The sequence below is a fragment of the Rhineura floridana genome, chromosome 3 (genome assembly GCF_030035675.1).
Source record: "Rhineura floridana isolate rRhiFlo1 chromosome 3, rRhiFlo1.hap2, whole genome shotgun sequence".
NCBI lineage: Eukaryota > Metazoa > Chordata > Lepidosauria > Squamata > Rhineuridae > Rhineura > Rhineura floridana.
Window position 1 is genome coordinate 20,576,929 of NC_084482.1, and position 72,089 is coordinate 20,649,017.

A 72,089-nucleotide genomic window follows, 5' to 3' on the forward strand; every position below is an offset into this window, starting at 1 on the left:
CCAGCTCCTTCTCCCCCTCAGCTGCAGAGCAGCCCACATACAGCAGAGTCCCTGCAGCCAGACACAGACAGTGAACAGGATACTCCCCCCTCACCTGCAGAACGTAGACAGCAGAAGGTCAGGCAGAAGAGAGGCAGGCCTGTCTCCTTAAGGCCCAAACGCTGAGGACTCACACTTGCTGTCAACCTTGCTCTTTATAAGGCACACCTTGGCTGCAGCTTGTTGCTGACTGCAACGTCAGGCGTGGCTTGTGTGTTCCTAGTTTCCTGGCACCCTCTTTCGGACTGACCCCTTGGCACTTGATCCCGGACCTCTACTGACCTCACTTCTGGACTCCTGACTCGGCAAGTATGCTTCGGACAAGCCTGGCCCTTATCAGCTGCCCTCCTCCTAGACCTGGCAGATTTATGACCAGACTGCCGGCTAAGGACTTTGCTTCCCTGCCAACCACCCAGGAATTTCCAGCCCCCCCTCCCCGGCACTGCTGACGCAGTGTAGAGCTGACAGTTTGCAGTCAGCCCAAACAAAGCAGGCAAATGAGGGAGTGAGGGAAGTGCTGACCATGGAGCAACTCCAGCAGGAAAACTTGCTCCTGCGCTCACAAGTAGACCAGCTGTTGTTGCCGTCCAAGGCTTGCAAACCCAGCTAGCAGCAGCCCCACCCCCTCTCCCTACAGGGAGATCCAAGTGCCCTGTGACTCTCCCAGAGAAATTTACTGGGGCTTCCGACCAGCTCCCAGCCTTCTTGGCCCAGGCCCAGCTTTTCATGGAGTTACGACCAGAGGCCTTCCCAGATGATAAGACCCGGGTGGGATTCTTGATTAACCTGTGCACCGGGGCCGCAGCTAGATGGGCCACGCCCCTACTCCTCGAGCGGAGCCCCGTGCTCAACGACTTAGCCACCTTCACCAGAGAACTGAAGGCTATGTTCGAGGACCCAGTCCAATCAGCTACAGCCAACCGCCGCATACGCCGGCTGCGGCAAGGCCGACGCCCCTTGGGGGAATATGTAACAGACTTTCGTTTATTACAACAAAACCTGGGCTGGAACGAAGCAGCTCTCATGGACCAATTTCAGGAGGGGTTGTCGGATGAGCTTCTGGATGAGCTAGCTAGGGTGGAGCGCCCTGGAACCCTGCATGCCCTCATACGCCTGTGTCTCCAGATTGACAGGAGGCTGGAAAGCAGGCGTGCTGCCAACCGACCCCGGCCAGTCTACAGAGCATCAGCCCCAGTGGCTGGGCCCTCGGAGCCCGTCGGCAAGGACCCTACACCCCCGGCAGAACCGATGCAGCTGGGAGGGGCTCGGCCACATCTCTCTGCGGCCGAAAAGCTGCTGACGCCGGCAACAAGGCCTCTGCCTGTATTGCGGGGCCCCGGGACATTTTGCAGCCCAGTGTTCCACAAAACGACCCACAGCCCCTGCCTCGGGAAACGTCCATGCCCTGGCCTTCACAGGCCCCTGAGCCGGGGCAACCTCGTGGTTCAAGGGGCCTGCCACCTCAGTTCCTCACCGCCCAAGCATCTGACCGTGTTGATCGCACTGACAGTCCCCGGAAGGGGGACCCTACAAGTACCCGCCATGCTGGACTCGGGATCCACCAGCAATTTTATGGACGTGTCCTTTGCCAAGCTCCACCGGGTTCCTAGTCAACCCATTCACCGCCCCCTCCTGGTGGAGACTATTGATGGCCGGCTTCTCGCCTCGGGCCCTGTAGTACAGGAGACAGTGCCGCTTGACGTGGCCCTGGGGGAGCACCAGGAAAGTCTCCAGTTCTACCTGGCTGCCGCACCCCACTTCCCGGTCGTGCTGGGCCTGGCATGGCTCCAGCGGCACGACCCCATCATCCAGTGGTCCACGGGCCGGCTGACCCTCGGATCCCCCTATTGCCAAGCCACCTGCTGGAGGCCAAAGGAGCACATCCTGATGACCCGGGAGGCAAGCTCCGCGCTCGAGGCCTTACCGGAGCAGTACCGGGAGTTCGCGGATGTGTTTGGGAACCAAGAGGCAGACCAGTTGCCGCCCCATCGTCCTTACAACTGTCCCATTGATCTGCTACCCGGAGCCAAGATTCCCGTGGGCTGGCTTTACTCCCTGTCAGAACCCGAACTGGCAGCCCTCAGAGAGTTCCTAGACAAGAACCTGCGCCGAGGGTTCATTCGCCCTTCCCCGTCCCCTGCAGCCGCCCCGTCCTCTTTGTCAAAAAGAAATGTGGGGAACTCCGGCTGTGCAATGACTACCGCGCCCTCAACCAGATTACAGTTCGGAATCGCTACCCTTTGCCCCTGATCCCAGAACTGTTAGAGCGGCTGCGGGGCGCTCGCATTTTCACCAAACTAGACCTGCGAGGGGCCTACAACCTGGTGCGTATGCGGGAGGGCGATGAGTGGAAGACCGCCAACCAGGCCCGCCGCTGAAGGTAGGCGACCGGGTATGGCTCTCGACCAAATTCCTGCGTTCGCAACGGCCGTCTCACAAGCTGGAGGCTCGGAACGTAGGTCCCTTCCGGATCACCCAGCAAATTAACCCGGTGGCGTTCCGGCTCCAACTCCCTGCCTCCTTCCGCATTCACCCTGTCTTCCATAGATCACTGCTTACTCCCGCTCTCCCGCCTCACCCCTTGGGTAGTCAACCACGGCCCCCACCACCAATACAAGTCAATGGGGAAGTGGCGCAGATCCTGGACTCCCGGAGGCATCGGGGCCGCCTCCAGTACCTCATAGACTGGCAGGGGTACGGCCCTGAGGAACGTTCGTGGGAAGAGGCGACGCAGGTGCATGCCCCTCGTCTGGTCCGGCGCTTCCACCAGCGCTACCCGGATAAGCCGGGCCCCGGCGGGAGGCAGAGGGTTGGTCGTGGGGCGGTGGATGGTGTCATGGCCCCGTCAGAGGACTCCTCAGATGAGGATGACTCGGGAGTAACAGCAGCAGACCCAGGAGCAGCAGACTCAGAAGGAGACATGGAGGAGCCTCCTGAGAATCCAGCTCCTTCTCCCCCTCAGCTGCAGAGCACCCCAGGGACAGCAGAGTCCCTGCAGCCAGACACAGACAGTGAACAGGATACTCCCCCCTCACCTGCAGAACGTAGACAGCAGAAGGTCAGGCAGAAGACAGGCAGGCCTGTCTCCTTAAGGCCCAAACACTGAGGACTCACACCTGCTGTCAACCTTGCTCTTTATAAGGCACACCTTGGCTGCAGCTTGTTGCTGACTGCAACGTCAGGCGTGGCTTGTGTGTTCCTAGTTTCCTGGCACCCTCTTTCGGACTGACCCCTTGGCACTTGATCCCGGACCTCTACTGACCTCACTTCTGGACTCCTGACTCGGCAAGTACGCTTCGGACAAGCCTGGCCCTTATCAGCTCCCCTCCTCCTAGACCTGGCAGATTTATGACCAGACTGCCGGCTAAGGACTTTGCTTCCCTGCCAACCACCCAGGAATTTCCAGCCCCCCCCCGGCACTGCTAACGCAGTGTAGAGCTGACAGGCTCCATGATACGCTGACCAGAGTGAACTTGGGTCACAATTCTGGTGCTGCTGCTAATTCAGCAATGACAAATCCTGGAGCTGCTAACGGATAACAGCCATACTTTCCTTTTTTATTCAGAGGGCATTCTTGATAGTACTGCTTCCAAGCCATGACTAAATTTTCTTTCTTGCAATGTGGCAGGATGGAATACTAAGCGTAATGATACACTTTTTAAAAACTTTCTTAATCTTGCTAATAAATGGTAGCCCCTGGGACTAGTCCAGGGGCAACTTCACATACATTGGTAACTCGGGGAGGGGGGCGAGGGTTATTGATTATTTTATTGTTAGCCCTTCTTTGCTTGTTTCAATAACATAAAATTTTGGATCATATAGAAAGCGATCACTCTCATCTTATACTTTTCTTAGATTTCAATACTGCTGGACCTCAGCCAGCCTATCTACAGAACTGGAATGGACAAAGTCTTGGGATCAAAAGACTGAGATAGTCTGATTAATTTTACTAGATAATTAATATTATTTTGTTCTCGTCTTTTGGGAGAATCTCTTCCCTTAAGCATGCATCAACAGACAGTAGGTGGCTTGAAACTTTTTCTAATTGCACCTTGTATCCCATATCAGAATTCTGACCCATCCTTCTAATGGTTTGCTGAGGATTGCCGGAATGTTAAGAGAACTCTAGCTCAACTTTCTAAATATGTTAAACTGAAAACAGAAGTAGGCACTCAACAGCTCATCACATTTTAATCATTTTATAAATGCCTCCCAAGTCAAAAAGAAAAAGATCCTGGTGAAAAATGTCTGTCTGAATTTAGCCATGGGAGGCCAGGCCTAGCAACCAAGAAGTCTTCTGTATCTTTAAAAGTTGTGCAGGGGGAAGGGAGAATTCCACCTTGTGGTTTTTCTCATTACAGCGTTGCAAGAACACCTGCACTTGGCTGACTTTCTCTTCTCCTAAAGATACAGGATCAGTCTCAGGCCAAGAACCTGGCAACCCTACTACATACCCATTCTAATCCTCCTCTCCTTCAGATTGTTAGGAATAATTAGTGATTGCTCCAGCATTTGAGCAAAAGCAGTACAGGTGTTGCTGGTTATCTCAAAGCTGAGTTAATTCTTGCCCACTAGAGGGCAGCAGCAGCTCACTGTAGGTCATACACGGAAATAGATGGGTAGTTGATAAGAATGGGCTACAGCTAGAGTGAAGTTGGTCAGGGGTAGGGTTGCCAGGCTCAGGCCTGAGACTGATCCTATATCTTTAGGAGAAGAGAAAGTCAGCCAAGTGCAGGTGTTCTTGCAACACTGTAATGGGAAAAACCACAAGGTGGGATTCTCCCTCCCCCCTGCACAATTTTTAAAGATACAGAAGACCTCTTGGAGGCCGGGCCTGGAGAGAGGCATTTTGGATCATTTCTTTGAAAAGTTTGGTACCTCTAGGGTTAAATGAGGAGTTGGATTTCTCTGAGTTTTAAAGAACATCATAACCAAGGGTATTCTTGAAATTTTGCTGATTTTCTGTAACTTATGTATCTGTCAGTCAGTCACTGTAAGTGTCAGCCGGAACAGTACTAGTGACAAGCACAGCCGTTGCACAGCTGAGCTGATTTACACACATCTTATATATACTATCAGCATTTGAGTTCAGTTTGTATGCAGTGTGGGCCTGTTTTAGAGAATGTGCATTGCCTGACAAAGGAAAGATAAACAGATCCTCACAGGTCAGTACAGGGCTATTCCCTTCTGTTCTCCCGGGGGAGGGTCGGAAGTGTTATGTTTAAGCTATTTTGCCAGACCAGTATAAGATTCTGCCTCTTCTGAATGTTGGAAGATTCAGGACAGACAAAAGGAAGTACTTCTTGACTCAGCGCATAGTTAAACTATGGAATTTGCTCCCACAAGATGCAGTAATGGCCACCAGCTTGGACGGCTTTAAAAGAAGATTAGACAAATTCATGGAGGACAGGGCTATCAATGGCTACTAGCCATGATGGCTGCGCTCTGCCACCCTAGTCAGAGGCAGCATGCTTCTGAAAACCAGTTGCCGGAAGCCTCAGGAGGGGAGAGTGTTCTTGCACTCGGGTCCTGCTTGTGGGTTTCCCCCAGGCACCTGGTTAGCCACTGTGAGAACAGGATGCTGGACTAGATGGGCCACTGGCCTGATCCAGCAGGCTCTTCTTATGTTCTTATGTTCTTAATGTTGGAAGATTCAGGACAGTACTTCTTTACTCAGCGCATAGTTAAACTATGGAATTTGCTCCCACAAGATGCAGTAATGGCCACCAGCTTGAATGGCTTTAAAAGAAGATTAGACAAAATCATGGAGGACAGGGCTATCAATGGCTACTAGCCGTGATGGCTGTGCTCTGCCACCCTAGTCAGAGGCAGCATGCTTCTGAAAACCAGTTGCCGGAAGCCTCAGGAGGGGAGAGTGTTCTTGCACTCGGGTCCTGCTTGCGGGCTTCCCCCAGGCACCTGGTTGGCCACTGTGAGAACAGGATGCTGGACTAGATGGGCCACTGGCCTGATCCAGCAGGCTCTTCTTATGTTCTTATGAGTCACATATTATAGCTCTCTAAGTTGTCAGTATCATATCAAAGTTCTAGGATAACACATGACAACTTTTTTAAACAAAGTTTCTTTAAAAAATATCTTTTAACTGTTTGTTAAATGAGTCATATGAAGTGTGGTCTCTAAAATATTTTGTTTATGTTCAAGACCACAGTGTTGGCTTCACTATAGTGATTTGAGTTTGTTTTAATGTTTGTAGCTCCTGACGAAGGACCAGTTCTGAAACGTGTTGAACTTTTAATAAACTTCTTCCAGCACCAGAGCTTGCCTCTCTATCATGCATAATGTATTTCGGCCATTATTGCCAGTGAATGCTATTGATTTCCTTCTCTTGAATCTCTTGGTCCATCTAGGTTTGTGTTACCTATTCTGTCTGCAGTTCTGTGGGGGCACAGAAAGGGCTTTCCATTCCCTACCAGCAGTTGCCAAGGACTGAACCTGTGACCTTTTGTTTGAATGCCTGTGCTCTACCACTGAGCTAGCGCATTCCCCCAAATTTTGTCAATGGTGACCATTGATCTACATTTGGAAACAAGCCTGACAGGCTTCTTTTTTAAAGTTCTACTGCAGTCTCTGGTCCAACCAGGTTTGCCGTTTTCCTAGTACTTTCTGCAGCAGATACAAGTATGTTTTGGAATGAGTGTGGCAGGCCCCTATTGAAGGGGATCCATATGGGTGTACCCTCGTACATACCAAACATAATAATTTTGAAAGTGTTTCTGTTTAGTTCAGCAACACACACGCACACTTGAAAGGATGGTGCATCTTCACATACCCATATGTGTAGTCACACAGCCCTTTTAAAAGTTTTTTTCTAAAAGAGTGTAGTTTTCTATAGAAGTAAATGTGGCTAGACCAGAAGCTTCTTGCAATCTGATCCAGCCAATTTCACATCTTTTGCCTTTGTAGGGCTTGAGTGGTGGCTGCGATTGAGAGAAAAGTGAGCACCCATTTCCCTCCTCTCCATTAAACTTCTGCAGTTATCCCCAATAGTCAGGGCTGGCTCCAGATCTGCATACCCCCTTGCCATACCCCTGAGCCTCTCCATTACTACAGGTGATTGGCTAGCTCCTTGCACCCCTCCATTCTTTATAAATTGGCTATTGGCAGATGGGTGGGTGGGTGGGCAGAAGCTTCACATGCACACTGGGGAAAGAGAGGTGGAGGATGTCACAACTCCAGCAGTGGCACAGATGGAAGAAGCAGAAAAAGTTTTGGGAAAGGGCCATAACTCAGTTGTAGAGCATCTACTTTGCACAAAGAAATTCCCAGGTTCAATCCCTGGCATCTCCAGGTAGGGCTGGGAATGTCCTTCATCTGAAACTCAGGAGAACTGCTGGTAGTCACTGCAGACAATGCCAGTGGTCTGATTCAGTATGAGGCAGCTTCCTATTTGCCTATGTCTGATGAGGGAACAGCTGCAAGGAGGCAACACTTGTGCCCATTTGTGCCACCTGGATGCTACCAGCCCTGACAAGCGGCAAGAAGGAAACTCTCCTAGAGAGCTCCTCTCCTGTCCCTGTGCTTGTCATTACTCTCCATGAATAGCCAGTAGAGAGCATTAGCACCTGGGCTCCTGCTGGGAGGAAGGGCGGGATATAAATGAAATAACAACAACAATAACAATAATATAAGGACACTTGAGCCACCATATTTTGCCAGTTTCTGATGATAACCAAACTAGAGAAATGGGCAAAAAATCCCAAACCCAGCATTACCAGATGCTGCGTTACCAGATTCTTCACCTACACCAGTATCCTGTGGACAGCAGCAAACGTTACAATTAGCGATGGGTAAACCTGCTCAAAGTCCATACGAGGATTAACTTGAGATAATGTCTGGCGCTGGGCTCCAGCTGGCATTTGGAGAAGCAGGAAGAAGTGATGGGCAATACCTTGGTTCACCATGCTTGGAAGGGCCTCTCATATTTTAAGCATGTGTACAATGTTCCCTCAGGAGGCTCAGTGGAGTAGCTGTGATCATGATGAGATTGAGAAATTTCACCCTGCAGTTCCACAGTGTCTGGCCCATTCCTATTTTTATTTATTTATTTCATTAAACTTATAGACCGCCCCATAGCCGAAGCTCTCTGGGCGGTTCACAAGACAAGAAACATCAAAAATACAAGAAACATGTAACAATATAAACACATTAAAAGTTTAAAATGTTAAAAATTAAAACAATATCAGCACATACAAACATGTTAAAAAGCCTGGGTGAAGAGAAAAGTTTTAACCTGGCACCGGAAAGATAGTAACGTTGGCGCCAGGTGTATCTCCTCTGGGAGATCGTTCCACAGTTCGGGGGCCACCACAGAAAAAGCCTTTTTCCGCGTTGCCACCCTCTGAGCTTCCCTATAAGTAGGAACTCGGAGGAGGGTCTTTGATGATGAGCGTAGTGTACGGGCAGGTTCGTAACGGGGGAGTCGTTCCAACAGGTATTGTGGTCCTGTGCCGTGTAAGGCTTTGTAGGTCAGAACCAGCACTTTGAACCGGGCCCAGAAACAAATAGGCAGCCAGTGCAAGCGGGCCAGAATCGGTGTTATGTGGTCGAACCGTCTGGTCCCCGTGAGCAGTCTGGCAGCTGCATTCTGCACAAGCTGCAGTTTCCGAACCATCTTCATAGGCAGCCCCACGTAGAGCGCATTGCAGTAATCTAATTTCGAGGTTACCACCGCATGAACTACTGAAGCGAGGTTCTCTCTGTCCACATAGGGGCGTAGCTGGGCCACCAGCCGAAGTTGGTAAAAAGCACCCCATGCCACCGAGGCTATCTGAGCTTCAAGTGACAGGGATGGATCTAAAAGAACTCCCAAGCTATGAACCTGTTCCTTCAGGGGGAGTGCAACCCCCTCCAGAACAGGTCGAACATCCCCCATCCTGTCAGGAGAACCCCCCACCAGCAGCATCTCAGTCTTGTCTGGATTAAGCCTCAGTTTGTTAGCTCTCATCCAGTCCATTGTCGCAGCTAGACATTGGTTCAGCACGCTGACAGACTCACCTGGAGAAGATGAAAAGGAGAAATAGAGCTGCGTGTCATCAGCGTACTGATGGCAACGCACTCCAAAGCTCCTAATGACCACACCCAGCGGCTTCATATAGATATTAAAAAGCATGGGGGACAGAACTGACCCCTGCGGGACCCCATACTGGAGATCCCAGGGTGCCGAGCAATGCTCCCCAAGCACTACCCTCTGGAGACGACCCATCAGGTAGGAGCGGAACCATTGCCATACAGTACCGCCCACTCCCAAATCAGTGAGTCATCCCAGAAGGATACCATGGCCGATGGTATCGAAAGCCGCTGAGAGATCAAGGAGAATCAACAGGGTCACACTCCCCCTGTCTGTCTCCCGACAGAGGTCATCATACAGGGCGACCAAGGCTGTCTCCGTGCCAAAACCGGGTCTAAAACCCGACTGAAATGGGTCCAGATAATCGGTGTCATCCAAGAGTGTCTGGAGCTGGTTGGCAACCACTCGTTCCAGGACCTTGCCAAGGAATGGAACGTTAGCTACCGGCCTATAGTTATTAAGGTTTTCTGGGTCCAGGGACGTTTTCTTCAGGAGTGGTCTTACAATCGCCTCTTTCAGGAGGCCAGGGACCACTCCTTCCCACAGTGAAGCGTTAATCACTGCCCTGGCCCAGCCGGCTGTTCCATTCCTGCTAGCTTTTATTAGCCAAGAAGGGCAAGGATCCAACTTAGAAGTGGTCGCACGCACCAGTCCAAGCACCTTGTCAACGTCCTCAAGCTGTACCAACTGAAACTCATCCAAAAAATTAGGACGAGACTGTGCGCTGGACACCTCATTCGATTCTACTGCTACAACCTTGGAGTCTAAGTCCTGGCGGATGCAAGAGATTTTATCCTGGAAGTGCCTAGCAAATTCATTACAGCGCGCCTGCGATGACTCCACTATGTCCATAGGGCCAGAATGTAATAGCCCTCGGACAATTTTAAAAAGCTCCGCTGGACGGCAGATCGATGATTTAATGGTAGCAGCAAAATGTTGCTTCTTTGCTGCCCTCACTGCCTCTAAATACAGCTTAGTGTAGGCACTTACCAGTGCATCATTGCATCCATCAGGAGTTCGCCTCCATCTGCACTCAAGCCGTCTTCTATGCTGTTTCATCACTCTCAGCTCCAAAGTAGACCATGGATCTGCATGAGCTCTACACCGAAGAGGGCGCACAGGGGCGATCGTGTCAACCGCCCGGGTCATTTCTGCATTCCACAGTTCCACCAGGGCTTCGACAGGAGCACCAGCCTTATCAGCCGAAAAACTCCCCAGAGAAACTCTTAGCTTGCCAATTATACATATATATTGTTGCGCACCTCCCCTATCTTCGAGCGGTGAGATTTCTGGGGTCCCTGTGCTCATCCAGGGTTTGGTTTCCTTTGGGAAGAAGGTCAGCGGAGACTGCGGTGTCTTTATGAAATATGGTTTATTTATTTACACACTTTCCAACCTGAGCTTAGGTTGGAGGGGTTCAAGGCATCAGCAGTACAATATCCAGCTTTTCCATCAGTGTTACGGGAGGCACCCCAAATGCCATGGCGCAGAGAGCCAGTCTCTCTGCCTGCCTCCAGTCTCCAAGCATTCTCCAGACACAACTAAAACTACAAGCCTCTCCTGGGCTCCAGGAAGGGGGGGGATGCTCTCCAGAAGAGTTTCAATGACAAAAGGGTCTTCCTGGCCCATTCACCAGTTGCTGGGCAACCAATAATCCCATTATCCTACCTGGCCACTCTATTTGTTTAACAAAGGAGAGATTCATCTGACCAGCAGAGCGAGTTTCTTTCCCCCCAGGCGCAAGTCTCCAAATCAGAGGTTGGAGGGGGACTCACAGGGATCATCCATTCCAACCCCCGCAAACGCATAACAGTATAAATATATATTATTGGACCCTAGTTGGGGTCACACCAGAGAGCACCAGTATGGAATTTTCCTGACCAGGAGCAGGAGGTGGAGCGTGGATAGAAGCTGATGGATTATGGGCAAAGTCTGGCATGATTTAGAGTTTACTGTTTTTTGACACCCCTCTACCACTTCTGGCTACTTGTCAGAGTATAGTACTGGCTAGTTGATAACTCTGCAGTCCCCAGTTCCAACCTTCAGGATATTCAGTCTCTAGCTGTTTTTACTTACAGCTGTCTCAGTATTGCTGCCCATAAAGCTGTTTGATCTCAGCAGGCACTTTGCTCCATAGGTTTTGGAGCTTTTCAATTTCACGTTCAGCCATTCTTGTGTTAAAGCAGCCTGGCTCAATAATACTGATGCTGACCCCAAAAGGACGTAGTTCACACCTAGGAAGAAAACCAACAATTAAAAGAATGCTCCATTTCTCTTGAGCTGGAATCTCCTCTTACTCCACTGTCCACTAGCTACAGACAAAAGTGCACCCTCCTGCTAACTACTTCTTAAACTTTTGTTAAGCATCTAGAACAAGGCAACTCTAGAATACACTGGCAATCTAAATGTGAGTCAGACAGGAATGTTGTTTTAAAATGGTTTACGGCTGTAAGAACAAGTGTTACTCAGGATGCATATTGGGAGCCAGCAGAGTGATTTTAATAATCATTAAATATTTGGAAATTTAAAATGTACAAATGAAGTGTTATTATTAACTGTGGTTTTTTTCCCTTTGTATACTGTTACTGGGCAATGGATAGAAGCATATATTTCTTAGAGCATTTTTACCCTGCCAAACCAGGCTCCCTAGCAGTTTATAAAGATCAGTAATAAGACAGCCCCTGCCTCAGGCTTACAATCTAAAAGGTAGTACACAAAAAGGAAAAGGGATTTTGGGCACAATCCAAACCTGGGATGCTGCCTGGTGGGGCTTAACTTAACAGGATGCACGGTGGCTAGGGATCTCAGAGAATTCCGATGGAAATGGGAGCAGAAATGGCCAAAGTTCACTTATTCATCCCATGTCCAGAATGGAAATCAGTCCAGTGAATAGAATCATAGAATAGTAGAGTTGGAAGGGGCCTATAAGGCCATCAAGTCCAACCCCCTGCTCAATGCAGGAATCCAAATCAAAGCATTCCCGACAGATGGCTGTCCAGCTGCCTCTTGAATGCCTCCAGTGTCGGAGAGCCCACAACCTCTCTAAGTAATTGATTCCATCGTCGTACTGCTCTAACAGTTAGGAAGTTTTTCTTGATGTCCAGTCGAAATCTGGCTTCCTGCAACTTGAGCCCATTATTCCATGTCCTGCACTCTGGGACAATCGAGAAGAGATCCCGGCCCTTCTCTATGTGATAACCTTTCATGTACTTGAAGAATGCTATCATATCTCCCCTCAGTCTTCTCTTCTCCAGGCTAAACATGCCCAGTTCTTTCAGTCTCTTCTCATAGGGCTTTGTTTCCAGTCCCCTGATCATCCTTGTTGCCCTCTTCTGAGCCTGAACGATTAGTATTTGCTGTTGTTGCTTTTGGTATGCAAACACTATGTATTTGCATTGCATTTCCTTTGCATCTAAATGAATGGGGTGGGATAATATAATGACAATGTAATTTACATAATTTCATCACAGTGGACATTAAGACAAGCATAGTTTTGGGTCAGAAGGTGAACTGCAGTGCAACAGAAACAGTGCTGCCTGTGATGAATACACAACAGCACGGAAAACAATGTCTTCTTACATCCCTAATGGTGGTTGGGGCCGAAGCAGGCAGATCACTGTGCCAGTCTGTAGTTGGTGCGGTGACTGGGCTTGATGCCATCATGTGACAGTAGGGGGCTGGCTTGGGATACAATGGATCCCAAGCCAGCTCAGCCCTACCCCTGGAACCCCCCATTTTGGGGGGTTCCACAGGCTGCTCCTGGATCTTGCTCGTGAAAGGGGAGCTCAACGCCAGTGGAATGACACTGGTGTCACTCTGCTGTTGCCGGCCAGCAAGGCTAGGCTGAGAGAAACCTCATGTCAATCCAATCTCCCCCAGCCTGGTGCAGAGGGGGTTGGGACTGCACCCTTATTTATCATTTTCATTCAGACAAATTTGTTAATTGCTTTATATTCAAAAGACTCTCAGAGCAATTAAAAAAAGCAGAACTCAAATACAATTCACTATATTAACAAACACCCATTAATTAATGTTATGCTATTCAACCAATAATGCCCACACTCATCCATATCCCTCAGTACAAACTCCTAGCCAGTCACTTTGTACAGCAGAGACAGCTGACCATATAAAAACTCATACAGGACTGGAAAGGAAGAGAACAAAAGCAAACTCTGGCATTAGTTCTTAGTAATGACCAGCCGGAATGGAAAGAGTTTAAGGACAGGAAGAGACAAATGTTGCTGGTCTCTCCCCTGCACCGATGGTGTGGCCCTGCTTCCCTTCTCTCCCTCTGCTGCAGCCTTAATGGAATGGCTATTGCTGGATGGGCAGCTGAGATGGAGGAAAAGCTTCCTGAGCAGAGCTGACAGAGTGGTCCTGCTTCCCTTCCGTTCTCTCCCTCTGCTACAATCTCAGGGACTATGTAAATAGTTCCAAAATCCATATTGTGACACCATTTCTGTATGGTGTAAATTGCACTTTTAGCTTTTAAAAATATTTTGAACATTCACAAGGCAGCCTGGGAATCCAGACAGAAACCCGAGGCTGCAATCGTATGCATACTCACTGAAGAGTAAGTCCCATTGAAATTGGTGGAATTTACTTCCAAGTAAACATGCATAAGATTGCTAGTCAAGAGACTAGCAACGCTTCATTTTTGATCACGAGAAGTGCTAGAACTCTGGCTTTACCAAAAGTCACATCCTCTGACTTAGGCCATTTCTACTGACACTCAGTTGGCTTTTGTGCTAAGTGGGGCTTCTTCCAGACAGCTGGTTTATTGCATCCTGGTTTGCACAACGTTTGTGGGGAAATTAGACAAACTCAGCTATTTATTGAGCATTCTTTCTGATTTGTTTGTGGGGAGGTTTTATGATATTGCATCAAGCAATGTCCCACACTTTCCAGTGGTGCATTTCCCTGCCATTTTCCTTATTACAAAAAGGCCGGGGGGGGGGAGGCGGACAGTAGGTTTGCTGCACAAGACCTCCAAATCAGCTCTAACTGGATACCCTGAATTTGCCGATATGTGATTGAATCCCGCTAAACATAGCGATAGTCTGGCAGCACCTTCAGTCTGCAGTTGGAAGGCAATACAATGCTAGACGTACAGGAAAAGGACAGCGTTCTATATGAGATATCCGGGAAAATGTATCAAATTGCAGCCATAAGAATGACCATCCTTCCCTCCCTACTGTAGCAACAGCAAGTGTAGTAGAGTGAAGTTAGGCACCCAAGGGAGTGATTTACCTGAGGCTGTCAGAGAATGCCTCCAATGCGAATTTTGAAGGCCTGTAGCCTCCTCCGCTAAATGCAATCCTTCCGGGTATGCTGGTCACATTGACCACCCTTCCTTGGGCTCTTCTGATGGGAGGCAGCATGTGCAGTTTCACGTCAATTGTCCCAAGAAGGTTGACATTCAGCACCGTCATGAAGTCATCCTTGGTCAGCCACTCGTTGGGGGCCATTGGGATGACAACTCCAGCATGTTCACCATGCCCCAGAGTCCTGTAGGGAAAGACAGAGTGAATGCTTTGGGATCCTTTCTCCCCACCCCTTTCTCTTGCTTACCATGATGAAGGAATTCCTGTCTCATCTGACACGCTTCTGGAGCCTGGGCTCCAGAAACAGTAGAAGGCACTGGGTTTTGCTGCTATCTGTGGGTTTGCTGGGAAAGAGCTCTTTGGCTAGGCCTCTTGGTAGTCTGTTTACTGGAATATGTTGCCTGTATGGCATAACTATAAGGCTAGAGAGGCATGTTCAGATGTGCAGAGCAGGGGTGGGAAACCTGTGGCCCTCCAGGGGTTGTTGAGCCTATTGTTGCAAAGCAACCATATTACAATCTATAATTGATTTCTTTTTGCAATTACGATAAAACAGTGGCTCTGTAACTTCCTGTTTGTCACTATCCTGTATGCAATCCTTAAAGGGCTGGTTCTTCAGTCGCACACTCAGGTCTGGCTGCGGAGCAGGAGGAGGAGCTACAGGGGAGTCAACCCCAGAGTCTGAGGATGATGGGACAGCCACATCCTTGGGCTGGGGCAGTAGAGAAGGGGGTACTGAGGGCTCTTCCTGAGCGGAGAGTCATCTGAACCTCAGTCCTGCTTGAGCCAACACTGGGACTCTGAGGTACTGCTCTGCATGACTAGGGCTGACTCAAGGCATTTTGGTGCCTGAAGTGGAAAATACAAAGTGTGCCTTTCTACAATAAAATTGCTGCTGTTGATGAAACAACTGACCATTTGATGACCTTCAGAGATACCCAAAATGGTGGTGGCCACCTCACTCCACTTAATGGTATGCAGGGACAAATGCTCTACTCTCATCCCTTCTCTTCTCATTGGTTGTGTTTTGTTCTCTAAATGTTGTGCCTAATTAATTATTTTGCTTTGCAAAGCATATCCTGAGCTAGATGGGTTAGGTCTGTTTCTGCCAGCCTCGTAGAAAAACACTTATTTCACATGAACTTAATGTTGGAATATGTGGTTCAACTCCAGCTTGTGGGCTGAGGCTTCATGGGGTTAAAAAGCGTAGCTAGAGAGGAGACCTCCTGATTGCTAGGCTAATACCTATCCTTTGATCTCCTGCTGTCTCTCCCTTCCTGCTAGCCTTTCCCAACTAGTGGGCCACCAGATGTTGTTGGACCACAACTCCCATCAGCCTCAGCCAGCATTGCCAATGGTCAGGAAAGATGGGAATTGTGGTCCAACAACGGGCTTATCCAAACGGAGCGGGATAATCCACGGTTTCCATATTCGGTTTGTCATCTGATAGTCCTCACTTTGCCTTTTAGTTCGCTCTTTCCCAATTAAAAAAAATGCTTTTTTGCACCCGCACACGCAGCGGTAAGACCTCTACATTCTTTTCGCTTTTTCCAAGCTCCGCCTCTAAAACCTCCCCCTATCAACCAATTGGTCAGCAAAAAAATTACGTATGCTCCTCTCCCCCTTTGCAACGAAGCACAATATGGCTGTAAAGGAGTTCTCGCTGCGGAAGGAAAGGGAGAAGGAGGGGGGTGGTCGGTTTCAGCCTGCCTCTGGAAAGCTTTGTCAATTTCATTCTACTCCCTGGGGTTTTTGTTTCAAATCATTTTGCCTGTGGGAAGGAAAGGGAGAAGGAGGGGGGGGTGACACATTTCTTGCTTTTTTGGAGAAATAAGTGCAATTTCCACCTTGTGTATCTCCTTAAATATCCATAAAGGCAGAAAAGCATACATTCGTTTAAGCGTAATATCGCAAATACAAACAAGAAAGGGGCTGCTGGTCGGTTTCATGCCTGCCTCCCGAAAGCTTTGTCAATTTCATTCTACTGGCTGGGGTTTTTGTTTCAAATCATTTCGCCACCGGAAGGAAAGGGAGAAGGAGGGAGGGTGACATGTTTCTTGCTTTTTTGAAGAAATAAGTGCAATTGCCAGCCTGTGTATCTCCTTAAATATCCATAAAGGCAGAAAAGCATACATTAGTTTAAGCGTAATATTGCAAATACAAACAAGAAAGGGGCTGCTGGTCGGTTTCACACCTGCCTCCGGAAAGCTTTGTCAATTTCATTCTACTCACTGGAGTTTTTGTTTCAAATCATTTCACCGTGAGAAGGAAAAGGAGAAGGAGGGTGGGTGACAAGTTTCTTGCTCTATGGTTCTCCAGTCTCTATGGTTCTGGGTGGTGGGGACGCTGTAGCAAACCACTCATATGCAGGGCAAGGAATGCCTATTACTTTCAACAGGTAGAACTGGGGGCAGAAAAGCCCATGTGTCCTCAATGGGTAGACATGGCGTCACAACAGCCAATGCGTTTCAATGGGTAGACCTGGCATCCAGAAAGTCTATGCATTTCAATGGGTAGACCAGGCCACCAGGTCTACCCATTTGAAGCCTGCTTGCTTTCTTGTTTGTATTTGCGATATTACACTTATGTATGCTTTTCTGCCTTTATGGAATGTATGCTTTTCTGCCTTTATGGAGTTGCCTGGGGATGAAGGTGGGCTTTGGGGAGTTGCCTGAGGGTGGGGGACATTTGGGGGGTTTCTTGTGGGTGGGGGGACATTTTGGGAGTTGCTTGGAGGTGGTGTGGGCCTTTGGGGAGTTGCCTAGGGGTGAAGGGAACATTTTGGGAGTTGCCTGATGGTGTGGGGGGGATGTTTTGGGAGTTGCCTGATAGTGGAGGGAGTTTTGGGTCATGTGTGTGTGCGTTTGGGAATCCCTGGGGTTGGAGATTGGGAGTCTCTATGTGTATATGTTTGGGAGCCCCTGGCTCTGTTTGTGTGTGGGAGTCCTTGTGTGTGGGGGGGAGGGGTTGGCATGTGAAACAATAGGGACAAATCCCTTAGTGTGTGTGTGAATATATATAGAGAGAGATTTAGTTGCAGATATAGCCTTCTGATCCCTTAGATTTGCACAAAACCAGAAAACTTTGCAATTGCCTGACTGTGTGCTCTTGCGTACTTCTTGGGCAGGGATTATTTATTTATTTTTTTAAAACAAGGTATGTGGGTGCAGCTACCTGCACACATACCTTGTTGGTACTTAATTGGCATAATAGTACCAACAAATTAGAAGTCCGGGAGGGACAAACTATTGGTATGGACAGGTAAGACCAAAGAATCTCCTCATATACAAATTGAAATATGTACAGGTATGGACTGTAGTGAAAGCAGGGAGTTCCCCTCCTCCTACTTTTACTGTCCCAGGAATCAATCCCCAACCTTGGGCAATTGATCCTAGCAACCTGGTCTGCTAGGGCTGTGTATGCTTACACCAACCCTGCACGGTAGTACTGCCACCACCCTTCTATTGGTTAAACACTCTGGGGTGAAGGGACCCCCAGAGCCCACTGAACACTCAAGCCTCTCAGGACCAGAGGCTCAATACCCTCCTGGCCCCTTCAGAAGTCTTAAGTGAAAATGTTCCTCTAGTACACGGTAGTTTGGTCAAGCAGCCAGGACTGAACTTAGTAACTGAACCCCTTCTCTGGAATAAACACACGTTGCTTTAAAATAAGTAAAGTTTATTAAAAATAGAAAATAAGAAAAGGGGTAAAGGGTACAAAAGATAAAAAGGTACATACAATTAATTTGGAGCAGCAAATCAAATCCTAAAACCAACACCCAAAAGGGGCAAGGTATATAACAAACAAGATATAAAGGTTCTTGGCACAAAAATGAAAATAATAAAACTAACTGCCTCAATTGTACTTACAAGCCTCAGCTCTGTCTCAGGAGTTAGTGTCCTTCCCCTCAGGGACGGCCAGTCAGGAAGTATAGTGGAGCCACCGCAGAGCATCACCATAAGCAAGGTGGTGCCCACAAGTGGAACACAGCCCAAGAGCTGAGGTCTTCTCTTATAGAGAAAAATCCTTGCCTCAGCTGGGAGCAATCAACTAATTTAGCAGTTCCAGCACAGGAATGATGAAACGATGTTCCCACAGTACCAGGCCCCGTCCCTCCTGGTTTCCCATAACAAGCCGTAGGAGTTTTTACGGCCTTGACGGAACCAGGCCCCTCTTGCTGATAAAGAGGTGCCAATTTGCAGTAAGCTGATACAGCTGGGGCTGTAAAAATCACCGGGTCTCCGGGATGAAAAAATATCAAAGGATTTAACTATCTATGACCAGGGACCCAGGAAAATAATTAAGGGGATCAAACAGGCATGACACGCCCCCTTTCGAGGAAGATGACATCAAAGGTTAAACACCTTTGATATCATCGCTCTAGAAGACATCAAAAAAGATTATCACCTTAAAATACAAACTAAATTATACATTTATTAAAAAGAATTTCAGGCATAACATGGCAAGATCAGTTACAAATCACAAGATCAGCATTAATCATCTAAATGATACATACGAGATAGAACATCGGCGGCTTTATTATTCTTCCCAGCCACATGATTTATGGTAAAATCAAAATCTTGTAATAACAGAGCCCACCTCAATAGTTTTTGGTTTGAATTCTTCATTCTGGACAACCAGCACAGGGGAGAGTGATCCGTTTGCAATTGGAAGTGACGTCCCCAAAGATACGGCCTTAATTTCTCCAGGGCCCAAACTATAGCAAGACACTCCTTCTCAATGGTCGCTAGATGGCGCTCTCGCTCTATTAGCTTTTTACTCAGATAGGCTACAGGGTGGAGTTCTCCAACCGTATCCTTCTGCAAGAGTACAGCACCCAAACCAAAATTACTAGCATCAGTCTGTACCACAAAGGGTTCAGCAAAGTCTGGGGCTTTTAAAACAGGGTAATTTATTAATGCAGCCTTTAAAGCCTCAAAGGCCTGTTGGCAATCAGATGACCACACCACTCGTGCTGGTTTGCATTTCTTACACAAATTAGTCAAAGGAGTGGCAAGACTACTGAAGTGGGGAGTGAAACGCCGATAGTAACCAGCAAGCCCCAAGAATGACTGAACTTGTTTCTTGGTTTGAGGTATGGGCCAATTAGTAATTGCTTCAATTTTGGCATCCAAAGGTTTCAAACAGCCACTACCCACCCTATGGCCTAAATAGGAAACCTCTCCCAACCCAAATTGGCACTTCTGGGCTTTAATGGTAAGTCCTGCATCCTGCAGCCTTTGAAATACAGTTCTTAAGTGTTTCACATGGGATTCCCAATCCCCACTATACACCGCGATATCATCAAGATAGGCGCAGGCGTAATCTCCTAAACCATTCAGGACAGAATTTATTAATCTCATGAACGTACTAGGAGCATTCCTAAGCCCAAAACTCATCATTTTAAATTGATACAAGCCCATATGGGTAACAAAGGCAGATTTCAAGACAGCATCTTCATCTAGGGGTACTTGCCAGTAACCCTTAGTTAGGTCCAAGGTGGTGATGAACTTAGCAGCCCCCAACCTTTCAATCAGATGGTCCATCCTGGGTAAGGGGTATGGATCCACTTGGGTGATTGAATTTAATTTCCTATAATCCACACAAAAACGAATTTCATTAACATCCTTCTTGGCTACCAGCACAATGGGGGAAGACCAGGGGCTAACAGAAGGTTCAATAACCCCTAAGTCTAACATGGCCTGTATTTCTTTTTCCACCGCTTTAGCATGTGGCCCAGTTACCCTATAAGGGGAGGACTGCATTGGTGGATGATCACCTGTCAAAATAGAATGTTTTGCCAAATGTGTTTTTCCTGGCTTACTAGAAAACAAAGATTGAAAATCTACCAAAACTTGGCGTAGTTGTGAACATTGTTCATATTCCAAGTTATCAGAAAAAAAAACCTCATCAATACCCCCTTCTTGTTGACTTTCTGCCACTAGGTCCACAAACCCTTCTTCCTGCTCTTTCGCCCTAGTGCAGGCCAAAACCAGCTTTGCCCTAGACCAAAATTGCTTAAGGGTATTAATATGGTAAACCCTTGGTTTCTTTTTTGAATCAGGATAGGCCAATAAGTAATTGGTATCACTCAGTTGTGCCTTAACCAGCATAGGCCCAGTCCAGGCTACTGACAACTTAGATCCTGATTGTGGTTTTAACACCAGCACCTCAGAACCCACTGCAAAACGACGTGCCTTAGTATGAGAATCATAATAAGCCTTTTGCTGTTGCTGGGCTTCTGCTAAATTCTCATGGGCAGTCTCCAATGCATCCTTTAGGGTCTCACGCAAGTTTTGCAAATATGTGGTTACTGGTACAGAAGAGAATTCCATCTTTCCTTCCCAATCTGCCCTTAACAAAGACAGGGGACCTGTAATATCCCTGCCAAATACCAACTGATTTGGAGAAGATTTTAAACTGGCCTGGGGGGTATCTCTATAGGCAAACATAAGAAACGGCAAGGCCACATCCCAGTTACCTGAATGTTTTACAGCATGTGCCCTTAACATTCTTCCTAGAGTCAGGTTCAGACGTTCACAAAGTCCATTGGATTCATGCTGTCCAGGCACAGACATCACATGTTCTATCCCAGCAATCTCCCATAGCTTTTTAGTGAGTTTAGCTACAAAACCTGGGCCTTGATCTGATAAGATAACTTTTGGGCATCCCCACCGAGAAAAAATTTCTAATAGAGCCTTTGAAATAGCCGTGGCAGTAATGCTGCTTAGAGCTACTGCTTCAGCAAATCGTGTTGCATAATCTATATAAGTCAAAATAAATTTCTTCCCACTAGGCGTCACATTCAGTGGACCAAGAATATCCACTGCGACCCGGGCAAATGGTTCTGCTATGATCTCAGAAACTTGCATAGGCATTTTAGGGTGATCCCTAGCATGTCCTACTAACTGACAGGTTAAACAGCTTTTACAAAAATCCTGCACCCCTTTTGCAATCTGGGGCCAATAAAAGCAACGAGTTACTCGTGCTAAAGTTCTTTTTATTCCCAAATGGCCTCCACTGATAGCATCATGAGCCAATTGTAACACTTCCAGCCTATGCGCTGATGGAACTACCAGTTGTTTAACAGGTTTCCAATCCACAGATGCACCCTGCGGCACATGCTCTCTGTATAACAACCCATTTTTCCAATAGAATCTTACGGTCACAGATTTAGACAATTTCAAGGGAGCATTGTCTGCAGCTTCCCTACATTTTTGCAAACTTTCATCTTGTAGGAGAGCTTCCCTAAACGCCTTAGAACGAACAGAATTTAATTTCAACTCTTCCTCAGGAGATTCAACAGCATCCCTATTCCCAGCTCCGTTTGGCAGCGGCTGGTTTAAATCATCAACTTCTTGTGTCACAGCACCATCTAGTGGTAAAATTTCAATATCAGGTTCGCGCTCTAATTTCTTAACTGCACTTCTAGTTAAAACATTTACATTCACATCTCCAGCCTTCTGATTATGTAAATAATGTGCATAGGCAATATCATTCCCCAACAGGAAATAAAAAAACTGGTCAGAGTAATCATGAATTAATACTCTATGTTTTCCCGACCAGTTTTTATATGAAATCCAAACATCCGCCACATCACAAAGTTTATTAGACATCCCATAAACATGTACTGACGCTTTAATCCCTGGTAAAATTAATTCAGGCGGAATTAAATGGCGAGATAAACTCGATGCCTCACTGCCCGAATCGCGAAAGGCCGTTAACTTAACACAATTCACAAAAATAGTCTCTTTAAACATTTTGTTGGACCAAGCAATCTGGCCAGGCAAACAGGAATAGTTAACGTTGTCTGCAGGGAGTCGTTCCTTCTCTCCCTTCCCGCTTTGGAGTAGTTCCTGGGTTGGCTTTTTCCTTCCACCCCCCTTCTTTTCTCCCGGTTGAATAACACCGCAGGAGTCTGTTTACTTCCTTTCCTTTGGGTGATGGGACTATTCTCAGTACTAGGAGCTGAAAACTCCCAGTCCTGGTCGGAATTAGAATCCGAAGACGACCAACGGGAAATTTCTGGAGATGACTGCCCTCCTGGTTCTTCATAATCACGGGCTCTCTGTACTACCGCTATTTTAGTCCCTTTGCTGACACTCACATTCTGCTTCTTACTCAGTTGGGAACACTGGTCCTTTCTGTGCCCCGGTTGTTTACATAGAAAGCATAAATTCTCCAAAACTGCTTTACTCGGTTGGTAAACTGGCGGACGCACGGGAACAGCAGCAGGAACAGAGCTCTCCCCTTTGTCCTCCGACTTAACTACAGATGGCCACGTTTTTTTCTTCCACTCACTTCCTCCACCCGCTGGTTGATTCCCTTTGTAATTGCCTGGTTTTTTAACATATGCTTTAGGCAATTCCTCTTTGTCCTGAAAGGAATCTAGTTCATCAGCATAATGACCGGCTTCTTGCAAGCTTTTTGGCTTTTTGCCTCGCACCGCTGCGGCAAGCTCTCTTGGCAACATTTTGTAAAATTTCTCCAGAGTATACACAGTCCTTAACTGCTCAAAAGTATTAGCTTTTGCAGCTGCAATCCACAAATCCATAGCTTGAGCAGTACGAGCGCTTAATGCTGAAAACGTCTCTTTTGATTTTTTTGTCAAAGTCTCAAACTTTTGGTAACATGCCCTGGTGGATAGCGCAAACTGGGCTGTTGCCAATTTTACAAAGTTTTCATAATCATCAGCTAGCTCTCTCGGGAGTTTACACATTAGACTTCTTAACTCTCCCTTTCCTTGAGTGCGTAGAATTTTCATCCAGTATTTTTTGTCTAAAGACTGGTCCACACACACTTGCTCAAAGATTAAAAAAAACTCGGAGATATCCTCTCCCGCTTGATAAAACGGAAAATCTGCTGGATCCGCTCCTCCCAAACACACTCTGCCAGACCTCAGTCCTTGGCTTGGTGGGGCAAAAGCTTGTTGTTGTTGTACAAGGGTAGTCATAAGAGCCATCTGTTTCGAGAAGAAGTTGTGCATTTCTGCCCACATATCCATGGGTGGCACACCCCCACTCTGGCTAACTTGGCTATCCATACTCCGTCGACCCCGTACCGGTGACGGTGCTCGTTCTCCTTCCGGAGTAAAGCTTTGGACTGGCAGCCCCTCTGCGCTGCCTCCTGCTGCTTCAAAATTGCCTTGAGGTAACATCTCTGTTTGTTCCTCATCACTACTCTCAGTGGAAACCTGATCTAATGCCTTCTTTTGTTTAGATCTTGTATCCATCCTGACTTTCCAAAAACAACAAACCTTTGTGCCAGAATCTTTAATAATTGTAATTTATCCAATTGTACCTTTTCCACAACTATGTTTAACCAGAGATAGGTTCAGTCTTTTTCGATCCCACCGCTGCCACCATGTAGTGAAAGCAGGGAGTTCCCCTCCTCCTACTTTTACTGTCCCAGGAATCAATCCCCAACCTTGGGCAATTGATCCTAGCAACCTGGTCTGCTAGGGCTGTGTATGCTTACACCAACCCTGCACGGTAGTACTGCCACCACCCTTCTATTGGTTAAACACTCTGGGGTGAAGGGACCCCCAGAGCCCACTGAACACCCAAGCCTCTCAGGACCAGAGGCTCAATACCCTCCTGGCCCCTTCAGAAGTCTTAAGTGAAAATGTTCCTCTAGTACACGGTAGTTTGGTCAAGCAGCCAGGACTGAACTTAGTAACTGAACCCCTTCTCTGGAATAAACACACGTTGCTTTAAAATAAGTAAAGTTTATTAAAAATAGAAAATAAGAAAAGGGGTAAAGGGTACAAAAGATAAAAAGGTACATACAATTAATTTGGAGCAGCAAATCAAATCCTAAAACCAACACCCAAAAGGGGCAAGGTATATAACAAACAAGATATAAAGGTTCTTGGCACAAAAATGAAAATAATAAAACTAACTGCCTCAATTGTACTTACAAGCCTCAGCTCTGTCTCAGGAGTTAGTGTCCTTCCCCTCAGGGACGGCCAGTCAGGAAGTATAGTGGAGCCACCGCAGAGCATCACCATAAGCAAGGTGGTGCCCACAAGTGGAACACAGCCCAAGAGCTGAGGTCTTCTCTTATAGAGAAAAATCCTTGCCTCAGCTGGGAGCAATCAACTAATTTAGCAGTTCCAGCACAGGAATGATGAAACGATGTTCCCACAGTACCAGGCCCCGTCCCTCCTGGTTTCCCATAACAAGCCGTAGGAGTTTTTACGGCCTTGACGGAACCAGGCCCCTCTTGCTGATAAAGAGGTGCCAATTTGCAGTAAGCTGATACAGCTGGGGCTGTAAAAATCACCGGGTCTCCGGGATGAAAAAATATCAAAGGATTTAACTATCTATGACCAGGGACCCAGGAAAATAATTAAGGGGATCAAACAGGCATGACATGGACTACTCCAGTTAAATTCAAATGGGGAAAAAGTGGATTAACAGCTAAATAATGCCCAAACATGGACAAGGCCAGAGTGTAAGGGCCAAAGGTACTTATGTTTCACTGAAAAGCTGCTGGGGTGGGCTCTCAGTGTCTTCCGCTGTTTTCAAGTACAAGTGCAAATGTGGGGAGATCTGCTCACAGAGCTGGGGCAATTATGAATTCCTCTGGCCCAGGTTTCTAATCAGCTGCTTTTAACTGGAGCAAAGGAGTCCAAACCAGTATATAGACAGTATCTGAGCATCTGCTAAGGGTGCAGGAGGTGGGGAAAAAAACACTAGAGCGATTTGGAAAAAAATTCACTGCTGTAGGCTGGACTGGAGAAAGAAATTAAAGGGCAGAAGACCAGGACCTTTGGCTGGCTGGCTACAAGTGACAATTTTTGCAAAGGCTTGAATGCTATCCGATAAGAAGTCTTATAGCCTGTAGGGCTTCTCTCCCATTATGCATTCTTGTCACCTGGATTTTGCCAGTTAACCTCTTTAATAGCAACTCACAAAGTACATGTCGCTTCTATGGACTGCAGTGGAGGAAAATTTGCCACACCAGGGTCTGCCATGGGGTGGGCGCCATATCTTCCCATTCCCACCCCCACCCTGCCGATGTCAACAGCAGTAGCATTGTAGGTGTTGGAGACATTTCAGGAGAGGTCAAGACCATGTATCGCTAATCCAGGGGTCACCAACCGTTTGAACCGGAGGGTACATTTCAAAATTTGTGAGAGTGCTGGGGGCACCAATCACAAAATGGCTGCAATGGGTGTATGAGACATAACAAAATGGCTGCCATTGGGGTACGGCATTACACAAAATTAGAGGGTAGTCATGGTGAAGCTTTTCCCATAATTGTATTTTCATAATAGAAAAGGCTTGGCCTATTGAATTTCTGCCTATCATACAGCTGTTAAAGGCATAACCCCTCACTGGATCGTCACCTTGCAGTGGTGAGTGGGTTTGCGTGTTCCAATGAACCCTGTGAGTGATGCCGTCAGGAGTCATGTACTCCCAGCAGGGTCACCCATGGCAGTAAGGTCAAGGGAGAGGAACCAAAGAATGATCCAAGAAAGTCCTCAACGGCAGAACAGGTGGAGGATAATAATGTGTACGCTACAATGGCTGTGAAGGTGGATGAAGGCTGCAGCAGATAAAAGACTTCCAATCGTCATGGTATCCCATGCCATTGGATCAAAGCCTTTTTCTGTCAAGATTGTGTGTTGATCGTCGTGCAGCGATCTCCCCACATAAAACAAATTCACGCACAGGCATCTTCCAATCAAATTATCTTGGAAGACAATCTTACTTGGTCACGAGTGATTGCCAACCAAAGGCATAAGAACCCTGTTTTCCCCCCAAACAGGGAAACCAAAGCCTAGGCTCCCATCCTGTCTCCACTTACATGGAAGTTTGTTGTTGTTGTTATGTGCCTCCAAGTCAACTACAACTTAGGGCGACCCTATCAATCAGTGACCTCCAAGAGCATCTGTCATGAACCACCCTGTTCAGATCTTATAAGTTCAGGTCTGTGGCTTCCTTTATGGAATCAATCCATCTCTTGTTTGGCCTTCCTCTTTTTCTACTCCCTTCTGTTTTCCCCAGCATTATTGTCTTTTTTAGTGAATCATGTCTTCTCATTATGTGTCTGAAGTATGATAACCTCAGTTTCAACATTTTAGCTTCTAGTGACAGTTCTGGTTTAATTTGTTCTAACACCCAATTATTTGTCTTTTTTGCAGTCCATGGTATACGCAAAGCTCTTCTCCAACATCACATTTCAAATGCGTTGATTTTTCTCTTATCCGTTTTTTTCACTGTCCAACTTTCACATCCATACATAGAGATCAGAACTACCATGGTCTGAATGATCCTGACTTTAGTGTTCAGTGATACATCTTTACATTTGAGGACCTTTTCTAGTTCTCTCATAGCTGCCCTCCCCAGTCCTAGCCTTCTTCTGATTTCTTGACTATTGTCTCCATGTTGGTTAATGATTGTGCCAAGATATTGATAATCCTTGACAAATTCAATGTCCTCATTGTCAACTGTAAAGTTACATAAATCTTCTGTTGTCATTACTTTAGTCTTTTTGACGTTCAGCTGTAGTCCTGCTTTTGTGCTTTCCTCTTTAACTTTCATCAGCATTCGTCTCAAATCATTACTGGTTTCTGCTAGTAGTATGGTATCATCTACATATCTTAAATTATTGATATTTCTCCCTGCAATGTTCACACCTCCTTCATCTTGGTCCAATCCTGCTTTCCGTATGATATGTTCTGTGTATAGATTAAATAAATAGGGTGATAAAATACACCCCTGTCTCACACCCTTTCCAATGGGGAACCAATCAGTTTCTCCATATTCTGTCCTTACAGTAGCCTCTTGTGCAGAGTATAGGTTGAGCATCAGGACAATCAGATGCTGTGGCACCCCCATTGCTTTTAAAGCATTCCATAGTTATTCATGATCTACACCAGCCTTGTCCAACTTTTCGGCCACAGATGTTGCTGGACTGCAGTTCCCATAATTCCTGACCATTGGCCATGCTGGCTGGGGCTGATGGGAATTGCAGTCTAGCAACATCTGGGAACCCAAAGGTTGGACAAGGCTGATCTACACAGTCAAAGGCTTTGCTGTAATCTATAAAGCACAGGGTGATTTTCTTCTGAAATTCCTTGGTCCGTTCCATTATCCAACGTATGTTTGCGATATGATCTCTGGTGCCTCTTCCCTTTCTAAATCCAGCTTGGATGTCTTTCTCGCTCCATATATCGTAAGAGCCTTTGTTGTAGAATCTTGAGCATTACTTTACTTGCATGGGATATTAAGGCAATAGTTCGATAATTACTGCATTCCCTGGGATCCCCTTTCTTTGGAATTGGGATGTATATGGAACGCTTCCAGTCTGTGGGCCATTGTTTAGTTTTCCATATTTCTTGACAGATTTTAGTCAAAATTTGGACTGATTCAGTCTCAGTAGCTTGTAGCAACTCTGTTGGTATGCCATCTATTCCTGGTGATTTGTTGCTTCCAAGTATTTTAAGAGCAGCTTTCACCTCACATTCTAACATTTCTGGTTCTTCATCATATGGTTCCTCCATGAATGAAGCTGTCATCCTGGCATCTCTTTTATAGAGTTCTTCAGTGTATTGCTTCCATCTTCCTTTTATTTCATCTCGGTCAGTCAGTGTGTTCCCCTGTGGATTATTCAACATCCCTACTCGTGGTTTAAATTTCCCTTTCATTTCTCTAATCTTTTGGAATAGGGCTCCTGTTCTTCCCTTTTTGTTGTCCTCTTCTATTTCTATACAGTAACTATTGTAATAGTTCTCTTTGTCGCTACGTACTAGTCGCTGTATTGTTGCATTTAGGGTTCTGACCATGCTTCTGTCTCCTTTTGCTTTTGCTTTCCTTCTCTTTTTCTCTTTAACCATTTTAAGAGTTTCTTCAGTCATCCATTGGGGTCTTTCTCTCTTTTTAACTAGAGGTGTTGTCTTTTTGCATTCTTCCCTGATAATGCCTCTGACTTCATTCCATAGTTCTTCTGGTTGTCTGTCAACTAAGTTTAAAGCCTCAAACCTGTTCCTTATTTGATGTTTATATGCTTCTGGGATGTTATTTAAATTGTATTTTGGCATTATGATTGCTTTGTTGGTCTTCTTTAGCTTTACTCTGATTTTCGATACGACCAGTTCATGATCTGTACCGCAGTATGCTCCTGGTCTTGTTTTCGCAGAAAGTATGGAACTTCCAGAGCTTGGAAGAGTTACTTTTTTGAACTACAACTCCCATCAGCCCCAGCCAACATGGCCACTGGATTGGGCTGATGGGAGTTGTAGTTCAAAAAAGTAACTTTTCCACGCCCTGGGAACTTCTCCACCTTCTGCTACCAATTATATAATCAATTTGATTCCTATATTGACCATTTGGTGATGTCCACGTGTACAGTCATCTTTTCGGTTGCTCAAAAAATGTGTTCACAAGAAACAAATCATTGGTTTCACAAAATTCAGTAAGTCTTTCTCCTGCTTCGTTTCTGTCTCCTAGGCCCCATTTCCCCACAATTCCTAATTCTTCTCTGTTCCCTGCTTTTGTATTCCAATCCCCCATGATTATCAGCACATCTTGTTTTGGTGTGTGATCAATTTCTTCCTGTACTTCTGCATAAAACCACTCCAATTCCTCTTCTGCATTTGACGTTGGAGCATGAGATATCAGCTGTGCTCTGTTCCAACAGTAGGACATTATCTGAAATTGAATGTGCAGAAGACAAACGTTATTACTGCATGATAGCAATACAAATGACCACCTTTCTATCTTAACTGTTGAATGCTTGCAGTGAAGGTCCAACAACCATGATGAGGCAGTATCTTTATTAGCACTGAGCAAAATGTCACAAAATAGTGAGTAAGCTTTCGTCAGGCGGGATGTTGAGGGGGCGGGCAGAACTGGCTGATGCTGAAGCCCTGAAGTTTGATTTTAATTACATTCTATGCCACAGACTCTATGGAATGAAGGAGGAGATAGCGGACTAGGCTCTATTAAAGGGGTAACCAACATGGTGCCCTCCAAATGTTGTTGAATTCCAGACAGTCCACTTCTAGGGTACCATGATTTCCCATCTACACAATAACATTTTGAAATATTTATTGGGAATGCTCTGCCTAGACACCAGCAAATGCTTTTAGTATTCTAACACAAGACCATGGCACCAGCTATTTCAGCTGTGGTGGAGTCAGTAAACATTTGCCTAAAGCTTGTTCAGTATTGGGCCATTCATTCTTCAAACCCTAGTTCCAGGAACCAGGCCTTCGTAAGAGTGGCTGGTAGGATTAATATATGCAATTACGACTTTTTAGAGAATTACAGATTTTGGCCATAATGAAAGTCAAGCCAGCATAAATAAATGGAAGGGCTTTATGTAACTTATTGGATCAGTTGATTGGAAGCAGAATGAAAGTAATGAAAAATGGGGACACAATTTTGGACAGCCGTAGAAGGGCATTCAGTTTTTAAGAAGCACATTATGTTTCTAATGACTCTCTCCAGATCCAGTGAGAGTGGGAGCATTCGCATCTATTATTTCATTTTGAAATTACTGTAAAGCATTGCATAAGGAAAAGGAAGTGTGCACAATGATCTAAAATTGCAGGGAAAGAAATAACAAAACCCAACACATAAATAAAGGCACTTTCTATCTGCTCTTGCCGCATCGTGAATGGAATGTTCATTACATTTCTGCAGGCATGGGAGGACTGTAGACTAACCAACCTAGATTTCTTCTCAGTGCTTTGTCATGCCGTCTGTCTTCTGCTATTTAACACAAAATGCAACAAAATATTATTGGAGTAGTCGTGCAACGAATAGGGATTGCTTTTCCATCCCAGCCTGTATTCATTGCATGCAGCATTGTTTCTATTCCACTGCAGTGAATCTTCCACCAAAAACTACATTCTTTCTCAGGGGCATCACTACCGGGGTGCGGAGGGTGCTGACCGCACCCGGGTGACACCCTGAGGGGGGTGACACCCTGAGCCGCCCCACCCCGTGCCGTTGGCCGGCAAAGGAGCTGAGAAGCACTCCGGGTCAGCGCAGCCATCTCCTCCTCGGAGGCGGGCGGGTGAGACTGACAGCAGGCACCCGCTCACTGGTGGTGAAGCTGGGATGGGCCTTCCACCACCAGCCTGGAGCATGTGGTGAGTGCGTGCACGTGCAAGACCAGCCACCCCCGTCCATGCCCTGGGAGGGCGCACGCTGGAGGTTCGCACACAACCCCGCACTCCCACTAGTGACGCCGCTGTTCTTTCTCTTGCTGTTCAGTGTGGCAAAATTATGGGACTTAACATAATTAATTATGTAAATTACAGTAGTTACATTGTCATTATGTTATTCCACACCATTCATTTCAGTGCAAAGGAAACAGTGCAAATGGGGGGGAAAGTAATCAGTTATGTATAGTTTGTGGACTGAAAGCAAGACTGAAAGTATTCACTGGCTGTTCTAGATACGGGATGAGTAAGCAAACAACTGCAGTTTCTGCTCCTGTTTCTCTTTTTGTCAGAATTCTTCAACATCCCTAGCAGTGAATGCCATAACATTTGGCATTACATTTGGGACAGCCCATGTTGTACAGTGGCTGGAATGCTAGATGGACGAACTGGGAAGGGCTGGATTCAGATTCTTCACATAGCCGGGCCCTATCTCATAGCAAATGGGTGCAGTACTGTTTATGATTGTTCCATTCCATGATCTCATCTAGGACTCCAGAACATTTTGCTTGCAGGCGGTGGTAGCTGGTGCCCATTCGAACTGGTAGGGCAGAAAGCAAGGGGCCCAGACAGTAGGCAGAGTTGGGGCCAATGACAGGTAAAGCCAACTAACTCTAGTTTTCTCCCCATCTTCCTCTTTCCTGAGTTCTACAAAGGCAACACTGAGACGAAGGAGGAGGGTGCTGATAGTCAGGGCTACCTCCTGGACTGCATGTGAATTAAGAAGGTAGGCAGGTGGGGACTGGCAGACTGAGGTTGGTGGGGCAGTGCTCCACTAGCCCTACTAGACCTGCCTCTACTGCTTGCAGGCCAGCTGGAAACTGGATCAAATGGTGGCTCCACACAGCACAACTATTTTAACCAATGATGCCTATTCTCCCAAGGCCAACAGACTTCTATAACATTTGCTAGTTAGATGTAAGTCTAACTGCACAGGTCCCCTGCAACGTCCTTCTTGTGGCGTCTAGCTCTGTTATTGCTTCTTGTTTAGAGCAGTGTGGCATTCAGAGGTGATTTGCCTCTGAACACGAATTGCTGGGCAACATGAATGGGAGAATGGTGGTGTGCTCATGTTCTGCTTGTGGGCTTCTCACAGGAACTTAGGTGACTACTATGAAAAGAGGATGTTGGAGCAGATGGGCTTCTGGTTTGACTGAGTGGGGCTTTTCTTATATTCTTATTTGTGAGCAACCAACCATTTCTGTTCTCCAAAGTAGGATAGGTGTGTGACTAATTTTGGTTTCATTTCATTATTTTTTCTTTTACCAGTAATTGAATCTAAACTGACAGGGGAAAACCAGCAGGAGAGGAGCTGTCTGAGGGGGACATCATGTGGGCAACGCTACATAAACAGGAACACAAACCTCTTCAAATACACTTTAAACTTGGGTGTGGATGAGCCCTATACTTTACAATTTCTATGCTTTTTGGAGGATGCTTTGAGAGCCATGGCTTCATATTATAATAATATAATCATCTGTATACATGCAGAAGATATGACTTCCCAAGATAGATAGTTCCATTCACTCCACTCATTCCCCCTCCCATCTGGTTTTCAGTTTTCCCCCAGTCAGTTAGCATTCCATAGTCAGTGAGACCTCATTGGGCTGTTTTTTGTTCTTCCCCTTTAGCATTTCCTCCTTATTTGTTGTATCTTTGCAAACCTCAGACGTACCCCAATGCCCCCTCTTGCGTATGTGCAGTGTGGTTTGGGCCACCTATGCATGACCATGTGAAGACATGAATCAGAAAGAGAAAGAGAAGGAAAGACGTTACAATGTGCACTGTGTCACACAGAGCGGAGCTTGGAAAAGGTTTTTTTTTTAACTACAACTCCCATCAGCCCAATCTAGTGGCCATGCTGGCTGGGGCTGATGGGAGTTGTAGTTTAAACAAGTAACTTTGCCAAGCTCTGACACAGAGAGGCTATGCAGATAATGTGCTTTAGGATCTACGAATGTCAGTAGAAAAACCATCTCTTTTAAGTGTCTGTAGGTCTTTGCCCTGTAGCTCCATCCTCCACCACTTTTTCTTTAGCTACACCTGTTGAGCACCACCTGCTCCCATCTTTGGCCATGCCACACCTTTTCTTTGAATAAACAAAATTATATATTATCCTCTGAGAGGGTGCCTTTCCCTCAGTGCACTAAATGAATGAATGAATGATACATTTTTATAAATCTAAACAAACAAAAACACTTTTTGTAACTTGCTTTTGAGCTTTGGAAAAACAGCATAAAATGTTTTCAATAGAGAAAATAAAGTATTCCTATTAAGAACTTAAAATCCATGCAGATGCATTCTTACAATTTTCAGGATGTTAAAAAAACTGGTTATGTTAAGTGCTCCTATATTTAAGCAAAAGAGATTATTGACACCAACAAGTGTTTTTATTATTTATTACAACATGTTGTTATTGTTGTTGTTGTTGATGATGATTATAATAATAATGGCTGAATTTCTTCAGCCATGGAAAGAACACCCAGAGGTAAGCTGTTTTAACTCTTCACCACTAGAGGGCAACAACAGCTTACACATGTGAAGTCTCTAGTTCCCACAGGACTACACAAGTACTCTGATGCTAATGAACTTGGGTCCACAACTTAATATTATGTACAACAGTGACATGTTTCCAAACTATATTGAATTCTGGGCCTACCTTGGCTGGGCTGGAGGAAAACCCAGATTTTAAAATGCTCTGAGGTTATTTGCCTGGGAACCTTGACAAGCGAGGAACAGGCTTTAAATAGGAAGGGGGTAGAAGACAGCCTAGCCCCCTTGCTTTTCTGGCAACATCTTCCCTCCGCAAAGGCCGGGGTGTTGCCCCCTCCCCGGTTGGTAGCTTTATTCCTGTGCTGCTAATGATGCTTTATCCCATTTCTAGGCACGTCTCTGATTACAGCCTACTTATTCTCTGCTGTATAAATGGCATTGTTGACAAGCTGCAAGAAGCGAGGGGAAACACTAGGCAGTGCCATGGGTCTGTATCTAATAGGAGGCATATGTCCTATGCAGCCCCAGTGGACACCAAGCTCCCTGGGAAACAGGGTATGGTTGCAGACCCACGGCAGATTGGAAAGGAGCTGCTGATTCAGCAAGTTGCAAAGGCTTTTTGCCCGTTGCTAGAAACCACAGGAGGGGAGAGTGCTCTTGCACTCTGGTCTTGCTTGTGGGCTTCCCATGGACATCTGGTTGGCCACTGTGAGGACAGGCTGCTGGCCTAGATGGGCCACTGGCCTGATCCAACAGGCTCTTCTTGTGTTCTTTCTGAAACTTACAAAGATCAGTCAAGTCCTGCTGTTGGTTGCACCCCTTCTGAGGAGCTTGTTTGTGCCCCTAAGTTGCTAAGAAAAATCCAGCTGGATCAATGCAAAGGCCTATCTAGCCCAGCATCCTGTTCTCACAGTGGCCAACAAGATGCCCCCAATGGGAAACCTGCAAGCAGGTCACGAGGGCAACAGCACTCTCCCCATCTGAGATTCCACGAACTGGTATTCCTAGGCATACAGTAGCTAGTAACCATTGACAGTCTTGTCCACCATGGTTTTGTCTAATCCTCTTTTAAAGCCATCCAAGCTTTAAAGCTGCTGTCAGAGTGAATTCCAAAGTTTATGCACTGTTTAACTATGTGCCTTTAGATGAACATTGTCTTGGTCTGCAGCCGTTTGACTCCTAGAGTGTGAGTGACATTGGCTGTCCTGGGATTGAGTCTTTTGAATCGGAGGCGTCTGGCAAAGCCGATGGGTCTGGAATCATCCTCCAAACATGACTGAAGGGGTCAAACATGACGTCATGGAGATACACTGTGCCCCCTGGGAGCCCATGCACAATATGGGCTCTTCCTTCATCTCTCTGGAAGGCATAATGATGGGCATTGCGCTCTGAAGAATTATGAATGGCTGCAAGGAAAAACACAGCAACAGATCTGGCAGGAGTCCTCAAGCCAAGCATGACTCAGGTTAGCTTAATAGCTAACTGCTATTCTCCTGTGGGATGAAAGTGGTAAATTGGGTTTCAGTCAGTCTCTTGCTTCTTCCAGCAGCCTGATGAAACCATCAATGATAATAACACCCTCTTTTTCATGCCCACTTTCAATTTCATCTGCACCCAAGTGCTGAGGAAGATATAATTCCGAGGCAAATGCGCTACCTCTTTTTGAAGGAGAGAGGATCCGGAATATGGCATGACGGTCTCTTTCTATCTGGCATAGTAAAAACCAGGGATAGCTCTCCTCAGCCATAGTGGTGGGATTGCCAACATCTACAGTAGACAATAGCTTTATAACCTGCAGATTTTGAATCTTTCTGACAGGGCTGCCTAAAAAACATTGAGCCCAGATCCAGGCAAAGTTTCCCCCCCCCAGTGTTTGCTTAACAATGCAACCCTATTGCATATTTACTCAGAAGCATGTTTGACTTTGTCCAGTGGGGCTTACTCCCTGGTAAGTTTGCAGAGGATTGCTGGTTAAGACTCATTGTTTTCTGTGGGACTCCAGTTAATCATGGCTAGGACTGGCCAGTTTTCTATTTGTTCATTTATTTTATCTCACCTTTCCTTCAAGAAGCTCAATGTGTGTACATATTGTCTCCCTCCCATTTTAACTTCATGACAAGCTCGTGAGATAGAATTATACAATCATTGAATAGTAGAGTTGGAAGGGACCTATAAGGCCATCGAGTCCAACCTCCTGCTCAATGCAGGAATCCAAATTAAAGCACACCTGTGTTGTATTGTAGACAATTTAAGAGAGACGCCAGAGATCAGTCTTCATCCTCTTTATTCCAGCCACATTCTGCTCCACCCGTCCAAACTCCTCCCTTCCTGTTCTGTATCTCCCAGCCTTATTTCACTGCCAATCCCAATATACAATTCCCTTAGCACGATATCACAACCTGACAGGTGCCTGCCCAGCTGCCTCTTGAATGCCTCCAGTGTTGGACAGCCCACCACCTCCCTAGATAATTGGTTCCATTGTCATACTGCTCTAACAAATTAGGGAGTTTTTCCTGATATTCAGCTGAAATCTGGCTTCCTGTAACTTGAGCCCATTGTTAACATGTCCTGCACTCTGGGATGATTGAGAAGAGATCCTGGCCCTCCTTTGTGTGACAACTTTTCAATTACTTGAAGAGTGCTATCTTATCTCCCCTCAGTCTTCTCTTCTCAAGTCTAATAATGCCCCATTCTTTCAGTCTCTCCTCATAGGCCTTTGTTTCCAGTCCCCTGATCATCCTTGCTGCCCTCCTCTGAACTTGTTCCAGTTTGTCTGCATCCTTCTTAAAGTGTGGTGTCCAGAACTGGATGCAGTACTCAAAATGAGGTCTAACCAGTGCCGAAGAGAGGGAAACTAATACTTCACGTGATTTGGAAATGACACTTCTATTTTAATGCAGCCTAAAATAGCATCGCCTTTTTTGCAGCTACATTGCACCATTGGCTCATATTCAGCTTGTGATAAACAATTCCAAGACCCTTCTCACATTTAGGTGTGGCTGAGAGAAACTGGCCCAAAGTCACCCAGTGAGATTCATGGCTGAGGGCTGGGATTGGCACCCACATAACTCTGGTCTAAGGCTAACACTTTAACCTCTTGACTAGATCAAACTGGCTCTTAACTTTTACTGTAGCTGTTCCTTTAACAGCAGCTTGATAGACAAACACTAGCTGGTAATAAGAGACTTGTTTGCATGTCCCCTCACAATGTGCTGGGGGAGAGGGATTGTGGCCACTATCCCCGCTCCTGGCCTCTGTGCATGCAGCTGATAGATCTTATGCACATCAGCTGTATGTGTACTGTAGGCTCTCTCTGTAAGACAGGGTTGGGGAGCCTGTGGCCCTCCAAATGTTGTTGAGCTCTTGACTCCCAACAACCCCAGCCAGCATGGCCAATGGTCAGGGATGATAGGAGATGTAGTTCAACAACTGCTGGAAGGGCTACATGTTCCCCATCTCTGTGTTGGATGCAAGAACAGGGCAGGTTGTTTTCTCTCTGATTCATTGGCAACACTCATTGCCATAAGCTTGTTCCGTTGTCTTTAATGCGACATAAGTCACACAACTAGCTTGAGCTGGATGGAGGGCTTTGCTTTTTCTTCAGCCCTGCTGAAGCAGGAGAAGATTGTGGACAGGGAGGGAGAGGCGAGGGTTCCTAACAGTGGATAAATGCATGCAAGTGAACGTACATGTAGACTGTGTTTCAGTTGGCAATGAGGACTAAGAAGATGAGCACGCCAAAGGATTCACAGACAGGGATGGGCTTTGCAGAGGGATTTTACAGGATAGGCAGGCAGAAATAATGAATAGCAGAACTGATGAATTAGCTCCAGACTTCAACTGGGGGTGGGTAGCAGCCTGCATGGGCTTAGATGAAGAATTTATTTTTTGGTTTGGTTTGGTTTGTGCTGTGCCAAAATCCAGGAGTAGCCAGCAGGGTGTGGCAGTGCAACGGAGCTGACCTCCCAGCAGTGGTATTGCTGCAGAGCTGGGTGCTGGTGAAGTCAAGTAGTGTTAATCAATTCTGCTGGTGTGCTCACACCACTCTGACCTCACTGCCACCCTGCCGCACTCCCACACCGTCCATCCTAAGATGCTGCTGCTGGGATGTCTGCTTGGTGCTGCTGCCCTGCCGCCCGCCTCTGTCAAAAACTGCCCTCCAGGTTCTCAGACATTTTCCTCTGACCTAGCCCTCATGGAGAAATTGACACATCGGCTTCAAACACGGCAGAATCAACACACATAAGACAATTTTTCTGCAATTTGGGTTACATTCATTCAGTATGCTACAAGCAAAGAACATGGCTTCCATCTGCCAGCAGCTCAAGGCCATCTCCAGAAAGACACCTTGAGATGAACAGATTTGAAAGCTTTGAAAGTAATACCTCTGTGATACTTGTAGCATCCTCTTCCATGTTGTATGTGTTGTCTTGTATTTCTAATAAAAATATGCATATATTTTTTTAAAAACTATTTTCTTCCTCAGCAAAGGAGGCTTCCATTTTTACGCCTCATTCTCAGGGCACCCCAGATTTTTTTAGGAATTTCAGTCAGTGGTGCTGCATGTGTTTTTTCTTTCCAGTAAACATTTCTGCAGCCACTCTGGCTGTCCACACTTCTTGCTCTGAAGAAGCCCAATAGGAGTTCTCTTACGATGTCTTCCCCTGGGGCTTCAGATGAAGTGGGGGTACCTGGGAAGGCTGCAGAATGCAGAACATTGGTGGGATGATTTGCAGAATGAAAGAAATGACATTCACTAACACCCTTCAGCAATCTCAAAAAAGGAAGGTAAATGCAATGAAGTCCCTGCTGAATTTCCCCAACCTTTTCTCTCTCCTTGGATAATTTTCAAGTGCAATTTCTTTTCTCATTAACTGATGGAGAATGATGGCGTGAGGACGGGGAAAGCAGGACAAATTTTTGGCCTATGTTTGGGAACCACAGGCTACTTGAGGTGGGACATACCACCAGCAGGAAACCTCAAGCTTACTGGCAAGTTTGTTGTGTGCATGTGTGTATCAGAGTCAAGAATATGTGTGTGTTCATGTATGTGTAGGGGGGAGGATCACCATCATCAATGGGCACAATCAGATAACAAATTCTTTGGCAAAATGACAACTTAATAGGTGGTGGTGGTAAGTTAGGGTCCGTTTTCATCTCCTTAGCATCCTTACTTGTTTGCTTACATCTCCAACCCAACTCTCTTTCTCTGCTTACGACTCTTTATTGTCCTTGGTGCTAATAATGAAGAGCAATAGATAACCGGATAACCTATTTCAAAAGGGGTGAAAGGGCTGCATTTGTCCAGGGTCAGGGTGGCTGCCTTTTGATGGACAGAGGTTCCATACTTTTTAACAGTAGCAAAGCAGGCAGTAATCAAGTGGTAAAGCTTTCCCCATCACTTGATCTTTATGCCAGGAAGATGTTAGCGCCTCTGTTAATTTTAATGTTTCTCTATGTACACACCAGGGGTGGAAGGCTCTGTCAATCTGAGTCCTCTTCGTTTTTCATTTTTCCAGTTTAAAATTCAGTTCTCCACATAAGCCTTTAAAAAAAAAATCCTCCTGAAAATTCTTGAGCATTTTATTTCTCCTAATGAAACATTTTTGTAGGCAGTTTTGACTAATGTACACATTTTTGCAAGCTATTTCTCCTAATATAATGCATTATTGTATGGTACTTTCACTAATATGTTCATTTTTATGCACCTTTCCCCTAATATATGTGTTTTTGTAAACACTGTTTGGTTGGAGAAGTGCATTGCAACATTCTGAGAAGTTCAAATTTCCAAGGATGGCTGGGTTTTGGTTCTCGTATTGTTTTGGGAAGTGCAAGTTTGATAGATTTGGCTTTAAATGTGGACTGAATCAATTTTCTCTCCAATCCCAAACACACACACAGACAGAGCGAGAGAGCGCCCAAGATATCATGGTGCCTGGGACAGATGACCCAAATAGTGTATTATTCCTCTCTTGTCTTTCTATGTCTGTGTGGCTGGGAAAATCTCAGAGGTTTTCCAACTTTCTGTAAGGCAGGGTGGGTGGAAAGGTGGACAGACCCATTTTGAAGCAAAAAAAATCCAAGGAGGCAAACTTCAAAGGTTTCCCTGAGATCCCTGTTTGCAAGAGATAATTTTGACTCCCTGACCTGCAGGGCTGTGGAGTCGGAGTCGTGGAGTTGGAAACAATTTTGGATGGAGTCGGTAGAAATGTACCAACTCCTACTCTGGCTTCAAAATAATTTTTGATTGACAATTTTTTTAAAATATACATTCCAAATGTCAAAGAAGCTTCCCATGAAGTCAGCTGTAGTTGAGCATTTCACCATAACTCAAGATGGAAAACATTTCGTGTGTCAGTGTATGACACAGGACCCAGATGAAGACAAATGCTGTGATGCCAAGATCAGTGCATATTCAGGCAGCGATAAAAATGCTCCTATGAGAGCTTCCAATTTAAAAAGACATTTACAGCCCTTTCCAGGGCTGTGGAGTTGGAAGCAATTTTGGGTGGAGTCGGAGTCGGACAGTAGAAAAATAGAGGAGTTTGAGTCAAAGGTTTGGCGTACCGGGTACACAGCCCTGCTGACCTGGCCTTTGGAATGCTTAGTACAGACTGAATTCTGCCTGTTTCCTTCCAGGGACCTTGGATGTTGACAATCATCTCAGCCAGCTGCATCATTTTTGCCTCAAACAAACCCACACAGGACCAATTTGATGGACCTCATGCAAATGGACCTGACTGCCTGACACTCTTAATGGGTTGGTTTACACAGAGAGAAGTGCACATCCCAAGGGAATAAACATTTTATCTTTCAGTTCCTCCACTTGACTGATGGACTCCTTTTTAAAGTGTTTGGGAAGTGCTGGGCATAACACTATAATGAGATAGGACAATGGTTTTGAGATCCATTGTTTTTCTGAATGGGAAGGAGGCTTACTTGCTTGCTTGTTTATTTTCCCAGTAATGATCCTTCACACTCTGGGTTGCTTTAATTGCTGGATAATTAAGTTTTTATGGATCAGTAGGGGGCGGGATGATTAAGATGGTAAACTTAGTTCTATTTCTGCACATAGCCAGCAAAATGATGGGATAAAAGGATTTCTGTACATGGATCCTGTGCCTTTAACAGCTGTGTACAACTTTCTGTAGTATAGACCAAGGATAGCCAATGTGGTACCAATTGTTTTTTGGGCATCTGATACAGAATGTCCATAGAGCAAGGTGCAGAAACTGTGGCCTTCCAAATGTTGTTGGCCTCTAGCTCCCTTCAGCCCAGCCAGCAAGGCCAACAGTCAGGGATACTGTGAGTTGTAGTCCAACAATATCTGGATTGCTCAACTTTACCTGTTGAAGTTCTGCCTGTCAAACCACTATTACAGGTATTGGCAGGTCAGGGAGTAGCAATACTATGTGATCCAGATCCCTATGGACTGTAATATGACATGCAAAATTTGAGGTATAATGTATAATTTAGGTTCAAGACCAAAGTTGCAAAAGGAGGAACAAAGTAAACTCCAAATCGCAAATGTCCAGTTGCTACCACTTGAAAATGTTGGAAGATGCATATTTAGGATCCTCTCCATGCTCTGCAAAGCTCCATACTTAGACTTCAGCTGATAGAACAGCTATTACAAAAGAACATTTGTTCATCTTTGCATTCATTCAGGAGACAAAACATTGCATGCTGCTAATTTTCCCCCAGCTGGAACGTACATTTATCTCCTGCTCTGTTTGTACACTCTTGCATGGTGCTCTGGCATGATCGGCATCCCGCTCCTTACAAGCATACCAATCTTATCTGGGTCTTGAGGAGTGTCTTGAAGGAGGGAATGGCATTTGCTCTGATGAATAGCAAGAAAAAGGCTATTGTAAACTGAATGTGGGGCCTGATCAGAATGCAGTTTGCTAAGGAAGTAGGAAAGGAAGTCGGAAGAGAACTGTGGTGGGAACACATTTTGGAGAAGTGTGTCACACTAATAATGAGCACTTACACATGGGACACTAAGACTATAAACACACTTGTTGCCAGAGCAAAGCGCTTCCATTAGCCGATTTGGAGGGGGAACAGGTTGATCTGCCGATCAGTTGCGAAATCTCTTTGAAGCTGAATTTTTTAAAAATGCGCTCGAGCTGATCTCACCATGTTTTCTAGGAAAAGGGGCAAGGTTTGACTAGTGTTGTGTGTCCCTGTTTTCACAAGAGAGAGGTGGAGATGCACTGGAAGTGGCAGAATAGTGAGTGTTTCTACTCTAAGAATGCCTTTTAATCTCTAATGTGGTACTTCTGAATGTTCTCACTGTGACCAATGAAGCAAAAGATCAAACATGCTCAGTTCCATGATCATTTTGTCTCTTTCATTCAATTTATAGGTGCAAGAAATTCCAAAACAGATTTTAGCATCAGTAGCTTGAACATCCTGGGTTAGAACATACAGAGATACAGAAATGACCTGGCCTTGTCATATGAACTGATGGAACTAATTGAAACAGCTCAGCCAGTAACATCTTTGGGCAGAACAACACATTATGTGCAAGTGCATATAGCAAAACAGTTTTGAATAGGAAGGAGTGATTTGGAGTGGCAAAGCGCAGGCAGGGGAATGGTTACCCTCTTCCTCTCCCACTCAGCTCTTCACTCCAAATCTTTCACTTCAAAGCTACTTTGCCTTCACATGCTTTTGTTAAACACGTTCGCCTGTAAATGTGCACTCCTGCCCATGGAGCATGTAGGAGCTCCCCATGCTCCTGCTGTGGCATTTGGAGATGAAGTGGCTATATATGAAACGGTTCTAAGAAAAGCAGGAACAATGTTGCATGGAGGAATCCAGCAACGGAATTGTTTCACAGAACCGGTAAGCAGCTTCTGCCACACTTACGGTATAGGATCATACATTACCATTAGTGACAGGTAAGGGATTACCACATGATGAATCTGGGTATAGTGTGAGCTACAGGGATTCGATGCACATTGAATGCACTTATGGAAAATGGAAAAGGACTGCCTTCAAGTTGATCCCGACTTATGGCGACCCTATGAATAGGGTTTTCATGGTAAGCGGTATTCAGAGGTGGTTTACCATTGCCTTCCTCTGAGGCTGAGAGGCGGTGACTGGACCAAGGTCACCCAGTGAGCTTCATGGCTGTGCGGGGATTTGAACCCTGGTCCCCCAGGCTGTAGTCCAACACTCTAACCACTACGCCACACTGGCTCTCTGAATGCACTTACGGATCCTGCAAAATGGCCTGAGTTGATCCTAATAATTTTATTCACTCCATTAGCTGGCAGTTGGATGGAGTAGATCAGGGATGGAGAACTGCGGTCCTCCAGATGTTGTGGGACATCTCCTATCATTGCTGACCATTGGCCATGCAAGCTGGGGCTGATGGGAGTTGAAGTCCAAGACCACCTGGAGGGGCATAGGTTCCTCATCCCTGGACTAGCTAACCTTTGATGTTCCTTCCAAATCTATGATTCTCTAAGGGCAAATAGATGAACCACTATGTTTTGTAGTGCAAGTATTGCCTGCAAGATGAACTTATGGATTCTCCTCTCCTCTCCTCTCTTTTGTGTGATGGTAGAACACACTCTTCTCATCAGGTGTACATGTGCATGTATAAGGTGCAATCTCCCCCCTGCAGGCTTCCAATCTGGATCTATGCTTCCAATACACTCTGTTCAGCAGAGCCAAACCCCTTGTGAATGCCAGCCTAATTATCCTCTGCAATTACCACCCCACAGCTGGAGCCCACTGTCACCTGCCTCCCATCCAATAGGAGGCTCATTGCTGGTGTAGTAATGCCAGCCAGCTGTGTTCTCCTTGCACTGCCAACTACAAGACTTGGAAGCAGGTGTGACATCCTTGGTGCCAGATCTCTGCTTCCAGCAATGCCATATTGCTCCTCCATTCTTGCTCAGAAAAGGAGCAACCTGATTACATCTGACAGGAATTGGACCCTGGCCATGACTCTGCGTTGACTACCACCACACCTTCTTCCCCGAGGCCTGCTTTCCTCAGTCTGTTCCTGCACTCTGTCCTTCTTCTTGCTAATTTCATCTTTACAGCAACAGCGTCGTTTCAAAGACATGGGAAAGCAGCAGTGCTAGTCAACTGGCAGAACATCCTTTGCTCCACTGCCTTCTGTTCTGGGCACCACAATTCAAGCTGGAAAGGATTCTGAGAACAGCTCTAATGAGAAACGGCTGGGGGAACAAACCCAACAGCTCGAGTGTTACCTTGGGACAAAAATGCGCAGCATGAAAGCGACAGCCATCACCGAAGACAGCATTTGTGACGGATGAGTCGTTTGCCTTTGACCTGCTTGAGCCAATTGATTGCATTTGAATAAAATGGCAATCTCACGATAGGTGCCTTTTGGAGAAAAGAAATAGTTTGATAAAGAAATAAAAGATGAATAACTGAAGGAAGTATGATACAGTTGAATCCAAAAAAGATGCCAAGAAAGTAAAGGCCATCGTTTCATGTGTTCCTTTTCATTTCCTGTGATTACAACACACCGGGATCACAAAGGCCTTTCAAAATAAAAATAAGTGTGTCCTTATACCAAAGCTTCATTTATCCAAATTGCCCCTCACTGATTAATTAACTAATGTTTTTGTTGATAAATCTACTGGTTTAAAGCTGAAAGCATTAGTGAAAACCACAGCTTTAAAGAGGGAACGGGAGCTTAGATCATCAAGGAGCCCAGCCATATGCTTCAGAGCTTAGGTTTCCTTCCATCCTTCAGGCTGTGGTGTCATTTCACATTTCAGTAGGCATATGTGCAGGTCTGTGTGTCAGGGGGATGGGGAAGGAGATTCTGAGCAAGGTTCAGACATTTGCTCCTAGATATATTCAAGATACAGCCACCAAAAGGGAGTGGGGTAGGGAAATCCAAGGTGGAGGAACCTCAGATTCAAAGCCCTGTTTGGCTCATGCTAGCAGGGCAGGCTAGGGGCAGCAATGCTTTCTGTGGTTCTGTTTGGTCTCCTCAGCCTGCGTTCTCCCCCCACCTCCAGATTTTCCATTGGTCCTGGGAGGGAAAGAACATCCAGGCTCATCAACTTTTTCCTCTTTTCTGGGGCATGCTGGGGAATTGGGAGGGCTCTGGAATCCAGCGGATCAAAAGCCACCCTGATCCGTCCCTGGACGGTTACTGTTGGCAGATCACTGACGAAGTAGCAAGGGCAGCAGAGGTATCTGCTCCTGCGACAGGGAGGCTTGTGAGGGCAGACCTCCTCCTCTGCCTGCTGACCTTCATCACTGTGGAAAGAAGGGGAAATGTACTCTTTTCTATGGTTCCCGGGATGGTTCCCTAGGAACCATAGGATTGTATCCTTAGTTCCATACAAACAAACAAAGCAGTGCATATTAAGAAAATACCTTGCAAATACTTTTTATACCTCATAATTGCTACAGCAATGTCAGACAATCACCTTCCTCTTTTTTTTTTTAAGCAGAAGGATTTGTGCCATTGCAAGCATTCTTAGTACATGATAGACCCATGTAGTGCCTTCTAGTAATAGTCGCTCATTGTGCAGAACCAGCAAGCTGGCCAAAGATGCAGGAATTCCTGAGGAATAATCACACATGATTTGAAAAAGAAGGGGAAAGTGAAGGCACAGCCCTCCGCAGAGTGGTGCTTTGGTCTTGGGGAAAGGAGAATTTATTTTAGCCTGCTAGACTGCACATCATGAGGTTGCAACCAAGCAGACAGAAACTCCAGCTGGGTCTTCACCTCACAAGTGTCAGGTAAGGATCCTCACCTTGGAAGTATTTGGACCACCTCAGAATCTGAGGGGAAGCAGGCTGGCTCCAAGGTTTCAGAACCGCTTCAGACGCTCTGGAGGGCTTCTAAGACATTTTACAGCTTGATAAATTTTTAAAACCTCCACCCAACGCTCCACAAATGGAAAAAGCTAGGCAGAAAGGAGAGGGGAGGCCGAGGGAGGGTGCAGTTCTGTGACTGACAGCTCCAGCTTTGACCTATGGAATGATTTTGCCAGGGTTCTCCTTTGACTTTGTATCACAGTTCTTGTTTGGGGGTGGGGGCAGGGGCACTTTCTGTGACTTTGGTGCAAACTGAGCAGAGAACAACATTTTTTAAAAATAAAAGCTTCATACACTTTAACAATTATTCATAACTCCCTAAACCCTTTCGGAATATTTGCGAGGAACTTATCTTGGGGGAACCTATATATCATGTTCATGCAAAATAACCCAGAAAATCACAAATGGCATCAAACCTTTTTTTTTAAAAAAAAAGAACAGCTCAAATATTAAATGCCTCTAAACCCCCCTCCTAAAAAACCTGCACCTATTTGTCTGACATTTTGCAGCCTCCATCCTCTCAGAAGGGGTATTACACCCGTGAATTTCATCTAGTTCTTGTAAAATTTAAAAAGTTATGGGCATTTGTTGATTTTCTCCAAGTAGCAAATAGGGTGGGCACCCGAGAGTTCAGAAAATGAGGCGAGCTGTCCCTCTGCCTTGGATCTGAGCTGAAGCGTGATGTCAGCCCAAGTCACCAAGCCAAGGCAACCTTCTAGCCAAGCCAATGAGGCGGATTCCAAGGCAAAAAGTTTTGTGTGTGCATAGCCCTAATAGAAACTGCTGCAGGTCTTTGTCGCCCCTGCAGATCTTAGACTTATGTAAGGAAAATTGGCTGGGAATCAGCTATTATTACCAACCATTCATTTATCTTATTAACATGTGTAAACACTCCTTTTAAATGAGCATTTAATTATTATCCCCATTTTTCAGATGGGTAATTGAGGTAGAGAGACTGGGTCTGACACAGGGCCATGGGGACTGACCTCCCTTGGACAAGCTTTTTTTCCGCAAGGTCCCTGTTGAGAGCAGCTCCTTGGAAGTTCATGTTTAGTCTCCCTTTTGTGTCAGCAGTGGCAGGGTGGCTTTAAAAAGAGCCCTTTCAATCCAGATGCAAGAGTCCCCTATCCGCTCTCCGAGACCAAGAGGAAACAGCGTTCAGCAGGCACATGTATACATTGTGCGGAGAGCACGAGTGGGAGAGCGCACCAGATCCCTCTGAATATGCAAATCACTCTAATGGTACATTAGTAACCCCTCCGGCTGCTATGTGCCATTAAAAATGATTGCAAAAATGACTGCTTTTAGAGAAGAATTATAGCTCTTCTCCTGCTTTGCAAAATACCTGCCTAATCCCATCAACCCTTCTTGTGCGAAGAGAGGCATTCAGGCTGAGCAAGCCTTCTTCTTTTGCTTATGGGAATCATTTTATTGGGATCTTCTCCCACTCCTCTGCCCCACCTCGCTGCCAAGATTTAGTTGACTAGTTTCTGAGAGTTCCCCCCCCCAGTAGCTGCTTTCAATGTGACTTTTTAATTCTTTAACTTTTAAATTATTTGAATGTGTAGTCTGCACCCATTGCAAAGGCTTTGGGGTGGGAAGTGTGATAATTATGGATGATCAGGAACATGATCTAGCTAAAGGAAGGCCCACTGATTTCAGTGGGGTGAGTGACGCACATGTTGAACAGTGCTATCTTATGCATGTCTACTCAGGTGCAAGTCCCACTGAGTGCAATGGGGCTTACTCCCTAGGGTTAAGATTGCAGCCTTAAAGCCCAATCCTAAGCATGTTTACTGAGAAATAATTCCCACTGAGTTCAATGGTCCCACAGGCCCCTGAAGTCTGCCTGCCCTTTACTAGGGTCTGATCATTTAATGTGGCAGCTGTTGCCCTGTGGAACTCCTTGCAAACAGAGGTTCAGCGGAAGTCATCCCTGCTCATTTTCAGACATCTTAAAACTGCATTATTCAGACACGCTTTTCAAAACGGAGATTTTTTTCTTTTTGCCAACCAGCTTTTAGTCATATATTTGAACTTCTTTAATTGTTTTTACTCTGTTTTTAGATTGTGTACTGCCTTGTGATATTTTATATGAAAATGTAGTATATACATATTTAAATAAATAAAAAACCTTATTCCTGGGACTTGCTCCTCAGTAAGTGTGCATAGTCTCTGTTGAATCCAAGGGGAATTAAAAGTGCTTAACTGTAGCAGGATTGTGGCCCAAATATATTAAATATGCAGTTTACAATGAAGGAAGGCAGCTAAAATGTGACAGACGATGGTCTGTTGTGCCCCTGAACCCCCAATCAAGTGTAAATCCAAAGGCCTTGCAGGGTCATAAAAGGTGCTTGTTTGTTGTACACATGCAAAGCTACTGAACCAGATTGTGGGCCTCTCTAGCCCAGAGCTGAGGAAGCTCTGGCCCTCCCAAATGTTGTTGGACTCCTCTCCAACTCCCATCAGTCCCTGCCAGCATGGACAATAGGCAGACTGTACTCCAAAAACATTTGAAGGGTCACACAAGTTAGCCACCCTGGTCTAATCCTGCCTATGCTGGTTGTCGGCACTCAGCAGCTCTCTGGAGTCTCAAGCAGCAGGAAAGGGAAACTGAATCTGGAACCTTCTGGACACTGGAAATTGAACCTGGGGCCTTACGCATGCCAAGTTTTTACTCTGCCTACACCAGAGTTTCTCAAAGTGGTTGATACTGACTCCATGGGATCGATGGGACTGTGCAGGGGTGAATAGAGACCTAGGGGTCGAAAGGGGGTTAAAAAGGACCTAGGGGTGGAAAACAGGTTTATGAGGGACAGTGCAAAAAATAATAATAATTAGGAACTATGAGCATCAGAAATAAAGGGCATGGGCATGTATATAGTGCACCTGCCTTGCCAATGAAGAACCTGTCGCTTGTATTCAACATAGTTCTAAGGTGAATATCCTGTCAACACAAGGATTTTTCCTTGCATAATGTAACATTCTCCGCCTCTCCTCCCCTCACACACCCTCTAAATATGTTCTGGTGTTTTCCCCAAACCTCTGAAACAAATTTGGCAACAGTACAGGACACCTGTGGGGGGAAAGAGGGGGAGAATCCCATGGCGTTAGTGCTAATCCTAAGAATCAAACTCACAACCCTGCCGCCCAATATTCATACACTTGTTACAGCCGATTGGGCCCACCCATCTTAATAGAAAAGATTACTTTTCTGGTACAGTTATTTCAATTTGTTTTAGTTTGGTATTTTTTTCATTTTATGACTGATGGTGATCGATATGGTTAGCATGGTTAACAAGCAAAGTCAAGGAAGCTCTTAGAGGCAAAAAGTCTTCCTTCAGAAAATGGAAGTCTTGTCCGAATGAAGAAAATAAAAAAGAACACAAACTCTGGCAAAAGAAATGCAAGAAGACAATAAGGGATGCTAAAAAAGAATTTGAGGAAAAACCAACAACAAAAAATTCTATAAATACATTCAAAGCAGGAGACCATCTAGGGAGACAATTGGACCCTTGGATGATAAGGGAGTCAAAGGTGTCCTAAAGAACGATAAGGAGATTGCAGAGAAGCTAAATGAATTCTTTGCATCTGTCTTCACAGTGGAAGATATAGGGCAGATCCCTAAACCTGAACTAACATTTGCAGGAAGGGATTCTGAGGAACTAAGACAAATAGTGGTAACGAGAGAGGAAGTTCTAAGCTTAATGGACAATATAAAAACTGACAAATCACCGGGCCCGGATGGCATCCACCCGAGAGTTCTCAAAGAACTCAAAGGTGAAATTGCTGATCTGCTAACTAAAATATGTAACTTGTCCCTCAGGTCCTCCTCCGTGCCTGAGGACTGGAAAGTGGCAAATGTAACGCCAATCTTCAAAAAGGGATCCAGAGGGGATCCCGGAAATTACAGGCCAGTTAGCTTAACTTCTGTCACTGGAAAACTGGTAGAAAGTATTATTAAAGCTAGATTAACTAAGCACATAGAAGAACAAGCCTTGCTGAAGCAGAGCCAGCATGGCTTCTGCAAGGGAAAGTCCTGTCTCAGTAACTTATTAGAATTCTTTGAGAGTGTCAACAAGCATATAGATAGAGGTGATCCAGTGGACATAGTGTACTTAGACTTTCAAAAAGCGTTTGACAAGGTACCTCACCAAAGGCTTCTGAGGAAGCTTAGCAGTCATGGAATAAGAGGAGAGGTCCTCTTGTGGATAAGGAATTGGTTAAGAAGCAGAAAGCAGAGAGTAGGAATAAACGGACAGTTCTCCCAATGGAGGGCTGTAGAAAGTGGAGTCCCTCAAGGATCGGTATTGGGACCTGTACTTTTCAACTTGTTCATTAATGACCTAGAATTAGGAGTGAGCAGTGAAGTGGCCAAGTTTGCTGACGACACTAAATTGTTCAGGGTTGTTAAAACAAAAAGGGATTGCGAAGAGCTCCAAAAAGACCTCTCCAAACTGAGTGAATGGGTGGAAAAATGGCAAATGCAATTCAATATAAACAAGTGTAAAATTATGCATATTGGAGCAAAAAATCTTAATTTCACATATACGCTCATGGGGTCTGAACTGGCAGTGACCGACCAGGAGAGAGACCTCGGGGTTGTAGTGGACAGCACAATGAAAATGTCGACCCAGTGTGCGGCAGCTGTGAAAAAGGCAAATTCCATGCTAGCGATAATTAGGAAAGGTATTGAAAATAAAACAGCCGATATCATAATGCCGTTGTATAAATCTATGGTGCGGCCGCATTTGGAATACTGTGTACAGTTCTGGTCGCCTCATCTCAAAAAGGATATTATAGAGTTGGAAAAGGTTCAGAAGAGGGCAACCAGAATGATCAAGGGGATGGAGCGACTCCCTTACGAGGAAAGGTTGCAGCATTTGGAGCTTTTTAGTTTAGAGAAAAGGCGGGTCAGAGGAGACATGATAGAAGTGTATAAAATTATGCATGGCATTGAGAAAGTGGATAGAGAAAAGTTCTTCTCCCTCTCTCATAATACTAGAACTCGTGGACATTCAAAGAAGCTGAATGTTGGAAGATTCAGGACAGACAAAAGGAAGTACTTCTTTACTCAGCGCATAGTTAAACTATGGAATTTGCTCCCACAAGATGCAGTAATGGCCACCAGCTTGGATGGCTTTAAAAGAAGATTAGATAAATTCATGGAGGACAGGGCTATCAATGGCTACTAGCCATGATGGCTGTGCTGTGCCACCCTAGTCAGAGGCAGCATGCTTCTGAAAACCAGTTGCCGGAAGCCTCAGGAGGGGAGAGTGTTCTTGCACCCGGGTCGTGCTTGCGGGCTTCCCCCAGGCACCTGGTTGGCCACTGTGAGAACAGGATGCTGGACTAGATGGGCCACTGGCCTGATCCAGCAGGCTTTTCTTATGTTCTTATGATAATTAATATTGATTATATATTGATATTTCTTGACTTTATTTCATTTACATTCCTAAGAATTTGGGTCAATGTCCATGACAACTTTAGAAGCTCATGAAGAGGTAACGTTTGGGAAACCCCAGTCTATACTGTTGCATGCATCCCAATTTCCAAATGGTAAGAGACTTCAGGGGTTCTAGTGCTTACCCAGGGTTTGGTTTCCTTGGAATGAAGGTGACTGGACACTGTGGTGTCTTTAGGATATATGGTTTTATTAGCACAGATATACAACCTGAGAATAAGAAGGAAGGGCTCACAGCAGTAACACTCCAACAGATCTTGCTTCCCCATTAGGTTTCTAGGGGAGTCCCCAAAGCCATAGTTTTAGATTCAACAGAGACCAAGCCAAGCTTCTGTCTCCTTCCAGTTCCTTGCTCCACCTTGGACTAGCAAAGGGTAGCTCCTGGGCTATTGTTCGCCTACCTACAAGATGACCACCAGCCAGGTGAGGCTGGAGGCCACCCCCTCCTGAAAGGGGATCACCAGCCAGTTGTTCCTATGACAACATGGCCAACTCTTCAGTCATGTTGATAGGATGCTTAACAGACTTGGCCAGGGCCATTACCTTAACAAAGGGACTGGCTTGGCCAGTTTAGTGGTTCCTTCTGCTACAAGTTCCAGCCTTACGGATACAGAATTACAGGTTTGGAGGGGATCCAAAGCCATCATCCAGACTAGCCCCCCAATCCTATAACAATACAACTGAAGACAGAACTACACATCACATGAAAAACATCTGTAAGAGAACCCTGGTGCCCATTTTAAAAAGAAATTAAAGCACCTTTGGGGTAAAATGTGATTCTTTCCCTCTTTCTTCTCCCACAACCCCCAGTAGGTCTTCCAGACCATTGCTGTTGTGTGATCACTGTGCATTTGTGCAAAGGCCACAGGAAACCTATTGGTAGCTCCCTGTGATATTGTGGCAAATGATATAACTCTCTCCCCAAAATGCATCTGCATTGTTTTGTGAACATTTCCCCCCAGTGCATATTTATGTCCTTGGTGACTGCATGTACCTTGTGGTGGGCAACCCCCACATTGCTAAATCAAATTTGATACATAATTTAAGACATACATACTTTGTGATGAGGACAAAACTTTCTCCTTTGGTCATGAAAATCCATCGTTAGTGGCCATAGTGAGCCTAGGAAACAATCAATGGCATCAATGCATCCTGGCAAGTGGGTGACCTGTAGTGTAGGGCATCACCCTGATATGATAGGGGTGGGGGAGGGTCACAAGCCTTTTCCAATCAGATGTAATAATATTATAAAACAAAGCAAAGGCCCTAATCTGAACTTAAGGTGGGGCCTGCCTGGCAGAGGCTAACAAAGAAACTTATTCATGTAGGACAAAATAGATAATTAGCTATTTCTGTTTACCCTCTCGTATTCAAAGAAGGGGGGGAAATCAGGCCACCTCATTATGATGGAGGATAAATTGAGAGCTAATTTGGCTTCCAGCTTCTCAAGCAGAAACTGAGTCTATTGAGTACAAAATGTCAACAGGCTGAGAAGATGTGAATGATGCTGGAACACCAGAACAAGTTCCAGTTGGGTTTGTGGCAAAGCCGTTAAGAGGTGTGTGTGTGTGCACTGAAGAGATTCAAGTTGAAGTGTGTGGTGTCATTGAAGCAGACGGCTGATAATATGCCTTACAAAAGCTAGCAAGGGAAACAGCGGGAAAACAAGATGTAATTTATGGAGCTGCTCATTAGTTCTCAGCAGTTGGTAGAACTGTCTTTTCTAGCTAGAGGCTCATTTCTGAAGCATGTACATCTCCCCAGAGTTAGCTGTTGTGGATGAGGGAGTTCCATGCAGGGGGGTGGGGGCACCTAAGCCTGTGTGTACATGTGTGAGTGTTTTTTTTCCCTACCTTGATTCTGCATCTGTATAAAATGGGATGACAAGGCAGCAACAAACCTGATTTTTTAAAAACTTCCGGGTAAGGAAAAGCATACCATGTCAGTCTAAATTACCTTTTATTAGCATCCACTGTTGTTATTAAAGGGGGTGGGGGGAATGCAAAGTTGTGATCTGAGAGAGTGCCTTGGTCCCGTAAGGCAGGAATGGGGAACCCCAGCCAGGCTTGGGGGTCAAACACGGCCCTCCAGGCTTGTCTATCTGGCCCTTGGGACTCTTCCTAGGCCATCCCCTCACTGGCCCTCCGTTGCACCTTGAGTGCTTTTGCCCATCTGGAATGTGTCCTTGAACTCTCTCAGCTTGCCTGGGTAGATGACAGAGAGGGGAGTGTGACTGAGTGTGCATAGAAAATAGCCTACTGTACAAAGGTAAAATGTACATTTGTTGCTCCACCCACTTTTGCCTCTGGCCCCACCCACCACTTGGAAGGCTTCCCAGAAGGGAATGCAGCCACTGGAAAGAAAAAGGTTCCTTTCCCTTGCTGGAAGGCCTCATTTGTTCGTACCAAGATTTTCTAGGCAAGTGATTCAGTGCTCAGACTAGGTCTTTCCCACATTTTATTTTTCCAATTGCTTTTCCTTCCATTGCATTGGGGGACCCAAGAAGTTCCCTGGAGTTTTGGGACCAACTTGTTTGACAGTGCAAGGGTCGCTTTCAGAAAGAGGAAAGGATGGGGAGCCCCTGTGGGTACAAAGAGCTCCCTGTGTGGCCCTTAGGTTCCTGTATCTGCCACCCACCCTACTTTTTGAGATTGTCAAAAGCTGGCATCTCTGCCAGCAGCTTCAGCAGCGCAGCAGCAGCAGAATGGCATTGGCCACCACTCTGTGGCTGCCACATCTCTATAGATAACAGCAGAGCCACTTTTAAAAGTACCTTTAAAAAAAGGAAAACTGCAAGAAGCCCACGGGTGTTGAATCACCCCCTCCCCAAATGCACCGAAATGACCACCCCTAAATCGCACCACCAGTTAATCGGGTGGTGAATATTACATACACAGATACACACTTCTGGTAAATATGTCATAGGATTTCTGAGCACATTGAATAATTCTTTGCTGTTTTTGTTTATTACTTTTGAACTTTGTAACATTGCAAAAATGCTCCCTTTCCTTCAGAGCACAAGAAGAGCCTTGCTGGGTTAAGCCAAAGGCCTGTCTAGTCCAGCAATCTGTTCTCACTGTGGCCAACCAGACGCTTGGGGGAAGCCCAGTGTAAACAGCCTTGAGCACAACAGTGCTTTCCCTACTTGTGATTCCCAGGGACTGGTATTCAGAGCTGCCTCTGACAGTGGGGGTAGAGACTCCTTATTTGAAACTCATGCATGCATGCTCTGGTCATGTAATTTTTTCTACTGGGTTGTTTTATTGTTGATTGTTTGCCACCTTGAGCATTTGTAGAAGTCCCTGTGAATGGTAAAATAATAGTAATAACACGTCCCCGACTTATCTAGTCTTCTTATCTCTGGCCTTCTCCTTTGTCCATTACCTCATCTTTAGTCAAAAGATGACTGGTCATGTACTTTAGTCAAAATGCTGCGCCAAAGTAATTCACCTTTGGTTTTCACCACATGGTCTCCCAGTTCAGATCATGTGACATTGCTCCATAAATCTTTCCAATGGCTTCCAACCCATCCCCTCCTACATCCAACATAAACTCCTTGTCTCTACCTTGAAAGGCCTTCAGCTGTCCAAGAGTTTCTTTCTCTCTTTACTGACTCCAAAACCCATCCACCCTAGCTGCCCTCTATGCACGAAACTCCTCCTGAAAATTCTTATGTGTGACCTACGATCATCATCAGAGGTCCTTCTCCATGTGGAGTGGGGGTGGCAAGAAGAGAAAGGACCTTTTCAGTGGTGGCTACCCAACTATGGAACGCTCTCCCCAGAGAAGTCCACCTGGTAACAACATTGTTAACTCTCAGATGCCAGGCAATGGCATTCCTGTTTATCCAGGCTTTTTTGTTTTAATTTAGATCACAATATGGTATGATTTATGGCCAGTTTTGGTGTTCATTTCTTACTGGGGTGGAGTACAATTCATGCTTTTTATGTTGATGGATGAACACTTCCTTTTATTTCCTGTTTATTCTTCAGCGTTTTGAATTGTAAATATTTGATGTTCTGTATTTTTAAATACTCTGTAATTCGCTTTAAGACATTTTGTAAAAAGCTATGAATAACAACCACCACCTCACTCTTTCTTCAACTACCTTTTTGAAGCCCACTTTTTTCAAACTTTGATTTAACCCCTTAGCCTTCATCCCTACCTGAAACAAACCATAGGAACCACTGATGAGCTGTTTGAGTAATCCAGGGTTTAGAAATAGATAGAAGAAAGGAAAAGAGCCTGTTTTTGTTACTGTTTCTGCTTGTGACATTTGTGATTTTTAATCAGTGAGTGATACTGGCTCTTTTACACTTAGAACTGATCTGCATATTCAGAATGTTCATGTGACACAGCCCTGTACTATTTCAGACTGTAAGTGGGTAATGCTTGTTTGCATGCAAAGCTCCCTGCATGTATAAAAACAGCGCATCAAGGAGATGGCTAGAATAGAAGCTTTCTCCCTATTGTGCTGATTACAGGAAGTGTGTGCATTTGAGTCTTCATTTGTTTATTTTGAAATCCCGTGGAAGTTAGCAGATCCTTTCCACTACTAGTGTCTGCCCAGTTCACAGAGTGTTGGGGAAACTCACAGGAAACTCACTTACTTACTGTGTGTCTCTTTCCCTTGTGTTGAAAAAGAGGGCTCATGACCTCACACGTTACCCTGTTCTCATCGTTGCTGGTAGTCACGGCATCTAGCTAGCCGAAAGCACCCCTGCCTTGATTACTTTGGATGCTGCTGCTGTTCCCTTGGAAGCAAAAGTAGTGTGTTCTTCTTCCTAGCTCCCAGTTAATAAATATGGTAATCGAAGAGGCTAGCAATCTACAGTAATGCGACCGATATTGCATGGGGGAGGAGGAGGCAGTGGTTACAACGGAAACTATCGCTGGCACAGGTTGATTGACATGAAGAGTGGTGACGAACATCCTGTATTGCCCTTTCACATACAAAGCAGGAACAGAGGGCTGGCTCAGTAGCTGTGAGACCATGACCTCTTCTGCTGACCCTGTCTTTTCCTCATTTCCTGCTACTTGATTGCTGCTTGCTACAAAAATTTAATCTCCACTCCAACAGAGCCCCAAAACTCTCCCCCCCACTTCCCTTGGATGTAAAAAAATGTAATTTCTAGAAGTAAGGCACACTAGATTGAGACTGTTCCCCTCCTGTGGCATAAAGGTGAGGGAAGAAAAGCAGATAAGAACAGCTAGGTGAACCTCCCTTAGGCACTTTTGGGGGTGATTGGCAGATCCAGAGGCAACTCCATAGCAACTCAGGGCTATAGGACCTGGAGGTGGGATATGGACCACTTTTGGGACTAACTTGCCTCATCCACTTGGAGATCTGGAGCCCGGGGGTGTGGGCAGATAACTCAGAAAGGTCTCCCTACTCACCTTCTGGGTGTGGCTGGGGTAGGGGCCAGGCAGAATGGTTTGCCCTTCACCCAGCAGGGGTTTTGATTGCCCAAATAGCTACAGGCATGGCCAGATATTTGATAGCTTCCTTCCGCACTTATGGGTTTCTCCCTCTGTAGGTTCATTTAATGATTCAATAGAAGTGGCCCATAGTTCAACCCAGCCCTTGTGTCTGTGCCTTGTTTTAGTCCTAAGGCGCAATGTCCGCTCCGCATCACGGCTACAATGCTGCAGTGAGGGGCGTGTTTGAAGCCCAGGGCTGAAGCTCTGGCCGCCATCTTGGGGCTGGGCATGTGCAACATTGCTGGAGGTGTGTGCTGCAACAAGGCTTATTTAAGCCCATGCCAGCAGCACACCACCTTCTTCCCACTCTCCATCTCCGGCACCTGCCCACCTTCTCTCTGCCATAGTGTAACTGTCATGCAGTCGCTGACTAGGAATTTTTGACCAGCCTACCATGTTGCACTGGCTGGGTTTTTTGCCTGCTCCTCACCATGGCACAGGAAAGGAGGTGGTTAGTCGGGTGTCCAGCTTAATAGGCTAATATTCTGACTTTATTCATATTTCCCTGTGTTAATTTGGTCATTGCATCATTCTGTTTGGGCTCCCTTAAATTGTCATCATATTCATTTGGTCACTTGGTATAAAGGTGCGGGAGGGGAAGCAGACTGGAACAGCTAGACGACCCTCTCCATAGGCACTTTTGGGGATGATTGGTGGATCCAGAGGCCTGCATTTAGGGCTATAGGACCTGGGGGTGCGATACAGACCATCTTTGGGGCCATCCTGCCTCATCCTTCTGCATTTCTGGGGCTCCAGGTGGCTGGTAACTCAGGAAGGTCTCCCTGGCATAGGGGAGAGGCAGAATGGCTTGCCCTTCACCCAGCAGGGATTTGGGCCACTCTAATAGCTATAGGTGTGGCCTGATATTTGATAGCTTGCTCATACACTTATGGTTTTCTCCCTCTGCAGATTCATTTCATGACTCAATAAAAGTGGCCCATAGTTCAACCCAGCACTTGTGTCTGTGTCTTGTTTCAGCCCTTGGCTGCAACCCTTGGAGACTTTTTTTTTAAAGTAACTTCTGGAAGTATGGGTGGTACTCCCAGTTCCCTGCTGTGTCCTGGGATTAGGGTGCTGACGCAATTTGCATTGTTAAAAACCTGCTGTTTAAATGCAAAGATACACTTGGCATCAAATAAAGTTTGTCCCTCAGACACAACCCTGGCAGGTTGCGACCTCCAGGTCCAGGGGTACCATACCTCTGAATACCAGATGCTGTAGATAATGAGCAGATATCATGAGTGCTCATGTCGTGCTTGTGGGCTTCCCAGAGGCATCTGTTTTGCCACTATGGAAAGACAATGCTGGACCGGATGGGCCTTTGGTTTGATCCAGGATGGCTCTTCTTATATTTTTATATTCTTAGGTAGGTGTGACCCACATTCCTGTCTGGACTTTGAGACAAGGTCGGCATTAATGGCCTATTGCAGGGGTGGAGAACCTTTGGTTCGTGGGTCAAACTTGGCCCACAAGGTCATTTTTCTGAAGTCATGTCTACTTGTTCTACATCCGATGTCACATGTGACATTGGGTGTGGGGCAGGTAGAGACATGGCTACAGTAAGCAAGACTGAACTCCCACACATCAGCTCAGGTGCGTGCAGCCAGTTTCTGTTGGAACCGCTCAAAACATGCACAAAGCAGGATTGAATTCCATGCACATCAGCTGATTGCATGGGAGTTCAATCTTGCTTTGTACTGTATCACCCCCCCCGGTGAGCCAACTTTGATGGGTGAGTGAGACCACCCTCCTGTCAATCACCTGATCTCAATATGACACCAGATGATTGGGTGGGTAGTCCCACCCATCTGTCCAAGTTGACCTGCCACGGTGGGGAAATGAAGATCTGTCCCAGAAGGCCAAAAGGTTTCTCCACCCCAAGCCTATTGGAAGCACCTATAACCTCCCAAACTAACCTATACAAAAGAACTATACATGCAGATATGCACTTTGCCGAACAGAATTAGAATTTCCCATAGTGCTATACTTAGTTGCATGTTAAGAAAATGCCCCCAGTTTTCACTTTGGCCTGTTACCTGTCTCCCCACCCTCACTTCTGTATATCTTGGGACCTCCTATTTAAAGGTCTGCAGATCAAAGCTGCTTACCTGGTTTGGATGAATCATTTTCTAGAATACTGAATGCCGAGTGCTGGTTTTAGAATGCTTTAAATAGAAGCCATCCATCAGCATCTTTGCTTGCGACAGAAAGCTACTTTGACTTCAAATTTTCCAGTACAGTTGTATTTCTGTGCATCTCCTTGAGGCATAAATAATGGCCTTTGGTGCATACTTTGAAAAAGAATACTTTTTGGGTTCCCTCTGCCCATCTTTTCAGAGGCTCTAAAACAAAATTGTCACAGTCTAGCTATTAAGTAATATTCTGCTTTATTCTCTGCTGCCGCCTCACTAGCCTCATAGCCAAATGAGATCATGAACAGACATTCATCTTTGAGGAACAGTGGGGGCAATGTCATGATTAGTTTACAGTGGCTCTAGCCCAAGGGTCACCAATGCAGTGCACATGAGCACCATTGTGCCCGCCAGTACTTCCTATGGCCCCGCAAAAGAACTCAGTAAATATTCCCTCAAACTTCTATAATGCATGAGAGACTGTTTGCTCTTCCTGTTCAGTTCCTGTTTGCACTGACTCAGCTTCTCCTACATTGAACACATACCCTTAAGCTTGCCTACATTTCAGTGGATGCCAAGATTGGACGCCTGTCCTCCCTTTCGTTCTGAACAGAGAAGAGGTGCAAAGAGCTTGTCCCTGCAAGCAAGTGCAGATATGGCTGATGTAGGTGCCTTTTCCCCATTAATGGGAAGAGGGGGGTTTGATGAAGCCATGCCTGCACCATTTTGTAGTTCTGTCTTTTTCTGCTCTTTTGGATGGGGCAGCCATTTTGTTTCATGTTACACCCTCGCGACAGCCATTTTGTGTTGCTTCGATAGTCAGATAGCCATGCAAAAGTAATGAAGGAGAGGGCAGCCCTGCTTTGAGGGGTGAGGGGATCACCTTACTGTGAAGGGGAGGAAGCCTCTTGGCTCCTTTAAACATTTTAATTACAACTGGGAGATGTTGTTGTTGTGGAATGTTAGAGCGAAAGGACGACTATGGTCAGTAAGAACAAGCTAAGAACAGAGTCACGGAGGCCTAAGGCATAGTGGAAATTAAAGAGAAGTTGGTAAAGTGTACCAAAGGCAACTGATGTCATGTAACACACTTTCTTGTCTCCTAACCATCAGGGAGATCAGCAGTGACCCAAGAGGTCAGACTAATTTCCTCTTGTTCTCTCATTTTTCTAATCTTAAATTTGGTTCTCCACATTTCCGCAGCAATGTGCATTTTTTAAAAAATCCTCATGAAAATTCTTCAGCATTTTAGTGTGAGTTTCTCCTGCTAAATACATATTTATATGCAATTTTGACTGGCGTACACATTTTTGCAATGTTTGTATGTTATTTTCACCAATATCTTGTGCTCATTTTCCCGTAATCTACACATTTTTGTAAACATTGCTTGGTTGGAAAACTGCATGGCAAAATTTGGAAAAGTGCGAATTTCGAAGGATGGCTGTGTTTCAGCTCTCATATTGTTTCGGAAAGTGCAGATTTGGTAAATTTGACTTTAAATGTGAACTGAGTTGATTTTCTCCCCCATCCCTAGCAGGCACCATTTAAAAGGAGAACTGGCAGGATGGGAATCAGGGGTCACAGTAAGTCTGTGGGACTGGGCCTTGAGGAGGATCTAGCAGGCTGGGAAGGAGGTAGAGGGGAGACACAAAGCCAGAGGCATGCTGATGGTTGCTTAGCCAAATCGCAAGCCTGACTCAGAAGCTTGAACACCCTGAGACAGAATCAGGGAACTTTTTTCAGAATGAGGGCCGCATTCTCTTATGAGCAGCATATGTTAGTTGTGGGTGGGGCCAGAGGCAGAAGTGGATGGAGCACCAAATATAATTTTTACCTTTGTACAAGTAGGTTAGTTTTACACATGCTCACACAGCCCTCTCTGTCCTCCCTCCAGGCAACCAAGAGGCACGATCAATGTTCAAGGACACATTCATGCCAAGCAAAAAGGCTCAAGGAGAGTGCACAGTTGGGGGGGAGGGGAGTGAGGGGTGTTGCCTGGGAAGAGGGTGTGGGACAATGAGGTGAAGCCTGGAGAGAGTCCAGAGGTCCAGACAGAGAGGCCTGGCCGGCCTGTTTTGGCCCAAGGGGCCTTGGTTCTCCACCCCTGCCCTAAGAGGTCAGGGGAGGTGAGTAGGCTTTTCTGGTGCACAGTCACCCAGGAGGAGGAAGAAGCAATTTCAATTTGTTGCCCTCCATGACTCACCATAAAAGGCAGCAAAGCACAGAACTGAATGTTCCTGTTTCAAGCTCTGGTAGCTCCTGATGTCTCTCTCTTGCCTGGGCTTTTCTCCCTTCTTTCAGTTTCAGAGCTGACTATGGTTTTGTGCAGGGCAGGCGCCAAGCATGTCTGGGCCCTTGGGTGCCAGCCTGCCCCATGCCCGCAGGCCCCCCCCCAGACTGTGTGGGTCTGCAGCACCTGCCTGCTCCACCTGTCTCTTCTCTCTTTCTGTGAATGCCCTGTGCACTGCCCTATGCTGCACGCACGCACATGCCTGCCATCAACCAAGATAGTGGTAGGGGCATCAGTCCCTTACAGAAGCCTCTGCTGCCATCTTGGTTGATGGCAGCTGCATGCACAGAGTGCAGGGCATTCATAGAAACGGAGGAGAGGTAGGTGGAGCAGGCGGGCACCGCAAGGCCTGCATGGTCTTTAGAGGGGGCTGAGAGATCTCTCTCTGTGATCTGCGGAAGGGTCGGGAGTTGACCCTGCAGAGGATTGCGAAAGAGGAGTGCTACCCCGACACCCTAAGGAGGGCCCCTCCGGGCTGCAAGGGCAAAATGCTCTTAATGCTGCTGCTGCTGCTGCTGCTGCTGCTGCTACTACTACTACTACTACTACTACTACTATTATTATTATTATTATTAGATTTATATCCCACCCTTTCTCCCAGCAGGAGCCCCGGGTGACAAACAAAAGCATCAAAAACATTAAAACATCATAAAAACAAACTTTAAAACGCATTAAAACAAAACATCTTCAAAAATGTTACTTAAAAAAAGCTTTCAAAACATCTAAGAGTAAAAACATTTTAAAAAGGAGGTTTAAGAACATATTCAAAAGCAATTCCAACACAGACGCAGACTGGGATAGGTCTCAACTTAAAAGGCTTGTTGAAAGAGGAAAGTCTTCAAAAGGCACTGAAAAGATAACAGAGATGGTGCCTGTCTAACATTTAAAGGAAGGGAATTCCACAGGGTAGGTGCCAATACACTAAAGGTACGTTTCCTATGTTGTGCAGAACGGACCTCCTGATAAGATGGTATCTCCAGGAGGCCCTCACCTGCAGAGCGCAGTGATCGGCTGGGTATATAAGGGATAAGACGGTCTTTCAGGTATCCTGGTCCCAAGCTGTATAGGGCTTTGTACACCAAAACTAGAACCTTGAACTTGGTTGGTAGCAAATGGGCAGCCAGTGCAATTCCTTCAGCAGCGGGGTGACATGTTGGCGATACCCTGTCCCAGTGAGCAGTCTCGCCACCTCATTTTGCACCAGCTGCAACTTCCGGACCAACCTCAAGGGCAGCCCCACATAGAGCGCATTACAGTAATCCAACCTGGTGGTTACTAGTGCATGGACAACAGTGGTAAGAATATCCTGGTCCAGAAATGGCCGCAGCTGTCTTACCAGCTAAAGCTGATAAAAGGCACTCCTAGCCACTGAGGTCACCTGGGCCTCTAACAACAAAGATGGATCCAGGAGCACCACCAGGCTACGGACCTGCTCTTTCAGAGGGAGTATGACCTCATCCAAAGCAGGCAACTGACCAATTATCCAAACTCAGGAGCCACCAACCCACAGTGCCTCCGTCTTGCTAGGATTCAGACTCAGTTTATTGGCCCTCATCCAGCCCACCACCGAGTCCAAGCAGTAGTCCAGGGCTTGCACGGCCTCTCCTGATTCAGATGTTACAGAGAAACAGAGCTGGGTATCATCAGCGTACTGCTGACACCTCAACCCAAATCTCCTGATGACCGCTCTATTCGTATAGATGTTAAACAGCATGGGTGTCCTGCCCAGAGCCCAAGATGGAGGTGAGGCTTGGTTTAATTCTTGTTTTATTAGGGTAATGGTTACATCCAAAGCACTGAACTTCATAAACCTGTCTACTCTGGCTCACTACTTTCCCTCGCTAAGCTACCTAAACAGTCTCTGCAGAGTGTGGGGAGAGTTGACTCCGCACTAGAGTCTGGGTGGGCACCTGCTTAAGTAGGGAAGGTCTTCGCCCTTACATGCCAGCTCCTGCAAAGTCCCACCCTTTGAAAGTCCCTCTTCTCGCGCCATCTCGCGTGGGGTGAGGGGGGACGAGCCTCTGACGGCCCATCCAACAGCGGGGCTTCGCTAGGTGACAGCTCGGCTTCAGGGAGTGGGAAACTGGTTGGTGGGGAAGCGTTTGAAGTGCCAGGCGGGGATTCATGTGGGGGTGGGGGTGGCGCACGTGAAGGGTCGCTTCCCAATGGCTCAGGTGGGGAGCTTGCAGGCGGAGCGGAATCTGCCTTGATCGGAGGACTAGTCGAAGAAGTCTGCGGGCTGGCAGCGCTCCCCCTTCCTTCAACGTCCCCGGGGACCTCGTCCTCATCTGACTCCTCTCCCTGATCTAACTCCCCTTGCACCCAGGGTGCAATAATGGGGGACAAGATGGTACCCTGCGGCACCCCACAGCACAACTGCCAGGAGGCCAAAAGACAATCACCCATACTAACCACAGTTAGCACCAAACCACTGTTTGCTGATGGTGGTTAGCAAAAATGTCATGGCAGGTATAACCCTCATCATAGCTACCACCCAAAATGAAAAGAATGTGGGGAGGGAAGGGAAAGAAGGGCATATGAGTCCATGGAGTACCCCTAATCTCCTAAGTAGAGCTGAACTGAAATTTCTCAGCACACATTTTTCTGAGAAAAAAAACTCTGGAAGGCCACCTTACAGAATTTTTCTCCAAATACAGTATTCTCCACCATTTTTAATGGCAGCTGCCATTCTTCCCTTTCCCCCACAACACCCCCAATGCCACAGAACAACACTATGGCCAAGGCATTGCGGAGGATGCAAAATGGTAGCGAAGCTGTCAACACAGAAACTGCTGAAGACTTTCTCCTCCCCTTGGCGAAACTGGGTGAAATAAATTGCCCACCCTCATTCCTCTGCCCACAAATAGGGTGGAAAACTTTGAGGCCGTTTGTGCACAGCCTTATTCTTAAAGCATTGCTGCGAGATTGGGGAGCATGGTGCCAAAGACGTCATGGAGGACTTTTGAATGTGGTGGTGAGGAGATTCACTGATTTCAGGGAGGGTTCTTTTGGTGGAGAAGAAGCTGGATTGTAGCGGGTCACTACGAGAGGTGGTAAAGGGAAAAGCAAAACAGTAGGAGTAGGCCTCGTGTTTTGGGGTACTGCTATGCAAGTGCCCCACCAGAGGACTCCAACAGTGCTGGCTTCTGGTTCTGAGGGTCCCTCAGGCAAGACACCCTCAATGGGCCTTTTCTCATGGAACCAGCCCCCTCACCACCACTGTTGCTGACTGCTCCATTTGCTCCTCTTCCTCATCATTGCTGCCACCTGTTTGTTTGCCAGACAGAACCAATAAGCAAGCAAGCTGTGGCAACTACTCCTTCTACTTGCCACCATTGCTGTTTGCTTGCTCATCCCTCCGGGCCAGAGCTAAAGGCAGGTGAAGAAGCAGGATGCAATGGTGAAAATAAGCAGGTCCAGGGGGCTTTTGGCATGGGACCACTGCTGGGGAGTGGGCCCTTAGCAGCTGCCCAGTCATAATAACCCTTGACATCAACCTTGTCATCATCCAGGCATGTACAGTAGGTACAGGGCAGGGGTGGGGTACCTCAGGCTTGGGGACTGATTGTGGCCCAGGCCTCTCTGTCTGGTCCTCGAGACTTTCCCCAGATAACATCCTCTCCACAGCCACACCTCTTCTTCCTGGTCCATACCCCTCACCAGCTCTCCTTTGCACCCTCCTTGAGTGTTTTTGCCTGGAGGACAGAGAGAGGCATGTGAGTGTGTGTAGAAAGCAGCCTACTGTACAAAGGTAAAATGTGCATGTGTTTCTCCACCCACTTTGCTTCTGGCCCTGCTCACCATGGGCATGTGGCCCGCCCAGAAGGGTGTATGGCCCTTGTGCTGAAAAAGATTTCTCAACCCCGGTGCAGGACAACCGGATATAGCTTGGGATGTGCTACCTCCTGGGCCCTCTCCAGCAATCCTTCAGCCCCAGTCAGTACCCAGGGAACCTGCCTGGATTCCAACAGGAATGGAACTCTGCCCCATCCTAAAAATTGCAGCCTGCTGATCAAACCCCAGGCACATTCCTGCTGTTTCTGAGTATCACCAATTGGCTTCGAGTTTCTTTTTTTCATAGGATCTTTAGCCTACGCTGTCCCCAAAGGTTTGGGGATTGGGATGGATAGTAACATTTAGTGGCAACTAATCAGAACATTTTAATTAAGTAAAATTAAGTATAATTATAGTTTGTGTGTGGCAGGAAACGCTACAAGTGCTGCCATTAACAATCCTGTTAGTAACAGCCAACAAAAAGGAAACCTGCGACCACACTAGCATTCATAACTAGACTGGAGAGGCACCCTTGGCGTGTGAGTGTATAGTCTGATGGTGGAAATCTGACAGTAGGTCAAGAGGTCCATGGTTCAAATCCAGACGCTACCTCTTTTCAAATTAAAACAGCAACAGAAGCAGGCACATATCCCTTTTTAAAAATTTTATCACATTTTTTAGCCTATCTTATACCTTATGATTGGGGTATGGAGCTTTTATAAATGCTTTTAATAAAACCCGTTGCAATCCTATACACACTTACTTGGGAGTTAGTCCCATGGAATTCAATAGTACTTATTTCTGGATAGGCATTATAGGAGTGTGCTGTAAAAGAGCCCTCCCCCCTTGCTACCAAAGCTTGTGAAAGGGTATTACATCATTTTTAGAAACTAATTCTGGGGTATTTCCATATGTTGCTCCTGGAAAACACAGAAATGCTAAGCCAGGAATCAATTGCACAACAGGAAGAACCTGACAAAAGAATTACTTTGATATGTATGAGCTTAGAGTGGCTGTCACTGTTTTGCCATGATCTGGCTGATGCTGGGGTGGGGAACCTGCGGCCTTCAAGAAGTTGCTGGACTACAATTCCCATCATCATCCCTAACCACTGGCCAAGCTGGCTAGGGGACTGATAAGAGGTGGAGTCCAACCACATCTGGAGGGCCACAGGTTAAACTCCGTCCTAGGCTACTGGGTTTGAAACTAGCAATAGTCAACATCTAATCTCCCTGCAAACAAATTAAATACCCAGTACTGTCTAATCTCCCAGCAAACAGATCAAGATGAATGCTTAATAAACAGGTTGTTTGAAAGTGCTCCGAGTGCCTTGGAGAGGGAGAGCTGCCTGCACTTCAAAAGTGGTGGGCAGAGCAACAAATGTAAATTTGACCTTCATAAAGTAGGTTACTTTTGTACACACTCACACATCCCTGTCTGTCCTCCATGCAGGCAAGTAGCGGCAGCGATTTCTCCTTCTTGCCACCATTGTTATTTGCTTGGCTCCATTGGTTTACAAAGGAGTTTCTCACGAAAACATTTCCCATGTGCCAACCACATGGTCATTTATGCTATGTCTTGTGGAATAAGGATATTTCACAAGGTTTTGTTAAGTTTTTGTCTTCTGGGCTTTGGGAAAGTGAACCCAAAGTTCCTTTCCTTGTTTATTCCTAGAGCTGGGGCCCTAAGCCTCTTATAGAATGTTCCTGTTTTGCAGGTGGGATTTAATTGCATACTGGCAATTTTTGGTGCTCTTGCACCAAAACCCACCCCAAATGTGGACTTTTTGCAGCAAGGAAGGTGATGGGGACATACACCGGAGACAGAGTGTGGGATAACAATTGCCTTATGCAATGCCATATAACCTCCCTGCAAACAAATCAGAATGGACTTTTTTATTAAATATTTATGAAATTTTACAAGATATTAGGTAACAGCAATCCACTCCCCCCCCCTCCAAGGCATATATCAAAAACAGCATCAGTATACCTGGTGAAGATGAGTTCCAGTGAAAATACAAAGCAGAGCCCCACAATCAGAGGAAAGGCGGGAATGATGTTAAGTCTTCAGCAGTCAGCCAGAAATGTTTATATGCTGTTGATAAGCCGCTATTATCTCTGTTGTTCATATATGAAACAAAGCAAAACCAGTCTGCCATGAAAGAGTCCACTCATTTCTTCCCTTTGGCCAACACTGGACACTGGATATTGGAACACCTCCCCACAAACTTTGTGCAAATAAACCAGGATGAATTATTTATCTTAGAGAAGAAGGGCCACAGTTCAAAGCCAGAGCATCTGCCTTGCATGTAGAAGGTACCAGGTTCCATTGCCAGCATCTCCAGATGGGGCTGGGAGAGAATCCCTGTCTGAAACCTTGGAGAGCCACTGCCAATCAGTACAGACAATCCGAAGCTTTTATTTATTTATTTAATTGCTGCATTTATATACTGCCTTTCTGCCAAGGCACCCAAGGCAGTTTTTAAAATACTAAAATAAATAAATGATATAAAATGTAAAGTTATCCCTGATTGGGGAGGGGGCAGTCCAAGTGGAAAAGGCCCTGATTTTGTCACTGCCAGCATCCTTCACTATCTCCTTTCCAAAGGACAGATGGTGTCCATGCCCATTTCATATTGGCTTGGATTCATTTAGATACCCTGTTGACAAAGCAGAGGTGATGGTATGGAATCCAGGCAATGGCAATGAATATTTTTCTGCACCAGACAGTATACCCTCCTTGGCCTTTATTTAACCTCTCCTTGTGGAAAAACTCTTATAAATGACCTAACCTCCTTCTAATGAGAAAATTTTCCTGGGTGATCCTTGAAATGGTTTGCATCTGCTTAGTTCTGGCATTAAGTGTTTGCCCTTTTTCCCTACACTAGATGGATAAGGGTCTGACTCAGTTTCCTATGTTTCCAATGCTCAATAATAGGTTATCTAGAAGGAGGGATGGGGAAGAATATTTGCTAAATCGGATTTGTTACTGGATTTTGACATAATCCAACAATCTGGATTATTTTTGGACCGGCATTGATTTATTGCTGTGCATCACAGCTGTTGTTGGCACATTAAGAAAAACAAAACCTGGTCTGAATGTTACCTTATTGTCTTTGTAATCAGCTTTCCTCTAAGCCAGCCTTTCCCAACCAGTGTGCCTCCAGATGTTGTTGGACCACAACTCCCATCAGCCTCAGCCAGCATTGCCAATGGTCAGGAAAGATGGGAGCTGTGGTCCAACAACATCTGGAGGCACACTGGTTGGGAAAGGCTGCTCTAAGCTATGCACCCTTAACTTAACTCAGTGGAACAAGTGCCTACAGCGTAAGCATTTGCATTTCTGTTAGCAAAACATTATTTTTTCGCTGGGAAAAAAACCCACCAATAGGCGAAACGCACAAACAATTGGGCATAAAAATATGGTGGTTGGGTACTGAAAGACAGACTGTTGGAATTCAAATGGATGGGAACCAGTTACCAAACTCCATCCCTATCTGGAAGTGACCCTAGAAAAAGGAAGGGATCCTAGGTGATACAGCTCCTAGGTGATGGGCTCAGAAACTTCTGAAGTAGCTGGACAGACTAGGATGTGACAGGAGATTCATCCTACCAGGTGGCAGCCTATTGTCATTCTTCCTTTTCTTTTTAGAAAACCATTATATAAAGAGCAAGTTGGAACCACCCCCAGATCCATCTTCCAGATTGACACTGGCAGTTTGGGAAGCATTCAGCCTCACTGCATATCTGGTGCAAGCATCTGATAAAGTTGGGCAGCTTTCTGAGGCCCACAAATGATTCAACAGCTCACTCTGAAGCTGGTGCAGTGCCTAATATACTTCACACAGAAAAAGTTGAAAGTGTATATATTCTTTCCTCCTTTTCTAAATGATATATTTTATTATACATAATGTGTGACAAATCTTTCTAATCCAATCCAGATCTGACACCTGTTCAGTGCTTTCCCATTTGCTAGCAATTTCAATTTTGCCAGTAAAGATGAGATTTGCTATAAACTCACGATACCTTTTCACCAGTCCCTTAATATCCCCCAGGTAACAATATCATTGGATTTAATGGCGGATTGTAATCTGAAAATGTGCCTGAACTTTTTCTTTAGATAGAATAAGGCCAAACTAAACGTGACAGCAGCCCCCCTTCTCCTTAAATATGAGTTTGCTTCAATTGTCTATAAAGCAGGAATAAGGAGGTTTGGGTTAGTCAGTCCAATTTTAAGATCAAAAGAAATGCCTGGTGAGTGGTACTGAACCCTCTCCCTATCTGCAGCTTATTTTCCTGTAGCCTCTTCCCCAATACTTCCCCTCTAGCTAGAGTCCAACACCAGCAATGAATCCTGCTTGGAGCAAAGTGCTTTGGGAAGAGAGATTGCAGGGAGGTATGTGACAGGAATGAAGAGGGCTCAGCATCTCATGCCCAATCTGCTTAAAATGCAATTTGGGGTTAGATCCATGTTTAAAGAGATGGGTCTGCTACTATGGTGCCTAGCTTGGTCCTAAGCAATAGCTGCCCATGAGATTCCTGTAGCCAGTTCACCTAGTACTGCCCACTTTGAGATGAGGCGGGTTTTCCCCCCAGTTCATGTGCTGCTGTTTTGACATGTAGGAGAACAGTCTGTTTAAAAATAAGCTTATTTTCATTGCAGGTGATGATCAGGAAAGTGAACTCTATAAATAAAACTGTGTATTTGCTCCCTGTTGCCTGCTTATTTGGCTTGCTGGCAAATCACCGAAGCCTATCTTAACCCCTTCGCCATCGGTATCTGCAAGGAGCCCTCATGTTTCAGAGTCCATACTCTTTTGCAAGTGGAAATTTACAAGCAAATAAGCCAACGATGTTAAGACAGGTGATCTTATGTAGCACACACAAGTATTAGGGGGCACTCTAGAACCTTAACAAGACATGGCTAATTGGTCTGGAAAGAACCCCGCTTGCTGTAAAAAGGGAATACAAATTAATTTGCTTCAGAGCAAATGTATACTTATGCATTCCTTTTGACACCCTGCCACCAGTGGAGCCTCTTGGGATTCCAACAAGTTCTCCAGCCTCCCCAGAAAACTTTACATAATAAGGCAGCTGACAGCCCAACCAAGGACTGATATTGCAGCTTACACAAAGGGATAGCCTAATGACCTCCTTAAGCAACAAGTTGCCCAGATTAAGGCCCCATCTGCACTATACATTTAAAGCAGTATCATACCACTTTAAACAGGCATGGTTTCCCCCAAAGAATCCTAGGAAGTGTAGCTTGTGAAGAGTGCTGAGAGTTGTTAGGAGACCCTTATTCTGCTCCCAGAGCTACAATTCCCAGAGTTCCTTGGGAAGAGGGGTTGATTGTTAAACCACTCTGAGTGCCCCAATCCAATCTAAAAACACAGTAAAAATGTTTTTTAAATGCCAAACTCATCAGGAAAAGCTAGTTGGCAAAGAATGCTAGGATTTTTGCAAGCAACACAAAGTTCAAACAAGGAACTCAGCAGGTAATCATATACTCGCTCTCTGTGCTCCCTGGGGCTATTGACTGAAGGAAGGAACTGCAGGAGGTTCCGGCTAAAACATTTATGTCTGGCCCAAGGGGGCACATGACACCAGAAGGCCAATCAGGTGCCACCTTGTAAAGCTCCCAGATTTGCTGCCTTCTTTTAGGCCCCATCTGCACTATACATTTAAAGCAGTATTATACCATGTTGTGAAGCAGGCAGGAGTGCTGTGGTAGTGGTGTGCTAGCTTAATATATTCATGTGCTTTTTGTGCCTGTATGCTGATATAAAACAAGATTATAATTGGAACAAAACCAATTGAGAGAAAGCATCTAATCTATCTGAATTTTTGTAGCATTCTTCATGTTTCATATTTCTTCTCTCTTTTGTCTGTTTTAAAGAACACACTTGAGAGGATAGTAATCTTTACAAAATAGGTTTTTGTTAATAGATTCTCAACTGTATACACTTAGAACAAGAATAAAAAGAAGAGAAGAATTATTGGAAGGAAGAGAGAGAGAGAGAAGCCTGGTTTGCACATAATCATAATACCAAACCATAGTTTATTAAAGTATGATTTATTAAAACATGGGTTAGCATCAGTAGTGTAGTGGCAAATTCAGAAGTGCAGGGTCCCTTCATGTTAGCGACAGCCATGCCCCCCCCCCGCTTTTTGCTGCTGGGTTAAGAATGAGATCCTTTTTAAACCTTCTCCCACAAGATATCTCTAGGAGCCAATCAGCATAAAAGGGGAGTGTGTAGTCTTCTCAGTGGCTGATTCACCTCTTTTCACTCTGATTGGCTCCAATCAGCAGAAAAGGACAAGGAAGCATGTTAGAAGACTCTTCTCAGTGGCTAATGCACTTCCCTTTCATGCTGATTGTCTCTTGTTTTTATGGTTATTGGATTTTAAATGGCTTTATTTCTTGTTGTGAGCTGCCTTGGTTTCCAACCCTACCTCACAGGGTTGTTGGAAACACTTCATACACGCACGCACACACACACTGCAGATGTATAAATACATACAGCCCATATAATAGTTCATTGTCAAACCAGTTGGTCATTGCAGAAAAATCAGTATTAGTTTTAAAAAAATCAGTATTACTTTCCTACAGAATAAAAACTGTAATACCTAAGTAAGCCCTGCCTACTTGCTTTAAAATAGGACTGGAGGGCACAAACACAATTCTTTTTTACATTCACTCCAAAGTCCCATTGATTTTCAGCACATTCATAACCATGTCTACTCAAAAGTAAGTCCTATTGAATTCAATGGGATTTACTCTGGGCATATGGGATTAGCTTTGCTCTTACAAAAAGCAAGCATTGGGAAGGTTTTCAAAACACTGCCCAAGATCTGACTCCTGCACACAAGAGGAAAAAAAACTGAAATGTATATACTTACCCAATTTATGAGATTTTCAGATAAACAGGGGGTGAAACCACTATTTTGTTTTCCAGACACTGCCTAAGGTCAATGAAACTGAAACACAATCCCTGATTGGCTGCAATCCTGAACGGGCGGGGTTAAAGCTACGAAGTGCTATACAGTACTGTTTAAAGAAAGATTTAACAGTCGGGGGGCGGCTGACGTTTTTATGTATATCTTGAGAACCGGACCACCTAGAAACTTAATTTTTTAAAAAAATTAAAGCTGAGAATCCGGGCCACCTAAAGGGCTAGCCGGGCGCCGGGTGGCATGCATAGAATCCGGGTAAAACCCGGCTAACCGGGCAATATGGCAACCCTAGTCTCAAATATCTTCAGAGGGCCTTCTCTAGGTGCCCCTGCCAACCAGGCAGAGGGCTGTCGCAGTGGTGGCAGCTAGGGTTACCATCATTTTGTCATTTCAAAAAGAGTACATTTGGCTTCGATAAGTGAAAAGTAAGAGTATGCTGTTGCACCATCTCAAAAAGAGTACATGTACTCTTAAAAGAGTACGGTTGGTAACCCTAGTGGCAGCCTACCTGTGGAATGCCCCTCCCCCAAGTGAAGATCTTTTTATTTTACAAGGCATTTTAACCTTAAGACCTTTTAATGCTTTTTGTCCTGTTGTTATATTGTGGCCAATGTTTTACTTTTTATGATATTAATTGTATTAAGTGCCCAGAGAAAAATGTTTATTGGGTGGTATACAAATATTGTAAGTAAATATCTGAAGAAATGCTTCCAACCATGTATCTCTCCTCCCTTGTATATTAAGTTTCAGCTGAGAAGGATTTCTTTTGAGTGCCTTCCTCTGGGGGACCTGGAAGAGCCAGAACAGGAGTGGGAAACCTTTGGCCCTGCAGACGTAGCTGTACTACAACTCCCATAATCCCTGACCATTGTGCTGTGCTGGCTAAGGCTGATGGGAGTTGGTCCAATATCTGGAGGGCTCCGTGTTCCTCATCCCTGAGCTTTCTAGGTGGTGATGGCCCAGTTGTGGACCTCCCTGTCTAGGGATGTTTACTTGGTACCCAATCTACTGACCCTCAGGTGGCTGTTGTTGTTGTTAC

General features: G+C 45.7%; 1 protein-coding gene and 1 pseudogene across 1 annotated transcript; both read right to left on the reverse strand.

Annotated features, from left to right (window-relative positions):
* Positions 1-11,210: 11,210 nt before the first annotated feature.
* On the reverse strand, positions 11,211-17,659 carry LOC133382300 (short-chain dehydrogenase/reductase family 9C member 7-like; annotated as a pseudogene).
* Positions 17,660-19,514: 1,855 nt separating this feature from the next.
* Positions 19,515-24,177, reverse strand: LOC133382058 (uncharacterized). Its single transcript, XM_061621716.1, has 2 exons — positions 22,361-24,177; positions 19,515-20,043 (listed from the first exon to the last, which is right to left on the reverse strand). Exons 1-2 carry the CDS (start codon positions 23,681-23,683, stop codon positions 19,981-19,983), a joined length of 1,386 nt encoding a protein of 461 aa, XP_061477700.1. The 5' UTR covers positions 23,684-24,177; the 3' UTR covers positions 19,515-19,980.
* Between the last annotated feature and the right edge of the window lie 47,912 nt (positions 24,178-72,089).

Coding starts and splice junctions, on each gene's coding strand:
- LOC133382058 (XM_061621716.1), bottom strand. CDS start 23,683: ATGGATACAAGATCTAAACAAAAGAAGGCATTAGATCAGGTTTCCACT. Junction 20,044..22,360: donor GAAGTAAACAGACTCCTGCG/GTGTTATTCAAC, acceptor TGTGGATTATAG/GAAATTAAATTCAATCACCC.